Raw genomic sequence first — 72,089 nt, 5'->3', positions numbered from 1 at the left:
CATGTTCAAAAGTCTGCATACCCTTAGTTATTAATACTGTGTATTGCCCCCTTTAGCATCAATGACAGCGTGCAGTCTTTTGTAATAGTTGTCTATGAGGCCCCAAATTCTTGCAGGTGGTATAGCTGCCCATTCGTCTTGGCAAAATGCCTCCAGGTCATGCAAAGTCTTGATGTTTGAGATTTCCCCAGAGTGGCTCGATGATATTAAGGTCAGGAGACTGTGATGGCCACTCCAGAACCTTCACCTTTTTCTGCTGTAACCACTGGAGGGTCAACTTGGCCTTGTGCTTAGGGACATTGTCGTGCTGGAAAGTCCAAGAGCGTCCCATGCGCAGCTTTCATGCAGAAGAATGCAAATTGTCTGCCAGTATTTTCTGATAACATGCTGCATTCATCTTGCCATCAATTTTCACAAGATTCCCCGTGCCTTTAGAGCTCACACAACCCCAAAACATCAGTGAGCCACCACCATGCTTCACAGTGGGGATGGTATTCTTTTCACTATAGGCCTTGTTGACCCCTCTCCAAACAAAGCTCTATTTTGGTCTCGTCACTCCAAATTACAGTGTGCCAGAAGCTGTGAGGCGTGTCAAGGTGTTGTCGGGCATATTGTAACCGGGCTTTTTTTGTGGCATTGGCGCAGTAAAGGCTTCTTTCTGGCAACTCGACCATGCAGCTAATTTTTGTTCAAGTATCGTCGTATTGTGCTCCTTGAAACAACCACACCATCTTTTTCCAGAGCAGCCTGTATTTCTCCTGAGGTTACCTGTGGGTTTTTCTTTGTATCCTGAACAATTCTTTTGGCAGTTGTGGCTGAAATTTTCTTGGTCTACCTGACCTTGGCTTGGTATCAAGAGATCCCCGAATTTTCCACTTCTTAATAAGTGATTGAACAGTACTGACTGGCATTTTCAAGGCTTTGGATATCTTTTTATATCCTTTTCCATCTTTATAAAGTTCCATTACCTTGTTATGCAGGTCTTTTGAGAGTTCTTTTCTGCTCCCCATGGCTCAGTATCTAGCCTGCTCAGTGCATCCACGTGAGAGCTAACAATCTCATTGACTATTTATAAACAGATACTAATTGCAATTTAAAAAGCCATAGGTGTGGGAAATTAACCTTTAATTGCCATTTAAACCTGTGTGTGTCACCTTGTGTGTCTGTAACAAGGCCAAACATTCAAGGGTATGTAAACTTTTGATCAGGGCCATTTGGGTGATTTCTGTTGTCATTATGATTTAAAAAGGAGCCAAACAACTATGTGATAATAAATGGCTTCATATGATCACAATCCTTAAAATAAAATCATTTTTGCATGATCAGTCATATTTTCAAAATCAATGCCAGGGTATGCAAACTTTTGAGCACAACTGTATGTGATCATATATTTGTGTCATGGCTATGTTTCATACCTTTCATAAGAATATTCCTCCATTAGATCGCAGTGTCACTTGAAATTATAGGGTCTATTCCAGCACAATCTGTGTGTAACCATCTTTTGCATAGGTCACAATAAACACATTGCATCCGTTTGATGTGTGGATGCAGGGTTTTAAAACAGAACATTTATACAGTAGATGAACATAGCATTGCAAACTTTGCAATTAATTCTCATCAAATTTTGCACACTACATAGGTCATTGTAAACTTACCCTTTTTTCCTGTTTTTTTGGTAAACAAAGGCCTTTATGCCTTGGGCCATGCAGGTGTTGCTCTTTATTTCACTTTTTTTTTCTTTTTTTTTCTCCTATTTCACTTAAAGTCCTGTCAAATAGAAAATGCTAGTATTAATCTGATTTTGTCTTTTATTACTGTATAATGTAATCGTCACACCTTTTTGTCTTACTTTAATTGCCACATCTTTTTAACATGCTTGCAGCATGGTAAACATATTGGTGTATTAACAGCATCACAGTTTTCCACGCTGATGTCCTCAACCAATGGTGTTTCTTTAACGCACTGAGTTTCTTAACCAGAGAAACAGAGAATTCATCCCTAGGGAGAATGACAGTGATCATATTTACATTTCCATTTATACATTTGGCAGACGCTATTATCCAAAGCGACTTACAAAAGATATCTGCTCAGTCAGTCATAACCCACTGCTTAATGGTGATGTTATCAGGAAGTGTGTCATCATTGTCTGACTCTTCAAGCATCTGCAGTAAGGCATCTATACATGGACACTGGTCACACTTGTTGAGCATGCAGTCATAACTGTTTATGTCACAGAGTAGAAGTTCCAGCAGGTTCTTGTAGTCCACTTTTAGCTTTGCTGACTCAATCATCAGCTTGATGTTCTGATGTTGTGTGCAGACACAGTACGAGTTCCAGATGCTCCTGCTAGCACACATCATTTTGGCCTCAGTTCACAAAATTTGTATCACCCTATCTTTAAATCTGTGTGCTGATGTCACTCAGCCCCAGTCTCCATGATTTAATAAAAACATATATGATGTACTGCAACCCCCCTTGCATGAAATATAAAGTTAAGAGAAAGAGAAATGTTAACTGTTCAGATGAAAGAGTGTATAGATTTGTGTCCTGTTCAGTGTTTCTGTAAACCACAGCCTGTTTCTGATACATCACCATCATCCACTGATGAAAACAGCCTATTAAACTAGGTATTTTATTTCACCCATGTTCATGCTTAGATTTCACATACCTTCTCAGATGTAATTCCCAGAGACCTTCTTCATAAATTTAAACCACAGTTTCTCTGTGTAAAGTTCGGACAGGTGCACGTCACCGGTCTACAAACACAGCTAACTGGTGGACAGAACCGAGTGGCTGGACTTCATTTGAATGGCTCGGTTCGGATCCCAGTGTCCCATCTCTGGCCGAGAGCCCAACACAAACACCTCGATATCTGAACACTCAGGTGTCAAGATGACACCAAACCTAAACACAACCATTTTCTGTAAATTCACACTATATAAAATGTCCTGTAACTGGAGTGATCGTGTCTTAAACCTCTGACATTATAATGACTAAGCTAAAAATACAGACACACAGTCCTTTTGACATGTTAAGGGACAAATACAGTGGCTGACTGAGATAGAGCAACTGAGTAAAGCTGAGAATTATGTTTGTGTGTTTTTATTTTTTATGTGCAACAAAGGTTTATGTACAGCATTATAGACTAGGGTAAGTATATAAACGAAACGTTTCCACATTTGACAGTAACTATTACTAGCCGCTCGCGTCGGTTTCCTGTGAGAAATAAAGTTTTCCACCAGGGGGCGCTTGGCGGCTCAGAAGGCCGAATTCTCAATTGAGCCGAATTTCCCAGACATTTCACTTGAGAAATGTCAGCATTAAAAATACAATCTTTTAAGCGTATTATTTTCGAGGATTGTGTAGGTAAATATAAAAAAGGAAATCTGTAAAAATAGACTTTATAAAATTCATTTTAAAAATACCTATCCATTAATCGCAAACGACTGTAATTGCTCCATACTACCAAGCGCTGAGAAAAGTAACAGGTACCACATGACAATGCGCTCTCATGTATGTGGTGGGATAATTAAAAAAAAAAAGTTTTTTTTTTTTTTTTACATTTTTTTATTGCTTGAGTGAAAATACAAAGAAGCCACAGTAAATGTAAAACTTAATACATTCCGTAAAAACTAAATAGCAGCACAAACAAAAAATAAGCATAATAAACAGAAGTAAATAGCCAAAGATTAACAGAAAATAAATAAATAAATAAATATAAAAATAAAAATAATAAATAAATAAAAATAAGAGCAAAAGAATATTGTACAAGGGGTTTAATCATTAAAGTATATCTCCAAAAATGTATGCAATTTAAGGGCTTTTTTATTATGCATACATTTTAAGGATTTAAGGAGGATCGCCAAATCCTTCTGGAAATGCAAGAGGATGGGAGGATTCTTTAAAAATCTAGATTTATGTATAAAGTAACTGGCCAAAACCACAATATTATTAACCAAAAATTCAACATCACCATTGAGAGAAAAGACCCCATATTTTATAGATTTAAAGTCAAAGTCAGGTATTACATATTTCAAACTTAACCAAACATGAAGGTCATCCCAGAATGTTTTTGAAAATTTGCACAAGTAAAATAAATGTTCCAATGACTCTATGTCTGCTTCACAGAAGGTGCACTGATTGCAGTCCATATTAAATCTATGTCTGAGGAACTCATTACAAGGATAGATGTCATTAATCATTTTAAACTGAACCTCTTTAGCCTTCGGTAGAAGAGGGAAAGAAAGAAACCTTGTTCTAATTTGAACCACTTTCTTCTTACAAAATCATAAAAAAGGTCTCTTTCTGACATGTAATGGGAAAGTCTGTGCATTTACAAATGTTCTTAATACTTTATTACAACTCTCCTCGATAAAACTGAAACCAGAAATGATTAAAGTACTCAGTCTTGGTATCACAGGTGAATAACACAATGCACCTTTAACCAATTGAGCCAAGCCCGCAGGAATAGCTTTTAACAAAGACATATACAATCTCTGAGTACACGTGATATTGTGCTTTCCACAAAAATCATCATAACTGAGAGAATTCCCTTCCCCATCCATAATGTGTACAATAGACCAGACACCTTTATCCATCCAATCACGAAAAACACAGATTTTATATTAATGAGGATACACCTATTACTCCACATCAGCAACTATGTGGGGAGAAACTGTGTTTGTATAACATCTACCAATATACTAATACCTGACTATGAAAAGATGATAGTTTGCATTTCAAGGCCCCCCAAAAATTCAAAAATGTTATAAGAAAAATAAGACCAAAATGACTGATCATTTCTAAGAAAAGTTTGGAGCCACTTCAATTTGAGAGTCCCATTCATGACGTCGAAATCAATTATATTCAACCCACCCTCACTGGTTGGCTTCACTAAATCTCCCTTTCTTATATAATGGTGTTTGTTTTTCCAAATAAAGTTATATTGAAGTTGGTTAATATCTTTTATCCACCTGTCAGAGATACTTAAATAGTATGCTGGATAAATTAGCCTAGAAAGAGCTTTGGTTTTCTGTATGAGAATTCTACCAAAAATAGAAATATCCATTTGTAACCACAAGTGTAATTTTTTATTTTATTTTTTTTTTTAAACTTTTTTTTCACATTGTCGACCAGATTCAGTTTTTCACTAATTTTAGTATCTTTTGTAATAACAATTCCCAAATATTTTACTTCATTAATTAACGGAACATTGAACAAATGAGACTCTGTATGATCAGGAATTGTGATCAGCTCACACTTTTTTAAATTCAATCTTAAGCCTGAAGCTTTTGAAAAATGAGACACCAAATTAATGGCCACTGGAATCTGCTCTGCATTACTAAGAAACAAAGTAGTATCGTCTGCCAATTGACTTATTAATACCTGACTACCTAAAACATTCAAGGGCTTGATCTCTTTACTATTTTTAACATAAATTTCAAACAGTTCAGCTACTAAGATGAATAAATATGGACTTGTCGGATCCCCTTGTCTAATACCCCTATTAATGTTAAAACGCTTAGAAGTCCCAGATGGAAGTGAAACTGAACTATTTATGTCTTCATACAACATCTCTATTATATTAATATATTTGTTTCCAAAACCAAAAAGCTCCAGTGCATGTAAAATAAATTTATGTTCTACAATGTCAAAAGCCTTGTAGAAATCAAGAAACAAAACAAAACCATCATCCTTAATCAGATGTCTATAATCAATTAAATCCAAAATAAGTCTAATATTGTTGTGTATCAACCAATAAAACCAGATTGAGTTAACTTAACTTGACTTAAGCTACATTTTAATCTGTTTGCAAACACAGACGAGAGAATTTTATAATCAACATTAAGTAGGAAAATCGGTCTGAGGTTATCAATAATACTCTTGTCTTTACCTGACTTTGGTATAAGAATAATCAACCCCTGTTTCATGGTTGGAAGTAGAGATTTAAATTCCAAACATTCTTTTAAAGCTTCAAACAGCAGACCCTTTATATTCTCCCAAAAGAATTTATAAAAATTGGTGGTCAAACATCCTGACCCAGAGATTTTCCTAAAGCCATATCTTTAATAACAGAATCCAATTCCTCCATTCTTAGGTCTACTTCACAACTTTCTCTAAATTCTGCATCAACCTGTGGGATAACATCTTTTATATTTTCAAGAAATGTATTACTATTTTTTTCCGAATAAGATGATGAATAAATATCACTATAAAATGTATATATTTCCTCGGATATTAATTTGGGGTCTGTGATTACCTCATCATTAATAATTAAACTATGAACTGCATTGTTTTCCTGTCTTCTCTTTTCTAAACCACAAAAATAAGCCGTATTCTTCTATCCATTTTGCACGAGATCTTACAAAAGCTCCCTGTGCTTTCATTAAATACAAATGATCTAGTTTAGCTTGAAGATACTTTAATTTAACATCTTCTGTTAATAAACATCAACTAAAATAAGAAAAATACCTTCAATATTAACCACCACAGCAAGCCAATACCCATTAAGATCACACTGAAAAGTCACAACATTCCCAGGGCAGTTGTTAAGGCATATGGCGACACCTGCTGACCCATTGAAGCCATGACTAAACAAAATTATATCTCCCCACTGCATTTTCAAAAAAGCAGCATCCTCTTCAGTAGATAGAGTCTCTTGCAAAAAAACAAAAAACAAAGTGTGACTTTTGCCCTTTACAAAACATAAATATACCTTTACGTTTTACTATGTCCTTTAGTCCCCTTGCATTTAACGAACAAAAAAGATAAGAGACTTTAAAGAGAACATACACTCACCGGAACTCACAGTGATCAAACGACTTATGCTATTCCAAACAAGTCGAGATCAGAAGAACGAAACTGCAACAGTTACAAAAAAAGTCCTTCAAAAATCAACACAATTCCCAATTTTCCAAATTCCATCATCAGCCAAAAATCTGCTTCCCCTCGATGAAAGCAAATGGCCCACGAAAGAACGGCACTTTTCCTTCAGCACGTGCTTGTTTAATGCGAGGCCAAAGCACTTCTCTAGCTTCTCTGTCCTCTTTGTTTAAGTCCTCCGCGAAACAAATGCCTGCCTCCTTACACATGGTTGATCCCTTTGACAACACCCAAACTTGATCTCTATAGATTCTCTTTGAAAATTGAATGATGATCTGCCGCATGCGATTTCCTTCCTTTCTGCCAATTCGATGAACCGTGTCAACCGCCTCTTCCATTTCCCAGGGCACTCCAGGAGCAATCTTTGAAAGCAATGAAATCACCTCTTCTCTGATGTTCTCGTTCTGTTTCTCTGGTGAGCCTTTGATGCGTAAGTTCCAACGCCTTTTGTAGCGATCCAGTTCTCCTACCCTCGCCTTCAGCTCTTTATTTTCCAGTTTGAGAACAGAAAGATCCAGATCCATTTCAGCTGCCTTCAGCTTGTGAGCTTTCAGCTCTCCCTTAACCTCAGAGATGACACTACAGTTCTTTTCCATTTTCTTTGACAACTCCTCCAACTTTAATTCCTGCAGGTCAAACCTCCTTCCGAGAGAGTGAATAGCCTCAAGGATATCCGCATTAAATATATCTTCCTCCTGCTCAGGACACACTTTCTTCATGATGTGCACTTTGCTGGGAGTAACAGGTAGATTCTCAGCACCAGTTTCCTCCAAAAGACGCTTGTTTGCAGCAACAGCTACCTCCATCACTTTGGCGTAATCGTGCTCGTTTCTGTTACTACTCACTATCTTATCTTCAGATTTCTTTTGCTCTGCCTGCCATCTTTAGATGATGAGAAATATATTACGTTGAAAAACTAGTTGGAAAAAGTCTAAAAACACAAAAATAAACTTTAGGACTTTGCTAGTTGTTAACTATGCTGCCATCTAGTACGGCATCTTGGATCCTGCCTCGTGGTGGGATAAGTTTAAGACAAGTTTAACAGTAGACATAGACCTTTATCACTGACTGTGATGACTCGTTTCCACCTTATTTAGCAGCGTAAATCTCGCAATTTTTTTTTTATTATTATTTTTAATTTAATATTGAGTGTAAATTTATAACATTATACTTTGTGTTATATTACCCTGGAATTAGTTTTAAAAAATGTATTATCACAGCTGCAAGGGGGGTTCTATTACAGCTGCTGAGAAAGTGACAGTAAATTTGACAGTGACAGTGTCTTAATCCACCACTCGCTATTTTTTGCCTCTTTTGGAAAGTCATTCAAATTTAAGAGTGGATTTTTTCTTTTGCTCTGGAAGCAAATGGGTAAGTGAAAATAATATTTGCTGTGGTCTGCCATTCACTCCCATTCACCGCTGTCGAAGTTTACCCTGCAATCGTTTACTTCCATGTTCTAAAACCCAGAGTGTGAAAAGGGTCTATATTGTATCCGCTTTTTTATTTCTGTGGTCCATCTCATGGAGCTAAACTTTGTCGATCTTTTAAGAAATTTGAAACTGAACCAGTTCTATAAGCGGACACTGCCATCAAGTGGCTGGGAAGAATAATTAATAAATGTATGGATTTACCGACAATGTACCAAAACAACAACAACAAAAAAAAAAAACGATTTACATCAAGTTTTATGACCTACTATATGACTGTACAATTAGGCAAGTCTCAGAAGCACTATATTTGAAATGCTTCATTTAAAACTATTTTAAACATTTTCTTATTTTTAGGCTATGCAGTTTCATTACCCTATCAGAGAATAAATGTAATATTTGTATTATATTGTACTAATTGTAAATTCATGTCACACCGCAGGACCATTAAAGTGAACTGAGTTCCGCAAATGGTGATTTAAAAATGGTGAACAACCTAACGGTGACCAGTTACAGTGCCTAGAATATCAGGGTTGCCAACTATGAATACCAGGCTGGAGTAAGATTTTGATGTCATGGCCAGGGTCGCATTAATAAACAGGCAAATTGTTCAAGCCCTGGGGGCCCACCTTAATGTGTCCCTGGACATATAGTGCACAAACTTGATACTAGTAGGCATATATATATATATATATATATATATATATATATATATATATATATATATATATATATATACACACACTACCGGTCAAAAGTTTAGGGTCACTTATTCATTCTTTATTATTATTCTTTTTCACATTTAAGGATAATAGTAAAGCCATCAAAACTATGGAAGAACAGAAATGGAACGATAGGAATTGTGCTGTGAAAAAGAAAAAAAAAAAACTATTTTAGCATCTTCAAAGTAGCCAGCCTTTGCTTAAAATTTGCAGAAATGTACTCTTGACATTTTCTCAATCATCTTCTTGAGGTATCACCCTGGGATGCTTTTTAAACAGTATTGAAGTAGTTCCCATCAATACTGGGCACTTTTAGCTGCTTTTCTTTATTATTCGGTCATCCATTAAAAAAACTTTTTTTAAATAAAATTTTAGTTTTATAATGAAATAAATTAATATGTTGGCACAATTATATTTTTGTCTACAAAACTAATTTCAAACATTTAAGGTTACGCCTTCAGATCAAAAGATTTTTAAGACCATGAGAAACATTTCAGTCAAGTGACCCCAAACTTTTGAACGGCTGTGTGTGTGTGTGTGTATGTATGTATGTATCTATGTATGTGTGTGTGTGTATGTATGTATATATATATATATATATATATATATATATATATATATATATATATATATATATATATAATTAGTATAATTACTACTTAAAGATGCACACAGCGATTCCTGAGAAACATTGTTGATATTCAAACTCAACTCCCAAAACAAACACACCCCTCCCTTCAGTGCTCCTTTTGGAAGCTCTGCCCCCCAAATTCAGTAAGTTGCTGCTGCTAAGATAACTTGCAGAGGAGACGCACACCAGCGTCAGACACTCACAACTCTCCTGCTACTAAATCTAACATCACAAAAACAGCATATATGGGTTCTGTGAAACATAGCAAAATTTATGTTACCCACCTATCGAGAAGAAAAAGAGCAACTTCTGCGTCCGTCTTCAAGCCTTTTACCTCTCGGAGGTCTCTCTCCACAACTGAAAAGCCTCACTGATGTTGACACGGCTCCTAGCCCTGGATATATAATCCTTCTTTTTTAGTTTATATTCGTCTTACCTTTTTCTCTTGGTCTGTTTCTCAGCCATTTGTCCTCGGAGCTTAGAAAGTTCGCATCAGCCAGATTTGCCGTCGCTCTTCTAATGAATTTCCCTCTCGCTCTGCCCCCACCCCCCATCCTGTGCACGAGCAAGAACCACCCCCTTTTGCTGATTGGCTAGAGCAGTGTTGTGTGGATTGATCCAATCCACTTTGTTTTTGTCCCATTTACAGAGTCAGGGCTGTGTACAAATACAGATTTTTTTCAGCCTACCCAAAGAACGGACAGCTAGCAGAATGTGAGGAGATATTTGCAGAATTTGACAAAAAGTGTATTGGATTAGCATTACTGAGTGCACCTTTAACAGAATTACTAAACTGTATTTCATGTTTACATTTGAAAATGGGAACTTTTTGTATTTTGCAATTGTTTTACTTCAAAATTCTATGGGAAATCAAACTAAATTAATTTAATTTAAATAAGACCTTATTTTTATAGGGCTAGTTATAATATTCTGACAGTACAGTATGAGTGAGCCACTTTAATGTGCTGGGACTGTGCTTCCAATAAAAATTATTGTGTCCTTTTCAAAATACTGTTTTCCTTTCAGGTTTCTTATAATTTATAGTAAGTCATATCTTGAAATATCTGAAGGTGAACAGTTCCAGTTTGTTACAACAGGAGGAAAACTTTGTCTATAATTTGTCCAAAATTCAGTTCCAAATTTTAAACCCCTTCATTCTACAATTTGTACTTGCCTTTATGAATGTTTAACCTGTCATAGTTCTTCCACTGTTTAATTGTCATTGGTAGCCTAATAATAGGGCCATAACCACAGCAGATGGCTCCTCAACATACCCTTAGTTAGGTCAATGTAGCTAGTCTATCTAAAAAAATTAATAGGCCTAAACATATGTAAATAACATACTTAAAATAATATTAAAATTAAGTTAAACGGATTCCTCGAAATAGATTTAATACGAAACTATAACTTTTCTGTCACTGTGTTACTACAGAATAAACATGCTAAATGTTAGTAAGGGTGGTGATTTGCATTTTTAAAAGCCTTTTAATTGATGTTGATGCATGGTGTTGTCTCATATAGTTGTTGTCTCATATCTCTATCTAATATTTTGAGAGGTTTTACTTCTTCCCCAGCGATTTACATTAGATGATTCTCTATAGAATTCATATTAAGTGCATTAGTTTTGTGGTGTCCGCGTGCCAAGATATCGAAATGTGCGTTGAGTCGCGCGCTCTGCCCTACCCAGCAGCTCTGGTTATCCTGTCTCTGGGGCACGCTAATGTGCCTTGCAGTGGTAAATTTGCTTCGGCGGCCCAAAAATTCAAGTCTTGTGCTGATGGAAAAATCCAAATTGAAGATTTGTTTTTATATTTTATATATTTCATATTGAATTATGTTGTCTTGTTACGCTGCCTGGCTAAAAAAAAAAGTTGCATTCTCTAATATTCCGTTGGACCACCTTTAGCTTTGATTACGGTGCGCATTCAACGTGGCATATTTTCGACAACCTTATACAGCATCACAACTTTTATTTCTGTCCAGAGTTGCATTAATTTTTGCCTGAGATCTTGTATTGATGACGGGAGAGTCGAACCACTCCATAAAGTCTTCTCCAGCACATACCAAAGACTTTTAATGAGGTTAAGATCAGGACTCTGTGGTAGTCAATTCATGGCTGAAAATGATTCCTCATGCTCCCTGAACCAATCTTTCACAATTTGAGCCCGATGCATCTTGGCATTGTTGTCCTGGTATATGGCCGTGCCATCAGGGAAATAAAAATCCATTGATGAGATAACCTGGTCTTCAGTACATTCAGGTGGTCAGCTGATGTAATTTTATTGCCGCATAATGTTGCTGAGCCTAGGCCTGACCAATTGAAGCAACCTCATATCATAACACTGCCTCCAGAGGCTTGTACAGTGGGCACTATGCATGGTAGCGTAAATTTGGACTAATCAGACCACATGACCTTTTTCCATTGCTCCACAGTCCAATCATTATGCTTCCTAGCAAACTGAATTCATTTTTTTCTGATTAGCCTCACTAACAACTGTTTTGGTGATCTCCAAACACGATCATCCAAGATTTTTTTCTGACCACATTTCTTCCATGAAGCACTGCATCAGTTTGGGTTAAAATAATTGTTGCCAGCTGAAACATATTAATCACTGCAATAATGATCCAATCATAGGCTCTTAAGTATCTTCTTATTTAAATCCAAATGGCAAATTATTATTATTATTATTTGGCCAGGCAGTGTATTTGGCGTGAGATTTACTTGGGTAGAGTGAGAGCGCAAGACAGAGCCCAAAAGCGTGTCTCACATGCGTGAGTTAGCAACCCAGAGAATATACATGAAACCTTGTTCATATTGTGTATATAGATATTGACCAATCAATCAATCAGTCTATCTGTATCTAATCTGTCTGCCTATCTACACACCGACTGTGTGAACTATGTAGGATAGACATTATTCACAGCAGCGCCATCTTTGACAGCTCTACTGTAAAGTCTATTACAGTTATTTTCATGCAGTTTGCACACAAACACTCAAAAGTGAAATAATTTAACATTGCTGCCCATTCAGCCAAATATTTAACCTTTAAAGAATGGCCACATCTATTTAGATCACAGTTTACTTGCTATCGCTATTGTGTTTGTGCCCAAACTTAAAATAGTATGAGACTGTGAAGCGGATAGGAAATGTTGAGGTCTTCTGACACCAGCAATTCTTGTATATTAGCCTATATATAATAATACATGTTTGATTATAACCTTAGACCAAAACACTCACAGAGAATAAATCACACATACTTCCCTCAAGTAAACCTGTTAAAAGTTTAATTTGGATGTGGCATACTTAAAAATCAGTGTTGGGTAAGTTACAAAAAAATAGTAATTCACTACAAATTACTAATTATTTCTTTACAATTGTAATCAGATTACTTTACTAATTATTTCACTGAAAAAGTAATCACTTAAGTAACTTTCTAAAACACTTTTCCGCTCAACAAATTCAAAATATGTCTGTGAAGGAGAAATGTGAGGTGCTGAGTGTACAGTGCATCCGGAAAGTATTCACAGCGCTTCACTTTTTCCACATTTTGTTATGTTAAAGCCTTATTCCAAAATGGATTAAATTCATTATTTTCCTCAAAATTCTACAAACAATACCCCATAATGACAATGTGAAAGAAGTTTGTTTGAAATCTTTGCAAATTTATTAAAATTAAAAAATGAAAAAAAAAAAAAAAAAAATCACATGTACAAAAGTATTCACAGCCTTTGCCATGACACTCAAAATTGAGCTCAGGTGCATCCTGTTTCCACTGATCATCCTTGAGATGTTTCTACAACTTGACTGGAGTCCACCTGTGGTAAATTCAGTTGATTGGACATGATTTGGAAAGGCACACACCTGTCTATATAAGGTCCCACAGTTAACAGTGCATGTCAGAGCACAAACCAAGCCATGAAGTCCAAGGAATTGTCTGTAGACCTCCAAGACAGGATTGTATCGAGGCACAGATCTGGGGAAGGGTACAGAAAAATGTCTGCAGCATTGAAGGTCCCAGTGAGCACAGTGGCCTCTATCATCCGTAACTGGAAGAAGTTTGGAACCACCAGGACTCTTCCTAGAGCTGGCCGCCCGGCCAAACTGAGCGATCGGGGGAGAAGGGCCTTAGTCAGGGAGGTGACCAAGAACCCGATGGTCACTCTGACAGAGCTCCAGCATTTCTCTGTGGAGAGAGGAGAACCTTTCAGAAGAACAACCATCACTGCAGCACTCCACCGATCAGGCCTGTATGGTAGAGTGGCCAAATGGAAGCCACTCCTCAGTAAAAGGCACATGACACCCCACCGGGAGTTTGCCAAAAGGCACCTGAAGGACTCTCAGACCATGAGAAACAAAGATTGAACACTTTGGCCTGAATGGCAAGTGTCATGTCTGGAGGAAACCAGGCACCACTCATCACCTGGCCAATACCATCCCTACAGTGAAGCATGGTGGTGGCAGCATCATGCTGTGGGGATGTTTTTCAGCGGCAGGAACTGGGAGACTAGTCAGGATCGAGGGAGAGATGAATGCAGCAATGTACAGAGACATCCTTGATGAAAACCTGCTTCAGAGCGCTCTGGACCTCAGACTGGGGTGAAGGTTCATCTTCCAACAGGACAACGACCCTAAGCACACAGCCAAGATAACAAAGGAGTGGCTCCGGGACAACTCAGTGAATGTCCTTGAGTGGCCCAGTCAGAGCCCAGACTCGAACCCGATTGAACATCTCTGGAGAGATCTGAAAATGGCTGTGCATCGACACTCTCCATCCAACCTGATGGAGCTTGAGAGGTCCTGCAAAGAAGAATGGGAGAAACTGCCCAAAAATAGGTGTGCCAAGCTTGTAGTATCATACTCAAAGACTTGAGGCTGTAATTGGTGCCAAAGGTGCTTCAACAAAATATTGAGCAAAGGCTGTGAATACTTTTGTACATGTGATTTTTTTTTATTTGTAATAAATTTGCAAAGATTTCAAACAAACTTCTTTCACGTTGTCATTATGGTGTATTGTTTGTAGAATTTTGCAGGAAATAATGAATTTAATCCATTTTGGAATAAGGCTGTAACATAACAAAATGTGGAAAAAGTGAAGCGCTGTGAATACTTTCCGGATGCATTGTATGACTTGTGTGTAGCAATGAACAAGGAAAACATACAGTGACTCGTTACGGGGCCATAATTCGTGTAATCTACATAAATAATATATTAGAAATAAGCATAACCTAATAATGTACTTAACTGAGTCAGTAATGGTAATCTGATTACAAGAATATGAAATGTAATGAATTACACTATTTTTGACTAAAGTAATTATATTGCAGTAACTAATCACTTTGTAATTAGATTACACCCAACACTTGTTATAATCCCTAAAAAAGGAGAAAAACACTGAGCCAGACAAAAGATAATACAATATATATAATTTTTTTTTAATTAAAGTCAAAAACCACATGCATCTCCAACCAACAGTTCTGTACTGTCAATTTCTTTTTTGCTTAGATCCTCAATATTCAACCTAAAAATCTGAAAACAGACTGCATATAGCACAGATTCAGTAACACAATGCATGGGGTGCATTACCAAAAAAAAAAAAAAACTAATTTTGATAACAGACATGAACACACAACCTTGGGTGACACGCAAGTTGAGAAGCCTAAAACAGCTCCATAACACATTAATGGTGCATAGCTTTTCATAAACCCACTAAAGAACATGGTAAAAACCAAACCCATCCATGGAAATTCCACTCTTTGTTTAGCAAACGTGAACCTAATGCAGACAGGTGATACTGTCTTACATCAAATATTGTCTGTGTTATGGAGTTTATTTGTGCTTTTCAAATGTAGCGTTACCCAAACTTTTCCTGAATCTTAATCGGCGGGAAGCACAATAGAGTTCAGAGGAAAATTTCAGTATAGTGAGAGTATAGACTGTAAATGTCAAGATATGATAGGCATGCTAACCTGGCATGCTGATATTTTGTTAAATAGTTTTTGAGACTGAACCAAAGTGTCCTGTGCTGCTCAGGAGGCAATTGGTGCCATTTCTGGATGTCTTTAAACTGGCAAATGTAATACTGATTGAGATTACAGTTGATAAAAGATCTTACATTAACTGTTTTTAATAAGAGTGCTGATCTACTGTAGGTTGTAAATGGAAAAACAACACTACCCTTTGGCAATGTAATAGAATCATACACCAGAGCAGCTCTTACTCTTTTTAAATACAAGCCCATGGATTGTAAAATGGAGACCTCGAATTCCAATTGGATTCCAAAGCATGACAGCTGCTCCAAGACCATGGTGAGGCAAACCTGTTTGCAATGTAAATCCCTATGAACTGGAGAAATACTGATCCAAAGACAGTTTACTCCAAAAAGTCAGTTTCTTCAACCAAACCATGCATATTTTAATATCAGCAGACATTATCTGCTAAACTTTAAATGGTTACAGAGATTACCTTCCTGTGTCAAGACAAATAAATCAAGTGCTATTCGACAGATTGAGGCTCATTTAATCCCACCGAATTAAGCCTTGTTACACTATAGTTTACCCTTCCTTACACCAGTCCTCTCCTTGGTCTTGATACGAAGGCCTGGGTGTGTGTCAGTAGAAGTAGAACATTTTTAGTGGATGAAACATCAGATATCACTTACTCAATCACACACTCTCTCTCACTCACACACAAGCATACATACACACACACACCAAACTAATCTTTGATACATTAATAAAAAAATAATCAAAATATATTTTGTTTCCTTTTTTATTTACACAGTGATAGTTTACGGTAGATTGAAGAGGTTAGATATTGTAGTGTTTTAGTTATGTTGTAAAAAATATGTTTCCATTGTGTTATGATACTGGTCTGAGAACAGATCGAAGTGATCTGCCGTCTCGCGTTAGCTCTCTGGTAGTGCACATGCAGGGCAACGGAACTGCCTCCACCTGTCGGAGAACTTCATTGTAAGGGCAACATTTCAGGTGGTCTGCCATGCTAGAGATGTCTGCAAACTCCCACCTGTTAACTGGGCTAAAGGCTGTACTAAAACGCCAAACCTGCAATAAAACAAAATGGGTGATGGTTACTTAACTCAAGTTTACTTCGGTTTCTTCACGTACACTAGTGTATGCGTACAGGGCGAGTGACGTAATTTCATCATCAGCAGGGTATGTGAGCACAGTATGCATGCAGGCCAATTTTTTTTTAACCGAGTATTCTGCTTGCACAGTCTGTATATGTGCCTGGAATTGTTTACATTAATTAGTGGGTCTACAAGATGGCAACACTCACAGTTGGGCAGTTGCTTTCATGAAACAGTGCAAGACAACAACATAAATGCCAGTGAAAAGCAGGAAATTAAGGTGGAAACAGTGGATATGCAGGTCAAGAGTGTATGTGTGAAGAGGTCAGGAGATACCTGCATTTGTAAAACTCATACATAGACCACCTGTGTATGTGCACACGGTCAAACGGAATATACTTTGAATGGCTAGAGTGTTCGACTGTACACATAAGCTAGCGTACATATAAAAACCAAAGTATACATTGGGATTTATGGAACTGCTTGTCACTAACAATGTTATGGTAAAAATGTGTTACCTGCTCAGACTGTTTCTTTTACCAAATTTGAAAAAGGAGTAGAGTCAAAAAGAAATATGTAAATGGTCTGTAAAAACCAGCATGCAGTCATTGTTCAGCCATACTCTACCTTATCTTTTATCTGCCAGCTACGTCTTCCATCTGAATATTGCTTTTTCTCCCATTGCACCACCACCATGCCACGAGTCTGCAGCAGACTGGCACACACATCCCTCATTGTACGAGACACCATTGACAGCTGGCACAGGCCAAAGCCATCCACAAACCGTGCTATATGTTGAAGTACTTCGAATGGCAATCCACTCAGGTGATCACACTTAGGTTCTGTCACTGGTTCTGACACAGGTTGCACCCCAAATGACCTGAGGTGGCGGTCATGAACAACCTTTGAACCTTGATTGGATGGGCAGAATCTGCGCTGAGAGAACGTGCAGCCATAATACGCTAATGGGCAACGATGTTCCATCCAGCCATTGAGTCCAGAATGGATATCTCCATGAACATTTCGGAAATGTGAAAGGAACTCCTCTCGGCGGAAAAGCTGACCACACTCAAAGGTAAACATGGAGCCCTCTCGTGGAGCCCAGCTTGGGCGAGGCACGAGCTGCTCCAGTGTCAGATCAAGCCGCAGAGTGCAAAACGGACTTGGTTGCGAAAGGCGGGGCGCAGCTCGATCGCAAGCAGAGGCTGACGCAACCTCTCCAACCATCGTACTTGTTGCCAAGATGGCAGCAGGGAAACTAAATGTTTGGGTGCCAAAGTCAACATGTGTCCCACCAAATGCATAGACCATGTCAGATATCCGCCGAGCTCGTGGTGACTCCTCCAAGCAGAAGAGAAGAGCTGCAGCTGTAAAGTCAATTTCGCCAAGACCCATGGGGTCATCCTGCAGCTCCTGATCTAAATCTGATGTGTCCACAGCTTTGTCCTCCATTTTGCAACGTGGATGTCTATGGAGGAAGCCATCAGTAAATGACCCCTTCCGTCCATTAAGTGCAAGTGGCATAAAATTTCGCAGTAACTGAAGGTTCTGGAGTTTCCTCTCAAAAGCCCTATCTTCAAAGTCTAATGCCATTACAGGTAGTGCACTGTCTCTCTGGACAGTCAGAGCCTGAGCATGTATGGGCGGCTGCAGCAATGGTGCTTGTGTCTCCTGGATCAAGAAGGGGTGTTGGTCATATCTGACCTCTGGTCTATGGGGAATTAAAGGACCAACAAGTTCCCAAGAACCTATGGACTCTGAACATTGATGGTTTTCTGGGGTGGCTTCCATAATGTGATGGTGTGCCTCATCTTTACAATCTACAATACTATGAGAGCCATTACAGAAACCTTGCCTATCTATGTCCACTAACATGACTGGACAACACTCACCTAGTGCCTCATCATTAAGGTCTTTACAACAACCTTCTGAAAGAAAATGTGAAGGTGTTTCTCCATCAATAACCCCCACAGCCCCAAGCTCGCCCTCAACCTCATTAGTAATTTCCTTCATATCAACATCTGCAGACTCCAAAGTTTCTGATTGGTTGAGTTTACCATTCTCCTTAACCATGGAGACACTAATTGGCTCAGTGCCCTTAACAGCATCTCCTAGTGCACCAAGGGCAGAGGCCAAGCTCCTGCCAAGCTCCATCAGAGTTTGGTGCTCTTGAGGCTGTAACTCCTCCTTTAGTCCAGTGACCCCACTGGCTATTTCGAACCTGGTGTCTTGCCTCATTACTGATTCATGCTGTTCCCCATTGCATTCTAGGTGTGTAGCTGATGCATTAGTGGTCGTACAGTTGGTTTCTGAAGAATTGAGGTGGATCAGGATGTTGAGAGCTGCAGACAGGCTTTTGGTTGTCTCTACGGTGGTTTGGTAGAGCTCACCATAATGTTCTTCATTCAGGCCATTAATTCCATTGGTAATCTTGTCCTTTGAGCAGCCTGTTGTACTAGGCTCCATCTCAACCATCTCCATGTGCACACATGGAGCCTGAACAGCTGCGACTACACCAAGCTTTTCACTTTGTCCTGCTACCTTAGTCTTTTTCTCTGGGCCATTAGTGGGTGCCAGAGAGACAAGCTTGAGTGACGCTAACATGGTACGCTGGTCTTGAAGGGCAAGCGCCATGTCAAGCTGCTCCACCTCATTTGCTTCCTGACTGAGTCGCTCATATGACCGATAATCCTCGTCGTTCACTGGCCACCTGTTCCACTCCATAGTGCAGCACACCACACCTGCAGGACACACCTCAAGGTGGTCTGCCATCTGGCCACGGGCCAGAGTAAAAGGGCATCCTATGCTGTGGTTAAGACATGGCACCCTTTCGAGTGGGCACAGCAGCTTGTGTTCGACTGCCTTGCAGCCGTGGAAGACAGCACCACATACAAGTGGGCAGGTTATGAGGTCACAGGAAGTGCCGGGTTCAGGCTTAACCATGCATCGTCTGCTTATGCAGGAAATGCAGTGAACATGGGGCTCTTCCATTATTTAAGACGACAGCAGCAAGATGAAAACTGTGTGCGCAAGGCCTGGAGTCACAATCACTGGAAAACAACGACAGAGAAAAGACATTTAGATTCTCCTAAATGCAGACCATATAAGTAAACATTGTACAAACAGAGATGAACCAGGCGGCAACTGAAAATATATTGTAAATCTTAGGATAACTATTTAACATCATTTCATGGAAGTCCCAGTGGTTAATAGACACAATATACTATGGATGTGCAAAACTACACATCTTCAAAATCGACTAGTCAGCGGGTTATTTGTATGACTAGTCAACTAGTCTGTCCTACAGAAATATTCTGAGTTCAATACATGTTAAGCTCAATCGACAGCATTTGTGGCATAATGTTGATTACCACAAAATAAATTTAGACTTGTCCCTCCTTTTCTTTAATAAAAGCAAAAATCTGGGTTACAGCGAGACACTTGCAATGGAATTGAATGGGGCCAATCCGTAAATGTTAAAAATACTCACTTTTTCAAAAGTATAGCCACAAGACGTAAACAATGTGTTAACATGATTTTAGTGTAGTAAGATCACTTACTAACCTTTACTAAAGTTATAGCCAATTTTCAACTTTTGCCATGACAATGTAATGACAAACTCAAACTACTGTAAAAATTGAACAACTTTAATTCTGTTAAAACTCAATTATTTGAGCTGTAATGTAAGTGCTTTTATAAAATAAGCTTCACATTTCTGCCTTTAAACCCTCTAAAAATTGGCCCCATTCACTTCCATTGTAAGTGCCTCACTGTAACCTTGATTTTTGCTTTTTTTTTTTTTAAAGAAAAGGGAAGTTGAAATACTTTTTTGGTAATCAACATTATGCCACAAATGCTGTCCATTGAGCTTAACTTGAATTTAACCCGGAATATTCCTTTAAGGAAGGCCTGCATAATTACGCTGGTTTTAGTGTCATTCACCAGATACTAATCAGACATGTTTCTACATCGAACAGGGGTGTGTTTTCCAAAAGCATTGTAAGCCAACTATGGTCGCAAGTTCCATTGTTACCAACACAGTTTAACAATGTAAAATGTTGCTTTTGTGTCTTAAGCAGCTTTCTTGACGTAAATAGCTTTCTGCTGTCAATTTAAATGTGCTATTATAATTTTGCATCCATTTGACCTCTGCAGAAGTTACTACTCCACCCCCTGCGTAATGACATTAATGACAGCTGTTTATTGTTGAACCAATGTGATTCAAACGACAGATGAGTGACAGTTACTACGGTATTGGGAAACAGTCATGACTAGCTAATTAATTTTTCTAACGATACATCGTACTATGGTGGTTAAGTCGTTGTACGGGAAACACAACCCAGGGCGTTCAAACAGGATGCGTTCTTGTGTTCAAAAACACCTGGCTGTAGGGCAATTAAATGGAACACAGGGGCCTTGAGACATATTTTAAAAAGTTTAAATATTTTTAAAAACCAAACACTCACAGCACAAGACACATTGTGTTTTAGAAGGTGGTGGATTCGTTTCAAAAATCATGCTTTGATGGTTGCAGCAACAGTGCTTTAAAGGGGATGAATTTAGACACACAACTTCTCGGAGAGGATTTTAGCGTGCTGACAGTCCAACAAATACTGTGCTATTGTTAGCACGCTAAAGCATAGCACACAGACAACCCTCTCTTGGAAGTTGCATGTCTAATATTATCCCCTTTAAAGCTACTTCACTAAAAAGATTAAAGGTAAAAGAAAAAATATATTTATATATATATTTTAGATTAGATTAGATTATATTTAATTCAGAATGTAGAACTCACCAGTCAGCAAGTTGGTTGTTGGACAACTAACCACCCTGACATATCCCTACACTCCACACTGACAACTAGTATCTATGCAATGTCAAAAGCTTTGGGAACAAAACACTAAGATAACTTGCTTCATGACTCGTCATTTGTATCTATATATTTGAGCATATATTCAGTGGTACTGTATTATTACTTTTTGCATGTGACTACCTGACAGGAACAATAAGTTATTTTCATGTCAGGTTAAAGGAATAGTTCACCCAAAAAACGAAAATATGCTTATAATTTACTCACTCTCAGGCCATCCAAGATGTATATGACCTTCTTTCTTCATCAGAACAGGAGTTAAGATTTTTAGGAACGTATCCCAGGTTTTTAGCTTCATCCAATGCAAGTGAATGGACACCAATATTTGACGGTCCAAAAAGCATATTTAGGCAGCATCAAAGTAATCCTCACGACTCCAGTCGATTACGTAATGTCTTCTGAAGTTAATCAATACGTTTGTGTGAAAAACAAATAGCTAATTAAAACATTTTTAACTTTAAATCGACGCTTCCACCAGCTCTCTGTAGCTGTTTGAATTGACCTAACTCTAACGTGAAGTACGTTCCTCAGTGGTAAACAGAGCGGAACTTCTGAATTCTCATGTGAAAGCGCCAACGCGATGACGTCACACAACAGTGACGTCAGGCATTCAATGTTTACAGTAAGCGATTTTAAGTTAATAAAGTTTTAATTAGCGATGGATGAAGCTAAAAACCTAGGATACTTTCCTAAAAATCTTAAATCTTGTTCTGATTAAGTAAGAAGGTCATATACATCTTGAATGGCCTGATGGTGAATAAATTATCAGCAAACTTTCTTTTTTGGGTGAACTATCCCTTTAAAAGACAGTCATGCAGGGTGTCTATAATAAAATCTTCCAGTGTGTCTAGAATCAACTCTTATGGACACAAACATTTACTACACCTCATTAGAATATTCAAGACTAAAGACTAAATTAGAATTCCTAGGCTTAAGTCTGCAGATCATGACAGCCAAAGTTGTGGTAAGTTATACACCGATGTATCGTCAGGCAAATGAATTACCCAATATTTAGCAAATTTAGACTATTGGCATTGGCCAATAATGTCTGTCTGACCGATTAACAGAAGTGTCCCTTTCTCCATTGTGCCAGTCCCTATTACCAAAGCCTTGTAAAATTAATAAGGCATATATAAGGCATAAGGCATAAAATTAATAAAATAAAATAATTAATAAAAATAGTTTAACAAGTACAATTAATTTTCAGTAAATAATGCATAAAATAAGTGTCCATTGCATTTCAGCAAATTTGCAGTCATTTAGTTGTATTACATATAGGCCACCCTGCTCTTTAAATAAATAAAGGTATCAGCAATGGCAATTAAAACCCCTATGGGTCGACCACTAGTTGTAAATAAAGCATTAATCCACAGTGAAATCTCCTTTTGACAAATTCCTTCTGACGAAGTCTTCCAAGTTCACATAAACAAAACAGGCCAATTTAACCCAAAGTATTGCTGCTGTCCTACATGTCGTTTTGTAATGACACCAAATTAAACCATAAAACAAAAAAGGCACAGACAGCATTCAGAGATTTCATTAAACTTACTGTCGAACTTTGTCAACATAATCTGTTTTTTTTTTATCATGTTTACAATACAAGTTGTTAAACTGCAATTGGACAAACCTGAAACCCCTAAGCAAAATCATTTAACTCGTCATGTAGCAGAGAATAAAGTTTTGAGATGTTCTAGGTATTTTGGTCTTTATTTTGTAGATGTTCAACTTTGTTTAGCTTTATTGTGTTCTGTTGAGGTTAGCCTGTTAGCTAGCTCAACTTTTTGCCTTCAGTCTTTATAAACAAACTGTTCACTCACCCGCGGACTGTGTCACTCACTCACTCGCGCGTGTTCTTTAACCTGTCCGCTTTTACAGTGAAACGGGACACTTTGAAACACTGCTGGATATTTAGGTACACAATCATCACCGTTTGTCCTATCCAAAAAATGTTCAGTCCGGCCGGGACGCGCGCCAATGACGTCATTACGCTATACCCAGGCGTCACGACGTTGGGGTTTAGCGATCCGATATTTTTATTGGACATTGGATAGTCCTGTGATTTTGTTCTTTAGAAAAACAATCTATTGTCCATCTATTGATTCATTGTAAAAGTGCCCATGAGACTGTTAATCATTTATTTTTGGAGTGTCCTAAGGTATTTTGGAGAGAGGTAGAAAATAATTTCCAAAAAGAAACTAACATCACATCACTTTCTTCCAAATTAACAACAATATTAAAGTTTTTCTCAATTGATAAAGATAAAAATCTAGCATTTATATGCGATTTAATTATTATTATGGCTCGTTATTATATACATAAAGTCAAATGGATTGAAAAAAATACCTGTATTTGAACAATTTAAAACTGACATTAAAACATCTGGAAACTATCCCCAAAAGTAGAAAAAAGCAATACAAACTATACAACTGTTTACTATGCATTTTTTTTTTCTTTTTTACTTTTTATTTATTTCTTATTTTTTTCAGGTAATTTTCCCTGTAAGCCCCTGACATGTTTTTTTTTTTGCTGTATGTACTCTTGTTTGTACTTTTTGCATTGTTCTAAATAAAAAATAAAAATAAATAATAAATAAATAAATATATTGATTCATATGAAAAAAAAAAAAAAAAAAAAAAAAAGATGTATTAAATATACTACTGTGTTGCATATTAATCAAAGTCTGTCTAGCTGACCTGTAAAGCTCATATACACTCACCAGCCACTTTATTAGATACACCTGTACATCTACTTATTCATGCGATTATGTAATCAGCCAATCATGTGGCAGCAGTGTAATGTATAAGATCATGTAGATATGGGTCAGGAGCTTCAGTTAATGTTCACATCAACCATCAGAATTGGGAAAAAATGTGATCCCAGTGATTTGGACTGTGGCATGATTATTGGTGCCAGATGGGCTGGTTTGAGTATTTCTGTAGTTGCTGATCTCCTGGGATATTCACGCGCAACGATCTCTAGAGTGTAAAGAGAATGGTGCAAAAAACAAAAAACATCCAGCGAGCAGCGGTTTTGTGGGCGAAAACGCCTTTGTTGATGAGAGAGGTCAACGGAAAATGGCCAGACTGATTCGAGCTGACAGAAAGGCTACGATAACTCGGTTAAACACTCTGTACAACTGTACAACTGTAGTGAGCAGAATAACATCTCAACACGTCAAACCTTGAGGCGGATGGGCCACAACAGCAGAAGACCACATTGGGTTTCACTTCTGTCAGCCAAGAACAGAAAGCTGAAGCTGCAATGACCCTACCACCTGTGAACCTCAGCAGAAATCCAGATTCATCAGACCAGGCGATGTTTTTCCAATAAACTACTGTCCAGTTTTGGTAAGCCTGTGCCCACTGCAGCCTCAGTTTCCAGTTCTAAGCTGACAGTAGTGGTACCCGGAGGGATCTTCTGCTGTTGTATCCCATCCGCCTCAATGTTCGACGTGTTGTACGTTCAGAAATGCTTTTCTGCTTAGAACTGCTGTAACGTGTGGTTATTTGGGTTACTGTCACCTTCCTGTCAGCTCGGACCAGTCTGGCCATTCTCCTTGGACCTCTGTCATTAACAAGCTGTTTTCGCCCACAAAACTGCTGCTCGCTGGATGTTTTTTGTTTTTCGTACCATTCTCTTTACACTCTAGAGACTGTTGTGCATCATGCCACGGTCCAAATCATTAAAATAAATGTTTTTCCCCATTCTGATGGTTGATGTGAACATTAACTGAAGCTCCTGACCCGTATCAGCATGATTTTATATACTACACTGCTGCCACACGATTGGCTGATTAGATAATCGCATGAATAAGTAGATGTACAGGTGTACCTAATAAAGTGGCCAGTGAGTGTATGTCTGTTGGCAAGAAAGACGAAGTAATTTTTTGTTTTTATTAGGCAATGCTCTCAGACCTACACTTATTTAATTATATTTGACTAAATTAAGTAAATAAATTCTGTATTTGCCCACACACTTTCAACTTCTGGCATCTAAACTGTTATAGGACCACATCAGATCATGCACAGGATGCACAGTTCACTGATAACAAGAAGAATTTGCAAAAAACAATGGAAATCTTACTGTATGTGTGTACAGGGGCGCAACTACACTTTCTTGAGGAGTATGCAACATCAGTGTTGGAAAAAGAAAGAAAATAAAGAAGAGGCTTAATTGTTCAGCATAACTGATTCTGAAGCAAGCCTCTCTATTCCACATTTCTTTGCCCAATTTTTAGGATATAGTCAATAATTGATCCAGGTGTTGTTTAATAGTTCCTGAGGTAATTTACAAACACCACATCCAATGGTTTCTCACGTCATGTCTGACAGCGAGACAACAACAGCGAATGTAGGAAAGTGCAGCAAAATTGTTATGGTTAGTAAGAGGAGCCCAAGACAAGTAAGCCTATAGGCTGGACATGGCAGAGGGTCATTTAACAAGCTTTTCTCTTGTTAAGTTTTCGCTCTAAATATTGGAAAATTTGATGCATGTGTTGTGTGCACAATTTTACGTTGGATTTCTGTTTATTGTTATCAAAAATAAACTGTAAAATAAAATAATAATTATTATTATTACTATTATTATTATTTCATTCATAAATTAATAGCCTAATATAAAAATAGCCTAGATATCCACATCTGATTTTTTAGGCTCTTCTCTGACCACCAGCTTCCGCACACAACTCATGGACCTACCGTCCGCTACCATCTTCAACTCGGAAATTTAATAGTATGCCGCAAGAAATCTCATGGGGTTCCGCTGGTCCTGCGGGAGTTCCGAGGAAATGCAGACCTCTAACTCTCGGTAATGTTAAATGTCAGTTAACTTCTAGCCTTTCTTCAAGATTTTCAGTAATAAAGTGGTAAGTTAAGCCAAACAATCCTTCTTTGTCCACTTGGGCATTGTTTTCTTCATTTCAGTATACTGTTTTTCATTTTCCATCTTCCTTTTTCTGTTCTGTGCACAGGCCAGAACATATTCCCCCTCTGACAATTTTTGTCTTGTGACAGTCAGAGCAATGTCGGTATACAGAGGGTGAGCGGCAGCTACAGTATGAAGTTACCTCTTGATAAAATAAAATAAAATTTTCTTGGCATTTTAAATGGGTTCAAATAAGTATTTCTATTTTTTTAAGTTAAAGAAAGTTTATTTAAATAAAATACACCTTTACGTTTTAAAATTGTGCTTTGGTTGTTTGTAAGGTATTATGGAGATTTAAAAAGTATGATTTTTGCTGTTGAATATGTAGCATACTCCATTTTTGTGCCCCTGAGTGTGTGCAAGTGCGTAGATTTGGCTTGAACATTTGGGGAGGGGAGGGTTACAATGTGAAGAAGTTACCCCCATCCCCCTTGGAATCTATGCCCCTGTGTGTGTGTGGATATATATATATATATATATATATATATACATACATGAAAACTTAGATCAGGTTTTTATTTATTTATTTGTCAGCTGAACCCCTAATGAATTTCATATCTTGATAAGACATTTACCACACCTAAATTCATAATTTAGCATGAAATCAAAGTGTTTTATTTTGGTAATTTATTTTATACATTTATTTAAAAAAAAGAAACACATTATTTTATTTTATTTAGCATTTGTATCACAATCTGGGCCTGTAAAATGTAATTTTGAAAGTTGTTCAGTTCCTCACTAAGACTATTGAGAAAGCTTGTTTTCAGGTCACTGAAGAAAAACTATGCAACATAATTTAGAAGAAAAGCAAAGCAAGTATATTAGAACAGCTATTGCATGGCTTTTAATGCAAACTCCACTCTATCTGGTTTTCACAGTCTTTTATGCTTTCATGTGACTATGTATAAAATTACTGTTGTAGATTGTTCACAAAGCCATGTACGTTGTATAGAACATCAGACAGAAAATACAATGTAGGTTTAAAAATAGTGCGTGATAAATTACCCATTTATTTGGACTATGCAAACATTCTTGATTGAAACAATTCATGTCCTAGTTACAGAAAATGACTTTATGAATTATATAACTTTCATAAAAAACAATGTGTTATGCAACATTTCTTACATTACCACAAACAGGAAATCACATCTATTCACTTTTAAGTGAGTTTTTCATAAAAAAAAATATGCTTTTTGATTTTGATTAACAGAAATCATCATATATTAGATATTACATCAGTAAAAAATCGAAATAATAATAATAGTGATTCGTTTTATTTTGATTATATTCATTATAAATGATTAGTTATAGAGGTGATCAGTCACAAGGCTTGACACTGTATTTGTTTAGAATTTCTGCTGATTTGTTACATTTTTCTATCCAGTAGTGATCAAAAAACTAACATGGGAAACAGCATCTGTTGGTTGTTTATCACATTGCTTCACAGTCCACCCTGGAGGAAGCCAGTTTACTCAGAGACTCCAGTGGTGACACACACAGGTTGGGAATAAGCACTCTGAGTGATGGAGGTTTTGGCAGACAGGACGACACAGTAGCATGTGGCAGGTTTTAGGTCAGTAACAGTAGCAATCTCATCATAGACTGACAGAACCTCTTTCGTAGTGCCAGACATGGTGTCCTCTCTCACAATCAGTGTGTAGTAACTTGCCCCCGTTACTGGAGACCACTCAACCTGCAGTGACAGCCCCGCAACACGAGCAGCCTTTACCTCAGGCACTGACAGCTGGTCTGCAGAGGTAACAGTACTTGATTAATGACAGCTTCAAACTCCTTTTATTCTTTAGATACATTTTTCCTCTTAATTTTGTTCTATCAATGATGTTGTTTAGGTAGGTGGTTTTTACAAAACCTGTTAAGAGCATGCCTGGGTCATATTTCACCACAAAATTTAAAGAAAATGAAACTTAATTTAAGGACCATTATTTTCTTGCTTTGTGCCATTATTTTATTGACAACTAAGCAAAATAAGTAATTTTTGAACTGTTCACAATTATTCACATGAAAGAGTGTAGAATATCTCACCAGAGGTCAGTCCTGCAAAGATTTCGGCTGCTCTCAAGTCTCTCCTTCGACGGTTGGATGTTTGGCCTGTAAAAGCTATGCATTAGTAAACTTTGCAATTTGCACATGCAAAGATTCAATAAATATATTCCTGCCAAAGATGCACATACAGTATTCATTTTCTAGGTTAAATACCACTTAAGCTCTTTTACCACAAAAAAATAATTCACACTCATCCCTCAGTTTGTATTTATAGGCTTACAATGGAAGTCTATACAAAAACACAATGATTGCCCCTAGACTTCCACTGTAAGTCCATTGTCAGAAGCACTTAAATTGTATTTAACTAAGAATATTCTTTTAAGAAAATGAGGATGACAATAGGATCATGCCCCTACAACCCACACATCTTTATTGTCTTACCAGTAATCACTATAGAGGCAATGCTCTCTCCTGCACTGTTCCTGGCTGTCACGCCAGTACTGGAGCCCTGCAGCCCAGAGGCCTGACAGCTGAGGTTTGTAGTGCTGCAAACAGCCACTCTGCCCCCAGAGAAGAGCTGGTATATGGTGTATCCTGTGGTAAGAGCTGAGGACTTCCATGCCACTGTTGCTGAGGAGTTATCACCCATGAAAGTGACATCTAGTGGAGGACAGGGAACTAAAGAGATATACAGAGAGATGTTTCAGTATGTTCTGAACCAATTGTTGACCCATTATACTGAAATCTGTCTGTCTGTCTGTTCTGATAATCTTTCCTTTTCTAAGTTTAGAAATGCACTCTTTAAATTTTAACTTTAATTAGATAAGCTGTCCTGTTGGCACAGTGGCTGTGTGTCTTCAGTAATATCTCTATAAAATAAAAAAATCCTTGCTATTTTTCAGTGTTATCTGGTACCTGTAACACCAGTAATGGCCGGAGATGGTTTGCTGATTCCAGCTGAATTTTGTGCTCGAACTGTCAGATTGTAGGAGGTGCTACATGGCACAGGGAACTCAAAGTAGTTTCTGTCTGTCCAATAAGATGACACGTCCAAAACTGACTGCAGGTCGTCCTGGATACGGCCGGTCACCTGCACCAGGTACGTGACATTAGGACAGTCCACAAAACTCCAGGAAACCATGATCAGAGTGGCATCACCCAAAAGATGAGTCTTCACTTTCACAGTACCAGGAGGACATGGGACTACAGGACAGTCAACAGATGGTTAATAAGACATCACTTTCAAAAGACGTCACAAGAACTTTTGGGTGAATCACACAAAACATGTTAAGAATATATTTGTCATACTTCGGTCATATGTCACCCCAAAATTAAAAGGCAAAAATACATACCTCCTGTATATATATTTTCCTTGAAGAAAATTAAGCTTGTTTTTAAACCAATAAGACATATGGCAAAAATACATATATATTTGAGTTGTGAAGTATTTATACATCATGGTAGTGTTCATTGTACTTTCTTTTTATATTTGCTCACTTTAATTAAAAAAAAAAAAAAAAAAATCATTCATTGTGTTCTGTCAGGATGATTTTCATTACAATATTACTGGATCATATAAGAATCATCATTGAGAAAATGAAAATTACAAAGAAACTCAAAAGTAAACCATCCGAATGCATTACTGTAATGAGAACTGGGGAGATAATATGAACTTGTCATGAAAATAATGTCACAATGAAATAAAAAAAAAAAAAAAAAATGAAAAATACTGATGTTCCTAAAAATAGGCATTACTAAAAATTGGGTTGAAATTTGACCCTAACATGTTCTTCGTGAAATTCACAATTTTACTGATTTTTACAACTGAGGCTAAGTCAAGGGTTAATGTGAGTTTAATTGCTTTAATAAAAGTTTAATAAGCGGATATTGCAAAATTTAATAAGGATTTTCACCCTAAAAATGCTTTTCAATGTATTATTTTCAAATAATCCTGGATATTTACAGCAATCCAGTCCAAAACAAAAAAAACAAAAAAAACTAAATGATATTTTGCTTATAGAAAATGAAGACTATTTTCAAAATAAACACAATATGATTAAATTGTAAAATATTTATAAATAATGATATTATTTGTAATGTTGCCTTTAATGTATACTGCTTTCTATAAAAAAAAAAATAAAATATTATATTAACTTTCTTTTACTCAATAAATTGAACGAATTACAGGGTAACACTACAATAAGGTTCCATTTGTTAACATTAATGCATTAAGTATCATTAACTAACAATGAACAATATACTGTATGTTTTACAGCATTTATTATTAATCTTTGTTAATGTTAATAAAAATAAAATTCTTTATTTTTAGTTCATGTTAGTTCATAGTGCATTAACTAATATTAACATATACAACCTTTTAGTTTAAAAGTAATTTTAAAGTGTTACTGTAATACAAATCAAGTGAGAATCATCATTGAGAATGAGAAATACAGTACCATCAAACTCAAAAGTAAAACATCCAAATGCATTGCAGTAACGACAATTCATAGATAATGAAATTAATGAATTGTCATGAAATTAATGTCACAATGTAAAAAAAAAAAAAAAAAAAATGAAAATAGCAGGAAATATGAACCAAGAATGAACTAAGAACTGAGGAATACTATTCTAAAGGGATTTTTGTGTTGTATATTGTTAAATCATGTAGCACTGATAATAACACTCTGATTTGTGTGTATACCTGCGCCCTTCTGGACTGGCATGCTGATGGAGCTGTTGCATGTGCCATCTGTTGCCTGTGCACTGAAGTTATACACTGTCCCACAGGTCAATCCACGGATGCTACAGGAAGTATTTGTGGTGTCACAGTGAAGTGTGTTCCCCTCCTTGGTTTGAGCCCATGTAAAGTACTGTAGTGATCCCTGACTCTCTGTCCATGAGAGTGTTGCTGTCCTGGCATCACACTGCACCACTACACTCAGATTCTGAGGTTCACAGGGCACTGTAAAGACCAAAATAAAATAAAGTAAGTCACGGTCACTGGGCAGTTAATAAAACATACTGCAGTAATACAGTATACAGTACATACAGAGTAACAGTGTATAAATATATTATATGGTAATATATACACAGTAAATAAAGTATATTAAGTAATAATATATAGTATCTAGCTTCAAAACTTTATCCAATCATTTCTTAAAAATGTGTTGTATTATTTATCACTTTTGGAGCCTTTAGGGTATATGCAAGTATATACGTTAAAGGTCTGTCTGTCTTTCTGTGTCAGCTCATATTAAAGCAGGACTATCAGTCGATTAAAATCAAATTAATTACGTGATATGCCAAAAAGGTTATATGTATAATCAAAATAATCACATTAATCAAATGTATTTATCAATGTTTGCTATGCTATAGGTTTATGGTATTTTTTGCCAGTTTTATCCTTCAACCAAAAAAAAAAAAGATGGATCACCTCTCCTCAAGATGACACACAATTCATGTCCTTAGCAAAAATGGTGGAGGACAAGATAAGCTTAGCAAAAATGGTGGAGGACAAGATAAGCTCACATATTTAACACTTGGTTTGGTAACCCAACGTATAAGCAGTATTAGTGATACTTACCTTTGCAAACACCACTGATAATGTCAACTGATACATCGCCATGAATCAGCAGATATTTGGTCATTTAAAATGATCTCCAGTAGCAATGCATTTTCTCATTTGGCCGATTAGTTTCGTGTGACAGCATCGAATATCGTCCATTTTCCAGTTTGTTCGTTTTTTTAATATGTGCCACCGTGTTACCACATGCACGGTAGACGCACATGAGCTTTTGATGTTTAATGTGCTTAAAATGTTTCATTCAGTTCTCTGTAACTTTTAACTGTCTTGTCTAATGATAAAAAGACAAATAGCAATACAACTTTTATCATATACTGTCTGCAAATACTGTATAAGGATTTCTCGTTGTGCTGTTTCATGTGTCTTTAATGTTGCTTTTGAACATTTTTGGTAGGTATAAGTTTCACCAAATGTGGATGGCTGTGTCCTCTTTGACTGAGTTGACTGATATTTTGATACATACTGTATATTAATAGATGCAGAGTGTGTGTGTTTTTGTGATGGTCTTACCCATGTGGAAGGCAACCTGCTGACTGGCAAGGCTGGTGCAGTTTCCAGCTGAAGCTGTTACACTAACGTAATAAGTCTGTCCACAGTGCAGGTGGGGCAGGGTGCAGTTGTTCACAATGCTTCTGCAGGTGTGGATGTCCCCGTCTCTGCCCCTGGCCATGAGAAAGTATGACTCGGTAACCAGAGAGTTGGACCATGATGCCTGCAGGCCATTTGTTTCACACACCGGCTTCGCAGACACATTTTGAGGAGCACAAGGTGCTGCAGGAGAATAGAAAGGAGAGGTTTTGGGTAGGAATCCATGAATTCTGTGCCTGCAGATTTCTGCAGAATTCAATGGCCAATATTTCACAAAGTCGCACTCATGCATAACTTAGTGTATCGTGATTAGTCACACAGCATGTAAAAACTAACGCCGTGTGTCTTGATGCGGCAAGGTTAAATATGCACACGTGATTGAGAGTGTGATTTTCAGTGAATAACGACTGTTCCTCACACAAGGATATTAAATGGCTTTAGAAGTCTTGGAACATAGCGTTCAAGTCATTTTGACAACTTTTATTATGGGTTAATTTTTGTCATTAATAGTGGACTGTTTAACACATTAAAAAACATTAATGCAATTAATGCAGTAACAGTTTTTTTGTTGTTTTTTTTTTTACTTCCTGAAACTAATGTTTTTCCCCACTTCCTGTGGTTAAAATTGGCATATATAAATTTCCAGGAGGGTACATGCTCGACTCGACTGCACATCCTAGCACAGAAACTGATTTTGTGGAACAGTGCATGCTTATTTATTATGTGCGACACATGTCCCAGGCATAATAAACACGGGAGCGGATTTACTGTACGGAGAATGGAGACTTCACCAGCAAGTGGTGAGCCAGGTGTGGGAGAGATACGGGCAAGCAGCCTTTCTCTTTACATCACACGAAAACACTTGCTCACTGTCATCTGAACCAGTGTAAAAAATGAAACCGTGCAAGAGACCCAGCATGTGTGATAGAGACTCAATGGGATTTGCAAAAAATAGAACATTTTACCATGTACATATTAAAATAATTAAAATAAATGATAAATAACCAATTTCCAAGTTCTTTGATACAATGTGTAAAGTAAATACTGTATATTCATGATAATATTTTAATGTTTAATGATAATTTGTTTAGTTCAACATTTATAACCGATTCACAGCCCTATTGTTTATTTATTTATTTATTTATTGTCATTTTTGAAGCTTAAAAGCCCTTGTTCATCTTTGTTTTATTGGGGAAAAAAAGTGGCATAGACATTCTTCACAATATTAAATTGTTTGTTGGACAAATTATAGTTCTAAGATTCTAAGAAGATTCTAAGAGGTCACGGGTCAGAGCAAAGGTTAATATGACATTATTACACAGTTCTCTGGAATACTTTATTGTGATTGGTCAATTGCAGCATTACAGTAAAATATATTTGTAAAAAAAAAAAAAATATATATATATATATATATATATATTAATAAAATAGCACTTATTTTACTTTAAGAACCAGGTGAATGTAAATGATCTCTTACACCATGTTCTAACCAGACACAACCAGGCAGCACATTTTGTTTATCACTTGATTTCTCTTTCCGCTGTGTTGCGCTGGGTGGCCCCGCCCACAGTGAAATTTAATTGGTCCAAAATCCTGCTCCAAATAACTGTATATTAAACATCCAACAAGTTATGATTGGCCGTCATGCAGCTTTTCGCTTTCAGTGTGGACAGACAAATTACTTTTGCTGGAAAATTACAGCATCACGCCTGTTTAGGACACAGTGTTACTTAGTAGTTAGGTTGTTCCAGTATAATGTATTTCTTGTCAAGTTACCGTATACAGAAGATTATTAATTGTGTAGTTGTCTGTGTGGATCTGTAGTTGTGTACCTGTGTTAATTTTGTAAGGGGGACTCCGCTGGCTGCTGCATTTGTCGGAGGCGGCGGACACTATAATAGTGTACTGCATTCCACACTGCACTCCAGTGAGGTCACAGGAATTGCCTGTGCTGTTGCATACCAGGATGCTGAGGTCCTGACCTTCTGCTGTGGCCACGTAGATGGAAGAGCCTTCGTTCAGCTGCCAGCTGACTGTTATATGGCTGCTGTAACAGTCCATGTGTGCAGTGATGGATGTGAAGGCGCATGGAGCTGCATGATTGGACAGAGATTAAAGATTACACAGAGATTTTTAATCCTGTTTTTTGTACAAACAGAGTTTGGTTATTTACCGGAGTGACAACCGCATTCAACAACCGAATTAAGTCCCAAAAAGTTAATATAGTGACAACCGAATTTTCATTAAATCTGCTTTGTATACGGGTGATTCTTCAATTTCAGGCACTTTTAGCCCTGTGAATTTCTAGAAAATCAAATTGTCTACTAACAATGTCCAACAGTGTATGTATGCACAGGAGATTTGTCAATTCTGTAAAAAAATAAAAAAAACATTCTAAAAGTCATAGAATTCCCACCACAGTGTCATTTACAGCATCTCAAATTATGTACAGTATTGTGTTTAATAGAATTATGTGGTGGAAATTATGCTGACAGATGGCATTTTCCTGTTTTTTTTAACCCTTTTAAGCTTTGAAGGTTTTTTTTTTTTCCTCCCCTTTTCTCCCCAATTTGGCATGCCCAATTCCCAATGCACTCTAGGTCCTCGTGATGGCGTAGTGACTCTCCTCAATCCGGGTGGCGGAGGACAAATCTCAGTTGCCTCTGCTTCTGAGACAGTCAATACACACATCTTATCATGTGGCTTGTTGAACGGAGACATAGCACGTGTGGAGGCTTCACGCTATTCTCCGCGGCGTCCACACACAACTCACCACGTGCCCCACATTGAGAACCACATTATAGCGACCACGAGAAGGTTAACCCAACGTGACTCTACCCACCCTAGCAACCGGGCCAGTTGGTTGCTTAGGAAGCCTGACTGGAGTCACTCAGCATGCCCTGGATTCGAACTTGCGACTCCAGGTGTGGTAGTCAGCATCTTTACTCGCTGAAAGATTTTCTGTTTCAGTGGCATGGCAAAAATAAAAGACATTTAACTATACAAAAAAACAAAAACAAAAAAACAAAGTCTATTGTTTGGTATAATTTTAAAGAAAACGTATTTTTTTTTTAAATGATATAGATTATGATAAATTATGAGACTCTGAAACTGCTGAAAAATCAATAAAACTTAAATGTTTCTAATTTAACATTATACAGTATATCTCAGGGTGTAAATAAGTTAGCTCCGAAAAACTTTTGCTTTTGTTTTGTTCCAAAACATGTCACCTGTAACTGAGTAAAATTGTGTTGATATGACAAAGCAATCAAATGTTACAGTGTTAAAAATATTATTTATCCTTGTGTCCAAAAACATCTCCATGTGACTAAAAGCCTCTCCAAACAAATAAAACATAATAATTGTACATAAGTAATTGCACATACAAATACAACAATGACTAAAGGTATGCTCTCTCTCCAAAGCATGCAGGCATGAGTAATGAGATCTCATTCAGTTCCATTCTGTGTCATTTGAGCCATCATTGAGTTTGTGTCATGTACTTGGTGCCATCTCCTGTTGGCCATATGTAATTAGTGTGAACAATCCTCTCTGCCCATATTTGGATGACTTTCACCGCTGGTTGCAATGATTTGAATCCTAATATGATTGGTTTAACATTACATGATGCTGGACAAAGTACTACATCATTTCCGATGAAGTAATCTGATCCAGGAAATCTAACTGTTTTTAGCCAGATAGCACATTATGTGCTGTGTGCACACTGTGCTTCGCGTGGATTATCTAGCGAACAATGCATCCGATTACATTGCATGTGGTCGTTTTAACAGGAATCACCTTTAAGTAATGGTATGTGATATTTTATATTCTGTTTATTTTTCATGAAGTTATAAGCGAAAACGCGGCTTATAAGCAACGCCTGTTTACATGTGTATGTCAAAGATGTGTAATTATCTTTTACTTGCTATATTTTGTCTGTAATTGGCTGTGTAGGGCTTTACTGGTGGTTTAGATCAGTGTTACTATCAGAAATAATTAATAATTATTTCTGTAGTTATTAATTAATATTTAAATTAATCAACTGAATCTAACGGATGAAGATGCGAATTGCTCGGCGGTCTCCTTCGGATCCGTTAGAGTGTTTGGTTGAACACAGAGTAATCTCAACTCATCCAGCGAGATGGAGATTGTATGGCTACAGTTTCAAGTTGGACATTACTTCCTTGTGCCACAAGGCTGCACTGGAGAGCAGCAAAAGCTATGTCTATATTCGGTGAACTAAGTCGCTGGAAGTGAATTCTGGATGCATTTCAGAATTATTTCAACTCCTGATGATGTCATGTTTGAGGGACGTTCTGTTGTGTGCCTCTTCCAATAGGAGTTGAGAGCTCGATCCTTTAGTGAGCAAGGCTTCATGGACCTGTAGTCTGTTTTGGACTCCCTTTGTTTGATTTTGGCGTGATGTTTATCAGTAAAATTTACGACTTAGAAGGTGGGGGCTTGAGTTATGTTTTTACGACTGTGTTAGGCCTGCCTTTGTCTTCTATCTGAATACATGAGGCCCAACAGCTGGTTGTATTCTACTCTTTGAGAGCTTTCCAACGATATATGACACATGGCTATTTGATCACTTTGATGTTTTTACTGATTACAATAATACGTACAGTGCAAAATTATAAATAAATTATCTAAACAGAACACTTGATTTGTCTGCAAATTTCAAAGCACTTGTTCAGTTTACATGCACTGTAAAGTACAGCTTCTAAGCTTTAAAACGATACCTATTTTGTGTTGGTCAAGTCTGTAAGTGTTATTATTTTGATAATTTTTTTCCAGCAGCAAATACGAGCTTAAAGATTTAAATGTCTTGCTAAGGCTAATTTCACAGCTAGCATTCTCATCACTAAAACTTTTGTCGACTTGGTTAACAAGTACACTAACTTTTGAAAAACCTTTATTAGGGGCTAAAATACATGGTGTGGTGGAAATGACGCTACAACTGTGCCAAAGTCGTAATTTTTAAAAATTTGATAGAAAAACACATTAAATATTGAAATTGTTTATATTTATTTCACACTTTGTTTTGATTATTATAGTTTTAAACATGTAATAATTAGTATTTTCTTAAGGGATTTTTTATACTCTAGTTTAATATTGAAAGTATGGCTAAAAGGTTAAAAGAAAAAACAATAAAATCTATATAAAAGGCATTTGAAATGTACCAAAATTAAATGATGATGGCCTGGTAAAAAAAAAGAAAGAAAAAAAAAAAAAAAGAGTGTTTTAATGTGACCTTCGTACAGTAAAAAAATGGAAGAAAGTTGAAATCTGTTAGTTTTATTAAAAATCAACCCCCTGGGACAAGAAATTACCTGAAGTTGAATAAAACATCCATACACATAATCAAACTGAACTAATAACTAGTTGTTAATGCAGTAGCACTACTCTCTTTTAGAGGCATATTTTGGTCATGGGGTAAGCAATATATTATAGCAAGCATGCGTTATGGACCTGTAAAATAAGGCTAGTGCCCTGGGGCCTCTGACTGCCAGGGGCCCCGAGCTGAGAGGCCTGACACCTGGAGCCTCACAGGACCACAATCAGTCCTTGCATTATAGTTCAGAGAGAGCATAATAGAAGACAGAGTTTGTGCGGTGCTGCTAGTGCCTAAGAAATTGCACAGTGCAGCTTAAACTAATCTTAAAATTGAATGTGTTAACTTTTGGAGCCCCAGTTTATTATTTTGTCACTGTGTTTATAAGTGTATATATATATATATATATATATGTGTGTGTGTGTGTGTGTGTGTGTGTGTGTGTGTGTGGAATTGGAACAATGAAGAGCATTTGAGTACCGATGTTTCTGTATACACTATGTGGGGAAATAGTAGTGTGTTTGTACCTGTCTGAATTTGGAAAGTGTTGCTGGGTCTGCTTCTGCAGAATGAGTTCACTGCAGTGACATGGAAGGTGTACAAGCCTCCACACCGCAGGCTGGGGACGTTACAGTGCAGGCCTGTAGTTGAGCAGCTGGAGTTATCTCCACTCACATCCACAGCCAGCACAGAGTAAGACTCCACCCCCTCTGCTTCTAACCATGACACCAAGGCTGAGTTGGTAACACAGTCCAGGTTTCCTGTCTCTCCCAGAGGAACACATGGAGCTAAAGATGCACAAACACACACAAACACATTACCTTTTAAAGGGGACCTGTTATGCAAAATTCACTTTTACACGGTGTTTGAACATAAATGTGAGTCGGCAGTGTGTGTACACAACCACCCTACAATGTTAAAAGTCCACCCACTCCTCTTTCTTATATTTCTATTAATCAAAACAGTGTCCCAAAATGACTGGTTTTGGTATCCACTCTAAAGTGATGTCACTTTAGAGCACGCCTCGCCCACGACTGGTGACGGACTCCACCCTATTATCATAGATCCTCCTCTGAGTGATCGACACACAGTCCGCCATTTTTTTCTGCGCTGGAGCAGCTACATTGAGAAAAATAATGTCTCAACATTGTAAGCGTCATAAGTGTTCTGTTGTTGGCTGTAAAAGTGAACATAAGAGTCTTCATGTACTCCCTGCATCAGAGCCACTGAAGACGCAGTGGACAAGTTTTGTTTTGAAGAAAATGTGCCCCAAAACATACCAAAATTCATGTATGTTTGTGCAAATAATTTTACACCGGACTGCTTTGTGAATGAGGGTCAATATAAAGCAGGATTTTCAAAAAATTTGACTCTCAAGCATGGATCAGTACCAACTGTTCGTGTTCCAACTTTATATCCTGAAGATGTAAGTATCGCACTTTATATTTTGTGAATGTTTGCAAATCGCCTTTCCGAATGCGTTTGTTAGCTGATTCCACGGCTAATGCAGCTAAAGTTACCATTGTCTCTGATTGTATTCACGGAGACCAGAGCTATGCTGTTATAGCTTGTTTGCACATGACATCACATCACTGCGTTGCTGTTGCGTGAAATGCAGATGGAGGGCAGGAAGTGATTTTCTACATAAGAAGCACTATCACAAACTCTTTTTTGCGTCGTTTACGGTTGCTCATACATATATGGCTGAACTCCGGTATTTACGGTGTCAGTCATATTGGTTCTGATTTGTTGTTGCTATAGTATCTGAAGCACGAGCTGTAAAGGCACAGCCCTCTTCCGGAAATGGGGCGGGGAGCAGCAGCTCATTTGCATTTAAAGAGACACACATGAAAACAGCGTGTTTTTGATTCCACCCAAAAGGCATTTACAACATGGTATAATAAATGATCCGTGGGGTATTTTGAGCTGAAACTTCACAGATACAATCTGGGGACACCTGAGACTTATATTACATCTTGTAAAAAGGGGCATAATTGGTCTCCTTTAACACATAAAACCTGCTATGTACAGGTGCAAGGAGAAGAGTTATTCCCCTGCTTGTCATTTGCCAGGGTTCCAGGTCATTTTTAATCTGTTTAGTGATGTAACTCTTTAGTGACAAACAGATATACAGGCCAATTATTTGGCCATTTATTGTCTGAACGGCCAATTTACAGAAATGTTATCTTCCCTTTGTGTCAGTTCCAAAATCTACAGACAGCCTTGTCATTAAAGTCAATAAATTTTAATCAGAATTTTTGTCTTGTTTTCAAGTAAAAATATCTAAACATCCTTAAACAATATAAATTTACTTGAGAAGCAAAATTGCGTAAGATATGTCTTTTTAAAAAAAATTTTTTTAAGAAAGTTGTAATATCTTTGCTCCTCAAGCAAACCATCTTTTTTAAAGGATGTGATTGTTTTTGCGGAAAATGGTAATTTTATTAGATGTGTAAAATTTGTGTTTATTTTAATTTCAGCAATTTTGAATCTCATTTGCTGTCATTAAATTGTACTTATATAGGCCACTTTAGATATTGTCATTGAAAATTCAATATCAGTGACTCAGAATTACTAGTGGTTGACTGATAAGGTTACCTGAGGGGGCATTAACAGCAGTACTGGGCTGACTCTCACAGCCACCCCTGACAGCTGTCACAGTAATGGAATATGACCGGCCACATGGCAAGCTACTGATGGAACAGCTAGTGCCAGTGGAGTCACAGGATAGGACAACTCCTTCAGTGGTCACCGCCTTCACATGAAACAATTCTGCATCCAGATTGGCTTCCCATGTGACAGTTATGACACGAGCAGAGCAGTTCACCTGAACATCAACAGCTTGAGGAGGACAGGGTGCTAAAAAAAAGGAAAAAAGAGCGAGAGACCTTTCATACACCTATTCTAGACATAGGCATACATTTAGGTATGGATGTCCCTGTCAACTTTCAGAAAGTCGAAAATGTCCCCACCAGCATTTGAGCAATTTCACCACTTAGAAAATACTTTAACTTTATACTGTAATATGTTTTTATTTTCATTTAAATAATTGTTTAAAAAAGTCAGCATCATTATTCATGTGTAAATAGTTTTCCGACGTCTTCTGAAGCGGTGCATAAAAGGCGTTATCACGTGGCACCTATTACTATTCTCAGCGCTGTTCAGGATGCACCAATCACACTTGCTTATGATTCCTGTAAGGGCTTTTTTAATCATTCTCTAAAGATTACACAGGCGGATTTCCATTTGTATCTTAGGTCTAATTCTTTAAACTAATAGATTTAATCAAGCATACTTTTCATGTACAAATGTTTCCTAAGCGTACGTTTACACGACAACGATGTACTAAAAACTGAAAAGTTTTTCCTTTGCGTTTTTGAAAAGTTTCGCGTACAGACGTCAACATTTTCAAAACGATCCCCGTTAACATGGATCTGCAAAAATGACTAAAAGGCTGTATTATGCATGCCAGGCCAGTAGTTGGCGATGTCACTTTGTAAAGAAACACTACGCGCCTGCGCACATAAGCATTTTTCCACAGAGCAGTGAATACAAAACAATGAAGATGGCGATCGCTGGTCGTAGTAATGATGCAGTAAATCTACACTTTGCTGGAGAAGCATCAATAAACTCGATCTTGAGCAGCACAAACACATTCCTGTAGTCCGCCATTGTAGTTTTGAATGTCTCGCGCATTGTTTTGAAGTACTCACGCACATACCTATAGACTGAACATGTAATACGTGTGTGCATGTCGTCATCATTTTCACAAATCCGCGTTTGTGTATATGTTTACACGGAGACGATAACGGCATCATTTTCAAAAACTTGCACTTTGAAACCCGTTTTCAAACGTTTGTGTTTTCAGGACCCAAAACACCGTTGTCGTGTAAACGAACAGCCAAACACAAAATGTTTTCTGTTTTCAATTGAAAACGTTGTCGTGTAAATGGCCCCTAAGACTAAGTCAAACTAAGCCCTCTTGAGGAAGACGCCTTTGAATTTGAGTGACTGTGCCAGGTAAGGGGGGTGGATTAGAGGTGCAGGATTTTAACCCTTTATGCTCTGAAGGTGTTTTTGAATGTTTGCCCTGTTTTTGCATACCCAAAATTAAAGGCTTATAACTCGAAATAAAAACAAGGAGGGTAAAGTGTTTGGTATCATTTAAAAAAAAAAAAAAAAAAAAATTCAAATTTTTTAATGATATAGATTATGATAAATTCTGAGACTCTCAGCCTAAGAAACTGCTGAAAAATAAACAACGTAGCCCCAAATTTTTTTATTTTATTTTTCTTATTTGACATTATGTATCTCTGGGTATAAATAAGGTAGTTCTGATGATTTTGTTTTGTTCCCAATCATGTCAACTGTATCTGAGAAAATAAACTGTGTTAATATGACAAAGCAATCAAAAGTTATAGCATTACAATAAAATAAAAAAAATCATAGTGTCCAAAAACAACTCCATGTGTCCAAAAGCCTCTCCAAACAAATAAAACATAATTGTACATAAGAACTAATTACACATGCAATCACAACAATGACTAAAGGTATGCATATCATGGAGACATGATTTTAGTAATGAGATTTCACAGAATGAGTGCCTTTTGACTCAATGAGTCTGCGTCATTGAGTTTGTGTCATTTACTTTGCGCCATCTCCTGGTGGTCATATGTAACATTGTGCTTTGTGTGGATTATCTAATGAACTATATGCATCAGATTACCTTGTGTGTGGGCTCGTTTGAAAGATAATCACCTCCTCTTAGTGATGGTAATATTTTATGTTCTGTTTATTTTTCGTAAAAGTATAAGTGAAAATGTGGCATATATAAGCAACACCAACATAATTGTCAAAGACATATACTTAGCTATTACTCGCCATATTTTTGTCTGCGAGTAAAACAAATAGGCTGGTTGTATTCTACTGTTTGAGAGCTTTCCAACAACATATGACACATGGCTATTTGATCAGTTTGATTTTTACTGATTGCAATAATGTGCAATTCTTTTTAATAAATGATGAAAATAGAACACTTCTGATTTGTCTATAAATTTAAAAGAACTTGTTCAGTTTTGGTCATAATGCCTGCATGCATTGGAAAGTAGAGCTTCTAAGCTTTCTAACGATACCTAATTTGTGTTGGTCAAGACTGTAGTTATTCATATTTTGAAAAAAAAAAAATATGTCACGCCGGCGGGCCCATCCAAGATAAAAGGGTTAAAATGCTAGTATAATTGCACAGACAACTGATTACCATCCCAAATTAAGAATTTAGTGGTGGCCAATGGGGCTGCACATCACAATTTGTAATTTTTTTTCTGCATCAAATTTACTTGCGGAATGATTTTAATGCATTCATCCTTAAAATTTATAAAAGATACAGGGAGCAGAAAATATTAGGCACTCATCTAATCTGTGTTTCTATGACGACATAGGCGTGTGTTAGAGAGTCAAGCAAGCAGCCTGTCAAAATGAGTCGGTCTACATCAGCGCAAGAATGTTTGCATTTTTAACTAATTATTTAATATTTTCTGCATACACTGTATAGCATATATTTAGCCAATATATGTTTTATTTTGCACATTGGAGAAGAACATCAGGGTAGATATACGAAAAGCATATTTTGTCTATAAAAATACAGGAAATAAAATAAGACCTTCATGATCAAAATAGTGCTAGTAAAAAAAAACAGGCTAATATTTAATATGTTTGGGGCAGAAAATGACACTAGTTATGAGGAAATATTGTGCCTATAGACACTACTTTCTCGCATTCTTAATATCAACATTTTGAATAATGTTCTTTTTGCAGTATGTCCCTACCAACTTTCAAACCAAACCTACGTCCTTGATTCTGGAGGTATATCATTTACCTTAACTCTTGAGGTTCAGCTGTGCATTTTAATTGTTAGATATCATGTGCCACTCACCAGTATGCACTTGTGTAAACGCACTCTCCTCGCTGCGGCACGCAGTGTCCACAGACAGTACGGACACATTGTAGGTCTGTCCACAAAGAAGATGCTCCAGGTTACAGTGGGTCACGCTGCTGTTGCAGTAGGCAGTATGGTTTCCATCTACAGTAATGCCCTCAGCCTGGTAGGACAGCGCTCCTGAGGCACTCTGCCACGTTACAGCCGCAGAGTTAGACAGGCATATGAGAGACGCCTGCACATTGGTAGGGGCACAGGGCACTGAGGAAGAATTAGACTGATTCAGACTGAGAGTTCAGAGTCTTTGTGATTGATTCATAGCTCTTTTCCACCAAAATTGCGATGGTTCTCGTGCAGAGTCTGTGCTCCGCTGGTTCATGGTCGGGAAAATCTGTAGTAAACCAGCCATGCTTTTCCACTGACCTGAGAGTACCGGGTAACTGTCTACGTGGTAGTTTCACATGACCACCTCAAATATAAACAAACATGGTGTGTCACAGTGTTTTTGTATACAGCTTTTACTCTTGTTTATGAGGACATATTTAAACATATGGATTAATGCAATCCATCGTTATTACATTGCTCAACAAGATTGTCAGAGACGACGTCTACACTAAAGACGACAGGTAATGTAATTATATTATATTGTATGAACTTTGGCTTAATTTGCCAAGTTCTGTGTTCTAAGTGGAATCATTAACATTTGTGTGTCAGATGGTTGTATTTGGATTTTTGCCATAGCATATAATATTACTGATTGAGAATCCCACTTGAGTTTTACTTAACAGATAGCCACGATCTTCTAAACTTAGTGAGTAGCTGATCAAAAATCCTCTTACAGAACAAAACAAATGCACAAAATAAGATGATAATAGTGTAAGAAAAGCAAAAAAAAAAAAAGTTCGCAAATATAACAACTTACTGAGATCAGCTGCAGAGGACACCGGCGATTCACTGTTTATCACGAGCGTTATACTGGCTGAACTCAATTAGTTAGCAGGCTGGTCGGTGTCCGAGTCCAAAACATAATTTCTCCTTCCATTGTCGCTATTGCTTATGTCCTTCTTATGGTCCCTGTGCTCCCTTAAGTGTTTTTCAATTTGTTTATGATTTGGTCAGTTGTCTGAATGAAGGTGGCATGCATCATTTTGTGCTGTATCTTCATTTTCGTAGAGTATTTTTTTCTTTGCGATCTCTCTAGTTTATCTTGGATCTTCGTAAATACCATATCGCAAGTAGAGCACTTGTTTCGTCGCGTTACCTTATGTCTTTTGATGTCTGACAATTTTGTGGGTTTTTTATTGTTGTTATAGAGCGAAGATGTACTCCTTGCTGCAGACGGTAGCTACTGTTGTTGTTGTTGTTTGGGAAAACTTTCACATGATGACGAAACATTATCCCACCCTCCATCCCCTGACATAATCGGTTCCTGTGTAGTGACCAGCAAGCTTTTGGGGCTGGTACAGAACCAGGTTTTCGGCCCTGGAATGGCCTTTTCTGCGGTGGAAATGCGCAGAACAGTTCGAGAATTCGCACCGGCCCAGGAACCCACACCCGAACCATGTCGGTGGAAAAGGGCTGCCAGAGAACTGGATCATTAAAGTCATTTGTTCATGAATCAGATTAAACTAGTCTCACTGTATGTTGTTTTTGCATACATACTATTTTTTTATCTCATGTTCAATTCAGACTTCAAACTCAGGGTACTCGGGTAAAATATAACTTATTTTGCTGTACTGTAATTAAATAGAGGTGCAGAAAACACCTTGCTATCTTCATTCCCAAATGAGTGTTTGGATGTTGCTAAAAGAGTGGTCTACTAAGATGAGAAAATGTTGTTTCTCACCCGAGTGTAATTTTGAAAAGGCACTTTGGCTGTCACAGTCTCTGTTCCGGCCGGTGACTGTGAGGTTGTAGGCTTGACCGCAATACAAGCTGGGTAATCTGCAGCTGGTGGCCGGACTGTCACAATGTATTTGGTGTCCATCTGGACTGGATGCTTGCACCAGGTAAGACACACCTCTCTCTCCTGGTTCCCAGGACACTACACCTGTGTGGCTTCTACACTCCATTTGAGCAACGATTCCTTGTGGCTCACATGGAACTGACCAATTACAGACAAGAAGATATGAATTTTAAAGCATGGGAAGGCAAAATAAAATTTGTGTTTTATGTTTAAATGTTGTCATCTCACCTGTGTCCAGCCATATGCTATAACTGTTATCACTGGTACACACATGGTTTGAGGCAGTCACGCTGATGCTGTAGGTGAGTCCACACAATAGTTTAGTGAACTCGCATGTACTGCTGTTGCTGTTACATGATGACGCAAAGCCCCCGTAGCCCTGAGCGACAGCAGTGTAAAAAACGGCTCCTTTGCTGGGATGCCAGGAGATGTCAGCCACACCTGATTCACAACTGAGGTTTGCTTGAAGCTGGTCAGGTACACATGGCACTGGGGACAAAATGGGAGTTAATATTTGGGTCGTTGATTAGGGAGCTAAAGTTTTTGTCATTTTTGTCAAGTTCTCGAAGCACAATCACATACATTCATGTGCCACATTGTTTTTTATTAAGCGTCACATACCTGAATGCAGTCCTGTGATTGTACTCTTGGACACATTACAGTGGTGGTCAACGGCTACCACACTGACGGTGTATTCGGAGCCACATATGAAGTAAGGCACAACACAGGAAGTATTTGTGGTGTCACATCCTGTCAAGTCACCTTCTGTGCTAATGGCATGCACTACATATGACTCCGCCCCTGAACCATTATTCCACTGCACAAATGCAGCATTTGAAGAACACAGCCAACTTAACTCAACATTTTGAGGTGGACAGGGTACTGTTCGTACGAGAGAGAGAGAAAGAGGCATGTGAAAAGCAATTACAAAATACAACTGAGCATAGAGTTAAAACACACACATTTGTGTATTTGGATTTTTGATTCAAAACCTTATTGCTACCGAGATATAGCCCTTGTGACAACTTCCCCCTGTGACAACTAGCATATAGTTTTCAAATGAATAAGAAAATAAGTCATTTTATTTGTTTAAACATACAGTTTTAAAGATGTTAGGGTTCATTCTTAGAAAACATTTATGCTAGAATATTTAATGAATTTTATTTCTCTTTTAAATGTGTGTTTTTTTTTTTTATCATTTCTTTTGAAAAGGTTACTGCTTAATTTTCACATATTTTCCCTCCTTAGTCCCAAAGTACCAGGGTAGGGTTGCACCAGCTCCACGTAAGGTCTCATTTAAGTTGACCTAAAGATCAGACTAAGGGCTTAGTAACTACTCGTTAGTAATTAAGTTATTAATGCAAGACTTTGCAAGCAGGTCATAAGCTCTCCAGAATAATTAGTCGCACAATATGACGTTTACCTTTATTGATCCAATATGCGGCCTTGATATTAATTAACAGAAGTGTTGAAAAGCCGTTCATTTCAGTTTTATCTGGTTATGGTTGATGTTCAAACCTTTCTGTCTCATGTAACTGCTGTAATATAAATTATTTTATAAATAAATAAATAAATGGTTTCTCCCCTTTTGCCCCCAATTTGGAATGCCCAATTCCCAATGCACTCTAAGTCCTAGTGGTGGCGTAGTGACTTGCCTCAATCCGGGTGGCAGACGGTGAATCTCAGTTGCCTCCGCATCTGAGTCCATCAATTCGTGCATATTATCACGTGGCTTGTTGAGCGCGTTACCGCAAATGGGCCAATTGCTTGCTTAGGAAGCCTGACTGGAGTCACTCAGCATGCCCTGGATTCAAACTTGTGACTCCAGGTGTAGTAGTCAGTGTCTTTACTTGCTGAGCTACCCAGGCCCCCCAATAATTCAGATAATTAATATAAGTTACATTATTGTAGCAGACTAGTAAAGCATTGATTAGGCAATACAAAAAGTGGCTTTAGAGGGCAATATATGTTTATTTCCATATAATTAAACATAAGCCAATCATTGGCCTACAGTTCACAGCCATCCATTTTGCAATTGAATTCAGCAATCTGTCTCAGGTAGACTTTTTATAAGGGCTTTTCTAAGGACACGTCTATGTACACATGTGTCAGACGGACACTTTTGAAGCATCTCACTTTGGTGTAAGACACGTCATAAACAGTTTTAGGACATTGTGTCAAGTTAAACATAGTTTGAACTTAAAAATCAAATCTTTAGACCCCTGCATTTGGAGTTGCACTCTGTCAAGCTGTTTTTGAATGCAAGGACACATCCTCATCTTGTGCTGTCTGCTGTTAGTAAATGTGGTTTGTTGTCTGTACAGCTGGAGTGCACCCTGCTGACTGAAACTCGTAAAAACATGATGGATCTTCAAGCTTGAATTGCTTCGATGATAGGAAAATTTCTTATAAATGTCCATGGTCATGATTAATTGCGTTATTTGTTATGTAATTAATCAAACAGAAGTAACACATTAAATAGACAGCCCTAAAAAAAAATAAGTAGACATAATAATGAGCACATTTAAATATGTAAATAATAATATTCAGGAACTGCATCTAAAATCAATAAGGTGCAAAAAATAAATACTAATACAACAGACTGGGAAAAATTACATATATTCATTTTAATAAACATTTTGTATATGACATCGGCTGGAAAGTACACCATTTAGATCAGTTTCAAGCTGAAAAGCCGCTAAGAAGTCTGTTTTTTATATAATGTTCTCTCTCACAAATGTAAATTAGTGTAAATGTCAACATCATCATATATGTATAAAGGATTGAACTCTGTCACCATAGGTGTCATTTATGGGTGGGACGGGTGGGACTCACCTCCACTTTTTGCCTTTGCCAATTTTGTCCCAACCACTTTTTGAAATAACTTTCATCAGGTTAGTGTCTAATGTAGAAGAAATAACTCTTCTTGAGCATTAGTTTCCATTTCATTCGTGTGTTTTATAACATGTGGCAATCCAGTGCTGAAGTTTGATGTACGGATCATGTACAGATCAAGTTATCCAATTAATTCAGTGAAATATTTATCGGAGCTCTTGAATTGGTCATCAACAATGACAATTTTTAAAACCGTAAAAGATTATTTGACATTATCCCCAAATAAAATAATTAATATTCATGACTTTCGCCACTTAGTGACGTCACCAACACCCCCCCCCAAAAAAAACCTGTCTCCACCACTTTTTAAAACAAAGTGACGCCCATGTTTGTCACTGATGTCATTCAGTAAGTTTGTTTTTATATTTCAACCATTACTCCTGGTCCGAGAAATATTTAGTTTATACGTAGAGTTACATTTCACTTCAAATTAATGGTACAACACTTAAATATTTTTTAGTGCGGAAATTTTAACTTAGTGCCCATTAACAGTTTAACTAGCTAAGTTTTAACTTATGCATGGCTGGTGCAACCAACCCCAGGGCCATAACTGCCATTGATTTTAGAGGACCACCATAAAGAGATGCATTATCAATATTCAGGTGAGTGCTACAGTATGACATATCCAGATTAAAAATGTTATTTTCAGCCTTGCAACCAATAGTTATTTATTTTCACTAACCTTAAGCCTAGCCCTAAAGAGCATTATTTAAACTCTGTTACAAAAAGTTTGTAAATCATAAACTTGTAAATTGAATATACAACTAAGTTTACTCATTTTTGTTGCGCCTTGCAATTAAATTATAATTTAAAAAAAATATTTAGAATTGGAAAAAAATACTTTTGTGTTCTATATACAGTAACTGATTAAAATGTAATGGTGATGAATGGGGGGCATGCAAAATGGCTTTTATTCCTATAAAAATAGCAACATTTAATATTAAGTTATTTTACATTACACATTAAAAAGTGTTAGAACGATCAAATAATGTAACTAAGTTAACTACAGTATATCTACTTCAGTATAATTAAGTATAATTTTTGGGGAAGCACATTACACACAACAGTACAAACAGTAGTTTCCTGACAATATCCCTTGATTGCAAGGTACTACATTTGACTTCACTTTCAATTTTATACCTGATGGCACTTCCAGGGCAGGTCCATGTGTACTGTGGCACTCTCCATCATATGACACCATGGTAACACTGTATGTTTGTCCACAAGTCAGTCCCTTCAGCTCACAGTTGGTGTCGTTGGAGGAACAGGTGGAGGTGAGGCCCCCAGGTGTTCTGGCATCAGCAGTGTATGAAATGGAGCCCTTGATGGGGGTCCACTGAAGCAGCACAGAGTCTGTGTAGCAGTCCAGGTGTGTAGCAGTTACCACTGGAGCACAAGGAACTACAGGAAACACACATTTATAATTAGCAATGATATATTTTATACAAAGTATATTAATATAGAGAAAAAAAGGCGACAGGTGAATTTTACAAAAACATGTCCAGGTTGCATTTCACCCCAAAATCAAATGATTCTATTTTATTTACAGGTGCATCTCAATAAATTAGAATGTCGTGGAAAAGTTCATTTATTTCAGTAATTCAACTCAAATTGTGAAACTCGTGTATTAAATAAATTCAATGCACACAGACTGAAGTAGTTTAAGTCTTTGGTTCTTTTAATTGTGATGATTTTGGCTCACATTTAACAAAAACCCACCAATTCACTATCTCAAAATATTAGAATACATCATAAGACCAATTAAAAAAACATTTTTAGTGAATTGTTGGCCTTCTGGAAAGTATGTTCATTTACTGTATATGTAATCAATACTTGGTAGGGGCTCCTTTTGCTTTAATTACTGCCTCAATTTGGCGTGGCATGGAGGTGATCAGTTTGTGGCACTGCTGAGGTGGTATGGAAGCCCAGGTTTCTTTGACAGTGGCCTTCAGCTCATCTGCATTTTTTGGTCTCTTGTTTCTCATTTTCCTCTTGACAATACCCCATAGATTCTCTATGGGGTTCAGGTCTGGTGAGTTTGCTGGCCAGTCAAGCACACCAACACCATGGTCATTTAACCAACTTTTGGTGCTTTTGGCAGTGTGGGCAGGTGCCAAATCCTGCTGGAAAATGAAATCAGCATCTTTAAAAAGCTAGTCAGCAGAAGGAAGCATGAAGTGCTCCAAAATTTCTTGGTAAACGGGTGCAGTGACTTTGGTTTTCAAAAAACACAATGGACCAACACCAGATGACATTGCACCCCAAATCATCACAGACTGTGGAAACTTAACACTGGACTTCAAGCAACTTGGGCTATGAGCTTCTCCACCCTTCCTCCAGACTCTAGGACCTTGGTTTCCAAATGAAATACAAAACTTGCTCTCATCTGAAGAGGACTTTGGAACACTGGGCAACAGTCCAGTTCTTCTTCTCCTTAGCCCAGGTAAGACGCCTCTGACGTTGTCTGTGGTTCAGGAGTGGCTTAACAAGAGGAATACGACAACTGTAGCCAAATTCCTTGACATGTCTGTGTGTGGTGGCTCTTGATGCCTTGACCCCAGCCTCAGTCCATTCCTTGTGAAGTTCACCCAAATTCTTGAATCGATTTTGCTTGACAATCATAAGGCTGCGGTTCTCTCGGTTGGTTGTGCATCTTTTTCTTCCACACTTTTTCCTTCCACTCAACTTTCTGTTTACATACTTGGATACAGCACTCTGAACAGCCAGCTTCTTTGGCAATGAATGTTTGTGGCTTACCCTCCTTGTGAAGGGTGTCAATGATTGTCTTCTGGACAACTGTCAGATCAGCAGTCTTCCCCATGATTGTGTAGCCTAGTGAACCAAACTGAGAGACCATTTTGAAGGCTCAGGAAACCTTTGCAGGTGTTTTGAGTTGATTAGCTGATTGGCATGTCACCATATTCTAATTTTTTGAGACAGTGAATTGGTGGGTTTTTGTTAAATGTGAGCCAAAATCATCACAGTTAAAAGAACCAAAGACTTAAACTACTTCAATCTGTGTGCATTGAATTTATTTAATACACGAGTTTCACAATTTGAGTTGAATTACTGAAATAAATGAACTTTTCCACAACATTCTAATTTATTGAGATGCACCTGTATTTATTTATTAGGGTGAAATATAACCCGGACATGTTCTTGAAACGTTTCTATATTATATTTAAAAAAAATTGTATATCTATTTAAACACTGAACAAAATCATTCACAACTTTGCAAGTAATTTATACATTGACCCTTCTATTTTACATGTTCACTAGACCCAAACCTCAGTCCTTTCGAACAACAAGAACCATGCCTGTCTATTAAACAACAGTACCTGTGTGGAAGTGTGCTGCCTGACTGGGCAGACTGGGGCATTCATCTCCAACAGCAACCACCTGGACAGTGTAAATTTCTCCACAGATGAGATTACTCAGAATGCAATGTGAGACAGGGCCAGAGCTATCACAGGACGAAAAATCAAAAGTACTGCTCCAGGCATAAGCAGTGTAGTACAACGCTCCCTTGCTTGTGTTCCATGACACATGTGCCTCAGTAGTGGCACAGTCCAGAACCACAGAAACAGCCGTAGGAACACAGGGCACTGCAAAAGAGAATAAGATATTAAATTACCAATGTACCCTTGCTGAGACTGATTAGACTTAAATACTTGTGCTCAGACTGATTCTAGAAAACGCTTTTGGATGCTAATGTGTTTGTGTCTAATATTTGTGTTTAGGTTAGTTTGTTTACATCACCTGTGTTAAGACTGCCCAGTGCACTGGGTGTTGAGTTGCATTGGCGACTGGAAGCAATCACGCTAAAATGTAATGTTTCGCCGCAAGAAAGTTTGGGTATGCCACAGCTCACTGACCAGGACATACATGTTTCCAAAGGCCCTTCTGGGCCTCCCACTGTTGCTGTGTAATATTCTGCACCTTCAGCCATGTCCCAGGATACTATGCCGATATTGGAGATGCAGTCCATAAAGCCGAAGACAGACGTTGGAGTGCAGGGTTCTGCAAAGAGTCAGAATGACATACTCCAGTAAGAATACGTCAGAAAAACAAAGATCAGATACATCATGTGTTAAAGTGTTATGCGGGTCATTCATGCTGTGCAATGTACTTAATTGTAATAGTAAAAAAAAAACAAAAAAAAAACTTTTAATTACTAAACCTTTAAAACGGTAAGTTTAACATTGCATCCAGTATATTAAGACATATATGATAGGTAAATAAAAATGCACTACATAGAAGGAATGACCCATTCTGACAGTCAAAAGTCTGAAGCAAAAGAATGATGCATTTCTTGCATCTGTATGTAAGAGGGTCCAAACCTGTCTGCAGCACTGATGCATTGCTGGGGCGGCTCCTACACACATGTCCCACTGCTTGCACTGTCAGATAGTACTGCTGACCACAGTAAAACTCTGAGATCTGTGCATTTGTGTTATTGGTGGTGAGGGAAACCTTGTGGCCACTGCTGGCCTCTGCTGACACCAGGTATATCTGAGCAGTTTCAACAGCTTCCCAGGTGAGGGAAGTCACTCTCAGGTCACAGTCGAAAGCAGACACCAAGTTCCGAGGGATGCATGGAGCTGTGCACAATACAGGCCACAGTTTGGATGAGCAGTTTTATAGATTTACTAAGCACCATTCTCTTCAAGTGTATAGTCACCCTGCAGCTGCTAGATGCTAATTAGCCATCTTTTCTGATGGTCACATTTTCACATAAATGTCTTATTTAGAGACAGAACAAGTTACTTAATTTTGATGAAAGATTACAAAGACAAACATTTATTATTATTATTATTGATTTATTTTGAAAAAGTGTCTATGCAGAATAACAATTAAAGTGGTAACACTTAAAATTAATATTCACTTTGTAAAAGGTTAATAAAGGGATTCAACATTTACTTAAGTAATTTACAAATGCATTATAATTCATTAATCTGCAGTTATAACAACATTAATAAAAAGGATGACTTTCATGCAATACCTGTCAAATAGTGAGCAATTTTACCAAACATGTTATAAATGCTTAATAACACTTATTCAACATTAGTAACTTATTAAAATGTACCTTAATGTAAATTGGACACGTTAAGTATTTATTAAGGAGTTGCCAAAATTAGAAACCTGTACATATAAGTTCAATATTTTTAAATGGTCATCAGGATCTTTATTTATACATGCTGAGAATGAGCATGAAGACCTGAAAAGTGTTTTTGTAGAGGACTTTAGGTAACTAGAACTAGGTAATTTGGGACAGCGCTCAGAGTTGCACCATTCTTTTGACATCAGTGTGACAAGCAAAGTGACAACACAAGTCAGTCAAGACATTACAGTAATTAATATAAACACTTTAGCTAAATTACATAATCCCTCCTTTTAATCTCACTGTAATAGTTTAATTTTGCTGCATTGTGACAAATCATGAATTAGGGTGTAGGTTAAATGGCTCCCTATTTAAGTATTTAATGAAAGTCACTCTTTTTATTCATGTTGTTATAACTGCATATTAATAATTTATAATGCATTTGTAAATGACTTAGTCATTAATTAACCCCTTTGAAAAACCCTTAACAAAGGGAACATTAATTCAAAGTGATATCCTTCAAAGAATTGTACCTTTATTTAAAGTCACCTGTGAATATTAACTTGAGTATTATTAACTTACTAGCGTTACATTTTCTGTCACTCACCTGTGTGGATGGTTGTGCTGTTACTGGGTGCACTGCTGCAGACATGGGCATAGGCGATGACATGAACAGTGTAGTTCTCCCCACAATGCAGGTCATTCCAGGTACAGCTGGTTGTGTTTGTTATGCACACGTGGGTTTGGCCATCGTTTCCTACAGCAATGGCGGTGTAGATATCTGTGCCATCACTGCCTGCCCAGCTGACAGCACCAAGATTATCCTCACACTCTGCAAAGGTCTGAATGTGGTATGGTGCACATGGGGCTATAGAGAAAGAGGGAATAATTGATCCACAATACAGTAACAACTGATAATGAATAACTGTAACAAGGAAGCCTTTTCTGTCACTTAGTTAAGGCTGGGCTTAGTAAAGGGTCAATTCAGTGATTATCAGTTTTTAATCTTTATGAGCACTGAGTTGTACCAGTGGTAAAATGGACAGGGGCACTTGGTATGCTGTCACAGACATCATTTTGCCCCACTGTGGTGAAGTTGTATGTCTGTCCACAGAGAAGCTCCACCTCTAGGATGGAATCAGAAGTCTGGATGGAGTCTGCATATCCCCGGTTGCCTGTGATGACCACTATGTAACCGGATGAACCTCTGCTGTCATCCCAGTTCAAGAGAACAGTGTTGTTATCACATGATCCTAAAATGATCAGCTGGGTTGGCTGACAAGGTTCTGAGGACACAGACAAAGCAAAGTAATCAAATAATAATATTTTGGTACAAAATCTTGCACATTTCAAGACATAGGCTCATCATCTATCACATTTTTAAAAGACTCTGAGGGAAAATAATTAATGAATTGCGCTCGCTGATAGTGTTGTTTATTTGCACACACAGTCTGCGTTTAGCACACGATTCACTAAACGAATCATCCAAATAAAAATAAAAAAGTGGTGCAATTGTTTAGTGACTTTGTTCCACTGAGAGATTACATTATATATGTCAATATTAGGGCTGCAACTAACAATTATTTTAACAATCGACTAATCTAACGATTAGAACATTTAAACAACTATTTGGGCGATTATTACAATGATAAATTAATAGCTCTTAACCGACAATTCAGCTTGTGTCTTGAGTTAATACATTGTACACAACGTGTGCTACAATAAAGAATTGAAGAAAAAAAAGTTTCCTTCTCTGAATTACAGGTGAAAAAAATAAAATATTATATTATATATATATATATATATATATATATATATATATATATATATATATATATATATATATATATATATATATACACATACACACACACACACACAGGTGCATCTCAATAAATTAGAATGTCGTGGAAAAGTTCATTTATTTCAGTAATTCAACTCAAATTGTGAAACTCGTGTATTAAATAAATTCAATGCACACAGACTGAAGTAGTTTAAGTCTTTGGTTCTTTTAATTGTGATGATTTTGGCTCACATTTAACAAAAACCCACCAATTCACTATCTCAAAAAATTAGAATATGGTGACATGCCAATCAGCTAATCAACTCAAAACACCTGCAAAGGTTTCCTGAGCCTTCAAAATGGTCTCTCAGTTTGGTTCACTAGGCTACACAATCATGGGGAAGACTGCTGATCTGACAGTTGTCCAGAAGACAATCATTGACACCCTTCACAAGGAGGGTAAGCCACAAACATTCATTGCCAAAGAAGCTGGCTGTTCACAGAGTGCTGTATCCAAGCATGTTAACAGAAAGTTGAGAGGAAGGAAAAAGTGTGGAAGAAAAAGATGCACAACCAACCGAGAGAACCGCAGCCTTATGATTGTCAAGCAAAATCGATTCAAGAATTTGGGTGAACTTCACAAGGAATGGACTGAGGCTGGGGTCAAGGCATCAAGAGCCACCACACACAGACATGTCAAGGAATTTGGCTACAGTTGTCGTATTCCTCTTGTTAAGCCACTCCTGAACCACAGTCAACGTCAGAGGCGTCTTACCTGGGCTAAGGAGAAGAAGAACTGGACTGTTGCCCAGTGTTCCAAAGTCCTCTTTTCAGATGAGAGCAAGTTTTGTATTTCATTTGGAAACCAAGGTCCTAGAGTCTGGAGGAAGGGTGGAGAAGCTCATAGCCCAAGTTGCTTGAAGTCCAGTGTTAAGTTTCCACAGTCTGTGATGATTTGGGGTGCAATGTCATCTGCTGGTGTTGGTCCATTGTGTTTTTTGAAAACCAAAGTCACTGCACCCGTTTACCAAGAAATTTTGGAGCACTTCATGCTTCCTTCTGCTGACCAGCTTTTTAAAGATGCTGACTTCATTTTCCAGCAGGATTTGGCACCTGCCCACACTGCCAAAAGCACCAAAAGTTGGTTAAATGACCATGGTGTTGGTGTGCTTGACTGGCCAGCAAACTCACCAGACCTGAACCCCATAGAGAATCTATGGGGTATTGTCAAGAGGAAAATGAGATACAAGAGACCAAAAAATGCAGATGAGCTGAAGGCCACTGTCAAAGAAACCTGGGCTTCCATACCACCTCAGCAGTGCCACAAACTGATCACCTCCATGCCACGCCAAATTGAGGCAGTAATTAAAGCAAAAGGAGCCCCTACCATGTATTGAGTACATATACAGTAAATGAACATACTTTCCAGAAGGCCAACAATTCACTAAAAATGTTTTTTTTATTGGTCTTATGATGTATTCTAATTTTTTGAGATAGTGAATTGGTGGGTTTTTGTTAAATGTGAGCCAAAATCATCACAATTAAAAGAACCAAAGACTTAAACTACTTCAGTCTGTGTGCACTGAATTTATTTAATACACGAGTTTCACAATTTGAGTTGAATTACTGAAATAAATGAACTTTTCCACGACATTCTAATTTACTGAGATGCACCTGTATATATATATATATATATATATATATACACATATATATATATATATATATATATATACACACACATATATATATATATATATATATATATATATACACATTTTTATTAAGTTAAATTCAGTAAAAACACTGCAAGTTTTTTTTATCTTGTTTTTCAGTAAAAATATCTAAAATCCTTAGAAGAAAAATTACCTTAGTGTCTTTTGTTTTTCTACACTGGTAAAAAATTTCACGTTTTTTAAACTTGTTTATATTTACAGTATAAATATAGATATAGCTTTATAATAGAGAATTACACTTAAATACACTTATATTTAAGATACATTCTCAGGTCTTAATATCTTATGCAGTGTAGCTCCTCAAGTAAATGTACTTTTTTATAAATGCTTTTTAGATATTTTCTGCCACTTCTTTCTCTCTGTCTGTATTAGGCTCTCGGGTAGCAGCAACTAATCGTTTTGGCCCTAGTAAATTAAGGTAATAATTGTCTACCTGTGTAAATGTAGACAGTGCTGCTGACATCACTATGGCAATGTCCGCTGTAGGCTGTGACGGTGCAGGCGTACTCCTCTCCACAAAGCAGGCCACTTATCGTACAACTATCAGTTGTGGAGTTACAAACTGTGGTTAATCCTCCGATGCTCAGGGTAGCGCTAGCAAGATAGTACAATACATCATCCCTTTGTTCCCAGGTGAATACTGCTGTGTTAGACTGGCACTGAAGGTCCACTTCCACTTGCAGTGGAGCACAGGGGCCTGGAGGTCAAAGGGCAAAATTTAGGGCATAGTTGCATATACACTTCATATTCTAGTTATCTGGAATCCACAGCTATATTAACTTGTAATTTAATGCTAGTAAGAGTTTGGCCCCTTAAAAACATGGCAACTCACGTGTTTGGAAGGTGACGCCTGTCTCCTGGGTAACCTTGCATCCTTCGTTGATTGCTGTAAGGCTGACAGTGTAAGTCTGTCCACAAGCCAGCTCGCTGACATTGCAGTAATTCTCTACAGAGATGCAGGTGGTGATGTGGCTGTTGTTACTGGTAGCAGTGAGCTCATACGAAGTTGAGCCGCCACTCCACTCCCAGCTTACCAATGCCGTGGCATTCTCACAATTCACATCGACAGTGACCGAACTGGAATCTGGAAGACAGGGGGCTGGACACAGACACATTGACCAATCACAAGCCTGCACAGTCTTAACAGACACTAGGAATGGGCCTATGCACAAACAATGACACTAAAAAGTTAATTGAATGATTTGTTTTAATATGTAGGTTTGTAAGTCTTTATAACGTGACAACTGAGATATTCCTAATGCTATGCCAGAGAATTACTGTGACGGTACATTGTTTGCTGATTTCTGTATATCAGACTTCTAACCTGATGTAAGGAGAACTGTATCGCTGTCTGTGCTGTTGAAAGTTTCTCCAATGGCACGTACATGAGCTTGGTAAATGGTACCACAGATCAACCCTGTCACACTGCAGCTAGAGTTTGTTGTGTAACAGGACAGACTATGACCGTTACGGCCCTCCAGGAATGCCATGTATGCCAGTGCCCCATCGCTCTCCTCCCATGACACAATCCCTTCATCACTCGAGCATTTCAGATGGGTTTGCACGTCCCTGGGTGGGCAGGGTTCTAAAAAATGACACATATGAGAACAACACAGTCAGAAGCTTTCAGTTGTTGAAAACCTACGCAGAAAGTCCTAAAATCATTGAAACAGTAGCACATTTCATGGAACAGTTCACTATGAACTGTCATTGTATGGAAAAGAGCTGTGTAAAAATCTCTTCTTTTGTATTACACAGAAAAATAACAACATTCAGGTTTGGAATGGCATGAGGCTGAGTAAATAAATGGCAGAATATTCATTTTAGGGTGAAACTATTCCTTTAACACACCTGTTTTTAGAGTAGTTGGTACAGACACAGCAATCCCATGGCAGACATCATTCTGAGCTGTCACAGTGATGCTGTATGTCTGACTGCAGGACATGTTGTAGACCGCACAGGTCGTGTCGCTAGTTGAGCAGGACAGAACTGATCCCAGATCAGTGGAAGCCTGGGCCATGTACGTAACAGTCCCTTTGGTTCTGTCCCAGGACAGCTGGCCGATAGATAAGCCGTACTCCACTTCAACATGCTGCGGTATACAGGGACCTGAGAACATACCAAAAATAAAGAAATTATTGCCATTTTCAGAATGAAAATTGTGAGTGGTGCTTGCCTGTGTATAAGTTGCAGCCACAATGCTAGGGCAGTTGTGTGTGATTGCCAGGCTATTGTCATTCAGTTATTGAGGTTCTCTGTGTTTTTTTTAATTTTTTTTTTTATGCATGATGTGTTGTGTTTGCTTGGTTGGTTGCTTGGGTGTATGCTTAGGTGTTGCTAGGGTGCTCTGTGTGGTTGCTTTGTCATTGCTAGGTGTTATGGGTGGTTACATGGGGGTTGTTTGGTGTTGTGGGTAGTTGCTAGGTGGTTGCAAAGGTGTTCTGGGTGTTTACTAGGGCATTGCTAAAGGGGTTGATAGGTATTATGGGTGGTTGCTAGGGTGTTCTGGGTGATTGTTGATGGGTTGATAGGTGTTCTTTATGGTTAACAGGAGGTTGATAAGGTGTTCTGGGCTTTTTCTAGGGCATTTCTAGGGGATGGAAGGTTTTCTGTGTGGTTGGTTGGTGGTTAAAAGGGTGTTCTTTGTGTTTGCTTGGGTGTTCTGGGTGGTTGCTAGTGGGTTGCGAGGTGTTCTGTGTGGTTGCAAGGTGGTTCATAGGATGTTCTGGTTAGTTGCTGTGGGGTTGCTATGTGTTCTGGATGGTTGCTCTGTGTTTGAAAGGCTATGGTTGTTTGCTATGGCATTGCAAGGGGGTTGCTAGGTGCTCTGGTGGTTGCTTGGTTGTTCATAGGGTGTTCTGGGAGTTTGCTAGGGCACTGCTAAAGGGGTTGATAGGTATTATGGGTGGTTGCTAAGGTGTTCTGGGTGATTGTTAGTGGGTTGCTAGGTGTTCTTTGTGGTTAACAGGAGGTTGATAAGGTGTTCTGGGTTTTTTCTAGGGCATTTCAAGGGGATGGAAGGTTTTCTGAGTGGTTGTTTGGTGTTTGATAGGTTGTTCTGGGTGGTTGCTGGTGGGTTGCTATGTGTTCTGGGTGGTTGCTCTGTGTTTGATAGGTTGTTCTGGGTGTTTGCTAGGGCATTGCTGTAGGGTTTGCAAGGTATTCTGATTGGTTGCTAGGTGGGTGATAGAATATTCTGTGTGTTTGCTGGGGGGTTGATATATGTTCTGGGTGGTTGGTTGGTGGTACATATGGTGTTCTGGGTGATTGTTGGTGGGTTGCTAGGGGTTCTTTGTAGTTGACAGGAGGTTAATGATGTGTTGTGGGTGGTTGCAAGGGCATTCCTATGGGTTGCTAGGTGTTCTGGGTGGTTACTAGGTGGTTGATAGAATATTCTGTGTGTTTGCTGGGGGGTTGATATATGTTCTGGGTGGTTGGTTGGTGGTACATATGGTGTTCTGGGTGAGTGTTGGTGGGTTGCTAGGTGTTCTTTGTGGTTGACAGGAGGTTGATATGGTGTTCTGGATGGTTGCTAGGGCATTTTTAGGGGGTGTTAGGTTTTCTGGGAGGTTGCTATTTGTTTGATAGTTGTTAGTTGTGTGTTCTGTGTGATTGCTGAGGGGTTGCTATGTTTTCTGGATGGTTGCTTGGTGGTTGATAGGGTGTTCTGTCTGGTTGCTGAGGGGCTGCTGTGTGTTCTGGGTGGTTGCTTGGAGGTTGATTGCGTGTTCTGTCTGGTTGCTGAGGGGCTGCTGTGTGTTCTGGGTGGTTGCTTGGAGGTTGATTGCGTGTTCTGTCTGGTTGCTGAGGGGCTGCTGTGTGTTCTGGGTGGTTGCTTGGAGGTTGATAGGGTGTTCTTGTTGGCTGCTATGGCATTGCTATTGGGTTGCTAAGTGTTCTGGGTTGTTGCTTGGGCATTTCTAGGGAATGGTAGGTTTTCTGGGTGGTTGATAGGTGGTTGATAGGGTGTTCTGTCTAGTTGCTGAGGGGCTGCTGTGTGTTCTGGGTGGTTGCTTGGAGGTTGATTGCGTGTTCTGTCTGGTTGCTGAGGGGCTGCTGTGTGTTCTGGGTGGTTGCTTGGAGGTTGATAGGGTGTACTTGTTGGTTGCTATGGCATTGCTAGGGGGTTGCTAAGTGTTCTGGGTGGTTGCTTGGGCATTTCGAGGGGATGGTAGGTTTTCTGGGTGGTTGCTAGGTGGTTCATAGGGTGTTCTGTGTGGTTGCTGAGGGGTTGCTATATATTCTGGGTTGTTGCTTGGTGGTTGGTAGGGTGTTCTGTAACTCTTGATTTATACTGTTCATACAACAGCTTACAGTATCTACTCAAATATAGTCTGTACAAACAAGTTACCAAAATCTTTTCAATAAATCAAACCCTTTCTATTTTTGCGATAGCCATGAATAACACGTTATTACAATAACCATACTGACAGTGACTAAAGTAAATATCAAAGATGATGACTTCCATAACAACGCAAAGTTTGATCATAACTGACACAACGTTATTTAATACGCCAAATCCATCGCGCTGCAAGTTCATCCTTCAAATCTTTATTAACTATTGCTAGTCACACCCAGACCACAGATGAAATCAGTTACGATAGTGACTGGATCTAAAACCTCATTATGGTCTGTAGATATGGCTCGTGTCCCTCTTTTAATGCAAGTCTGTGATTTTTTTTTAGGTTTTTTTTTTACTTTGACTGTTAAAACCTCTAAACTCAAGTATGAGAAATATTAATAGTGATGCTTGCCATGACAGACACCACTAAGTATGAAATTACTATTGCAATTGAATAAAACTTGAAAGTGCACATAACTATTCATCGACAATTTAATGTACTTTCCATTTGCTATAAATTCACCCTTCATGAACCTAACAAAACTGCTTTGTTTCTAAAATCATGATTAAAAACAAAATTCACCTAAACCAGAGTGTTATCTCAGTTGGAGATTTTTGTATTGTGTCTGTCTAGTCTTGTTCTGAGCTCACCTGTCTTCAAGTGTCCACTCGCGGTTGCAGTACTGCTGCAGGTCTGTCCGTGTGCTGACACAGTGATGTTGTAGCTCTCTGCACAGGCCAGGTCTGCTAGCTCACAGCTGGTGTCACTGGTCTCACAGCTGAGTGTATAACCGGACTCGCTGATTGCTGTAGCTGTATACTGTATTGCTCCTATGCCTGGCTGCCATGACAACACAGCACTACCAGACTGACAGTCTGTGAGTGATCGGATGCCACGAGGCAAACAGGGAACTGAAAATACAAACACAGAACTATCAGGCACACAACGTTATCTCACTAAAAAGTAACTTTTTGCCACATCTGCCAATGGCGCATGAATCAAGAAAAATTGCCAACCAAAAATATTTTTACCATTTATTTTTACATTTTATTATAAGAGTGAAAGTGAATTATGCATGAAAATAAAGAAAAGCTTAAAAGAAAATTAAAAAGAATTTGACAAGTGTGGCAGTAATGAGTGAGTGTGTAAATCTGTGTGTTCTCTTTACCCGAGGGTGTCTCAAAGATGGCACTGGGTGGACTGTCACAGTACCCATCTGATGCCACCACACTGACATGGTAGATCTGTCCACAGGCCAGTCCGCTAACTGTACATGTGGTGCTGTTCAGACTCTGACAGTTGGTGAGACGGCCATTACTGTCCTCAATCGTAGCCGTGTAAGAGTCCGCTCCCGAACTCTCCTGCCAAAACACGGACAGGCCGTTCCCCTGGCAGCTCACATTAGTGGTCACAGTCGTGGGCACACAGGGCACTGGACATGAGAGAATTGAGGCAAATCAGGGGCAAGATTATTTATAAAGTCTCATATAGAGCAGCATGACTTGTTCAGACAGTTCTAAATATAACTACTGTAGATGTATCCACACCCTTTGGTCAATCAGAGTTGGTAACCCATAACCAACCAGCAATCTGGAATATTTCTGACATAATGTACCGCAATTGTACACACCTGTTCTGATTGGAGCAGGTGCACTGGGTGGGCTGATGCAAGTGCTGTCCTGTGCTATGACTGTGGCAGTGTATGGCACACCGCACAACAATGATGTCAGATCACATGACTGGCCAAACGCTGAGCAGCTGTCAAAGAAGAGACCATCAACGCTGAAGGCTTGGACTGTGTAGAGCTCACCAGCTTCATTGCTCACCCAAGACAAGGTGGCCACGTTATCATTGCAGCTGGTATTGGAAACAAGACCCTCTGGAATACATGGAGCTGTGGGGTGAAATACAAAGAGATGAAGAGCATCCTTGTATGTATAATACCTTTCATTTAAAGGCCCCCATGTTGAAAGAACTGTGAAAAGGGTACACAACAGGGCGATTAATTTCAATATTTTTTTAAAGTCATTCTTTTGTTTGTTTTTTTCTCAAAGTCAAAGGTGATACTTAAGCATCTCAGGATGTCAAACAACTATTATTTAAAGGGATAGTTCACCCAAAAATTACAATTCAGTTATTTTTACTCACCCCTGTGTTGTTATAACCCTACATGACTTTCATTCTTTTTGTTAACACAAAGGGAGAAATTGTGAAAAAGTACTGTGCTCAGTGATGTCATACAATGGCATTTTATGGTGACCACTTCTTCATTAGACTTGCTACGATAACATAATTTTCACACCAGTGCAGTGTTCACGTTCAAACCGACTAACACGACAAAGAGGTATATCGGAGTTTAGCGACAATGGGTTGACTTGTCCTTCAAAGTGTTCACAAGAAACTGAAGGTAATGCACATTTTCAAAAGTTTCGTGGACTTGCAGAAATGGCAAAGAGAACAGTTAGAGGAAATATTTTGTCTTTCTTTAAAAAGAAGAGAACAGAAGGTAAGATATGGCAAATGTACAGTTACAACATGAACATGTTTTTAATTCAAACAATTTTCAGGGTTTCACCCATAAAACGCTTGTGTGTAGAACAACTTTTTGCACAACTGTTTAAACATCCTTCATAGAAACAGCCCAAACCTCCCTTATAGTTCGGTTATGGGAGTAGAAACAAACATGTGTATGTCTGTTTCTTTCATGATCATAACATGGATTTTATCACAAAATTATCATAAAATACAATAACAGAGTGTAACAGGTGTATGGTATGGCCATGTTTAAAGGTCAATGACGTGATGCTCATTTTTATCATTTTTTTCCCCACATCTAATAAACTAAACATACATATAAATGCAATTCACACTAAACATTTGCTTGAATACATATTTTAAATTTTTGAATTCGAAGTCTTATTTATATTTTTCTGGGGCTTAAAGTAAAATATGTCATGTGTCCCGAAACAGAAAAAAGGCTCATTAAAAGCTGAAATTCTTGAAATAATTATAGCATGACTACTGCAGAATAATCTTTTGTTGTTATTTCTTTAAATAAATAAGCAGTGAAACAATCGTTTTAAAATAGGATAAATTTTTAAAAACGCTTTTGTCCACAAAATCAAAGTCATGTGGTGTAACCAACATGTATTTGTTGTTTATGCTGACCATAAAACAGAGTGGACACCTCGAGACCTTCAAGACGGAGTGAAGTTTTTAAAATACATATTTTTTTATGAAAAGGCACATTTTGTTCTGGTCATGTGTTGTAACCTTGAGAAAATGTAGTGAGATTTTTGACTTATACATCATATGTATAAAAAAATTTTTTTACTTAGAAAAAATGTGTTTCAAAACTTTTAAATTAAAGATCAAGTTGTTTATTCTCTCATGTATTCAAGATGCAAAGAAAGTATTACATTTACCTTTTACTCTATGGTTAGACCACAGGACATTTTTTAAATTGTACTTTTTTTTTTTTTTTTTTTTTTTAAATGCTGTAAAGGTTTTTTCAAAAATGTATGAGACCAGATTGAACACAAAGATTACATTTCTAAGAACTTGATACAAGTGTTTTAATTTAAACAAGATTTTTTTTAGTATAAAGATTTCTTATTTCTAACTCCTCAGACAACCTTATTTGTCAATTACCCATAAGCATTAGATCCCCCAAATAATTTTGCGCGCACAAGATTTTATTTTGAGCTCACAAAAATGATCTGCGTGAGCAAGATGATATTTTGAGTGCATTTGAGAACATGAACTCAGTTTTGTAAAGCAATGCATCTTCTTGCAAAGATAATTCGAGCACAAAATTGATTTTTGTATGCTCTAAATGAATGAAAGTTTCTTTGAATTTGCACAGATTTATGAAATGTTTGTAACGCCACTGTTTTTTGAGTGTGCAAGATCTCACTCCTACTACCCAATCTGTGTGCGCTCATAGCTTTGATCGCTTGCTCAACAAGTTTACAGCATTATAATGTGATAGAATTTCAGCCAATCATAGATGAGGTGGTAACTTTTGATTGGCTGGATAGACCACAGATCATACTGTTAATCAAAATAGGAGGAAGAGGAGAAGGGGATAATTTCTTTTCAAGAAAGGAAATTTGTAACACATTATGACCACATGGAAGCAGTTCTTTTGTTGAATTAACAGTTTTTATTTAAATTAAATTAAAAATATTTTTTAGTCTGCACACTGCCAATAGGCATACTAGCTAGATAACTATCTGTCTAGCTCTCTTAATTTGGTCTATGTAAGTATAGAGAACCAACTCTTGGCTAGCATTGGGTTATCTAGGTTACCAAAACACTTACGTACAGTAGCTATTAGCTTGGCCATGTTAGCTACCACTTTTATCTGAAATTATATTACTATAATCTCTCCTGTGTGTAAAACGACATTGTAAAACATAAGTGTGTAGTTTTGGGGTAACTTAATTTGAATTCTATCTATCCCAAAGGATATTCTGAGAGATCAGTTTATTAAAATAAATGTGACCAGATTACAGTCTACCATGGATCTGCAACAACTAAATCTTCTTCTTTTTGTTATTATTACATTAAATATTATTTTCTTTAATAAACATGTTATTTTGTCCACCTTCTTTAGTGTGTCCACTCCCATTTTTCATCAGCCTTGTGTATTATAAATATTATGAATATTATAAATATTGCCTAAATGAACATTCTGTTCTTGATAATAAATTAGAAAAGCTGTTTATGTTTGTATTACAAAGTTGTGTGGTATATTGATATGTTCAGTATGTTGTTTTTATGAAGTTTGTATTCTATCACAACCCTTATGGCAAAATTGATTAAGGAGAAGAAATGGAAGAAAAGGAAAAGAGGCTAATTATGTCTCCTGTCATAGTTTGGGGTAAAATAAATGCACAGTATATTGAACCTCTTCAATATTTGTTTGACAATGCAAAAAGTAAAAATAAATAAAAATAAAATAAATAAAAATAAATCCTTAGCATTGCATGATCCCAGACTACTATATTTGGTTCAGTTCACCAGGAATACTGTAAGGCTTAACCTACTGTATTGCATGTCTATAATCCACAGGGTAAATATATTTTGTAATGATAACTGCATACAGTATATAAAGTGTGTACTGAACTTGGAGCATTGTGCCTGTTGGCTCTTCTGCAGTATTTACACTGAGATGTTCATGGTTGCTGTAGCTACCTCAACTGTCCAATCACAGAGCGCTTGTAAGCAGCTCCTAATAGCCAATCCTGACATAGGAGGCAGGACTTGTCAGAATATGGGTGTAAATTAAGTGAGCAGTCTAAAGTTCAGAGTGCACACAGAGCACATACGAGGAGAGAGAGCGAGTGAGATCTTGCACACACAAATGTATTCATCTTTACAAGAAGATACATTGCGTTACAAAACTGAGTTCAAGTTCAAGTGGTTACCTGTGTTGAACTTGCTCCTCAGATGCTGAAAATAGTTATGTTGTCAGAGCTGCTGGTAATAGCTTTAACGTTAGATAATTGGTTCCAGTTCGTGTGTGTGTGTGTGTGTGAGCATGCGCACGTATGGAGGTTGGGGGGGGGGGGGGGGGGCGACTGACCAGGAGTGAGAGATGCTTTGCCAAAGCAATGGCGCAAAACACAACGTTAGAGATCTTTTATGTCATTATGAGAAGTGTAAAAATATTTTCGGTTCATTATGAAACTGTGGTGGGACAAATTAGATGGGCCGCATCAGTCTAGGTAATTAGCGGGCTGCCACAGTATACGTAATTAATGGGAAACACTGCATCTATGACAACAGGTGAAAAATTACTAATACATATTAAGATCTAAAAACAATTATAAATGTAAACATAATTATAATGATGATAATTCACTGAAATATAAATCATGGTTCGAGATGAACATGTTTTTGTATTATTTTATGATTTAATCACAGCTGTATCAGCCGTCCGCGTCTGCATGATGACGCCAAAGGTGCCATGTGACGCCACTTCTCCTTGACGTGGTGAGAAACCCCATTGTTTTCAAACTTTGTTGTCAGTTATCAATCTTTGAATATTACTTTGTGCTAAATGTCAATGCTTTATAATACTTGTGAATATATTACTTTGATATTACATTACACATAATATTTTAGATCCCCACTAACCCAGACCCATTTCTAAACCAACCGATTTTCAACAATATAAAACATGAAAGAGACACTTTGATATACATAATTTGATATACATTAAACTATAGATATTTTAAGCACCAAACCGCACATTTATACCTAAACCTAACCAGTTATCAACAATAGAAAAGACGTAACAAGCAGATAAAGTACAGTCACGATCATTTATTTAAAAAATTGCACTATAATAATATTCCATACCATTCAATGGCATTATGTGAGAAGCAGAGTGAAACTGAACGTTTTAATCGGTTAAAATATTCCCCCTCCATGAAGAAACGGTCATCCTGATTCTACCGGCACGTCTCATTAAACAAACAAATACAACAGAACATGAGCTCGTCAAAACCGGTCACAAGACATGCCAATGGTAAAAACTTGAGCTCGTCACAATGGGTCACAAGACACACGAGAGCCAGTGGTAAAATCTCTGAGTCTCTGGCATCAATCCCGGATCATAACGCTTGAGACGGCAATTTTTGAATGTGTTAGAACAAAACTTTTGCAGGATGTTACGGTGGACGCATGGTGACCGTGATTGGTGACTAAAAACGTACATTTAGGTTTGTTCTTCACATAAAATGATTGTAAGACTCAGAATACATCCGAAATCAAATGGGTCACTTCAGCAGTGCAGGATGTGTACAGACAGATTAAATAAACAGATAAACAACAGATTAAATAGTAAGCATTGTGAATAAATGTTGCTGATTTGAAATTAAATGAAAATCCCCCAACGCATAATTAAACGAAGCTAAAATTCTGATGCCCTTCGTGTCAGTCAGTTGACGTAAAAGGTTTCTTTCTGGATGTGTTGCAAACTGACACCAGAGGGCGCCTTTGGCATCTATAGATTGACATGCTGGGCTCTTGCACAAGCATCAGTTTTTGATGCCTTGGGAGTGCTCTGTGGAAATAAAGTGAACTGAACTCAGAGCACCTCCTGAGCTGAGATGGTCTGAGGTCATTTGCAGCATTCTCATAGACGATACTATTCTTGAAAAAAAAAAAAAAAAAATCAGAAGACTGAAGAAAGAAAGAGTGAGAACCCTCTACATACACATGTTCTACGAGACTGCATGCCTCCGAACAAACAGCACCTCAGACATGCCCTTTTCTATCATCTGTTCTTAATATAATAAAGTGTGTTTCTTCAAACATGTGTCCGTGTGTCTAACAGCATTTCTTGTGTCATTGCGAATCAGAGATGTCTTACAGTTACCCACCATGCACATTATATTCGCTACCTGCAATTAAACGTCTTCTGTCAGTGCACACACTTTGCTGCTTGTGTAATTTGATACGTTGGTAAGGAACATCTGGCTTTCAATGTGTTATTTAGGTTAATTTATCATGGGTCACAAACTCTTCATTTGGCAACTATTCTTTATTTAAGGCTATTCTATTCGTTAGGCTATTGTATTTATATTGAAAGTTCCATTCATAATGTTTCCCCCTTTTACCCATAATAAAATGTCACACTGGTGTTGTCCCTTGTACCGAGTAAAACCAGTAACACATTACACCGTGGCAACCCTACTCTTCATGCTTCAAAAGGACGCAAGAGTGTAATTCAGAAGTCTAATAAATTATTGTATGGGACTCATGCCTTGCTCTAAAGGCATACGATAAGGTTTGGTGAGAAACAAACCAAAATGTAATGTTTTATTAAGTGAAACTCTTGAAACCATTGATCTCCTGTGCACGTTCATGAGTCTGCACGAGTTTTAGAGCTCCTCAAACGAGAGCAGTTGTTACGAAGTTGCACCTGCTCACGAGATGGGCCGTTCAAGCAAAAATCCTCTCTTTTTCGTTTCAACCAAGCCAGCAGTGATATTAACAACAGTAAACACAACACAGCTGCAAACAAACCAGAGAACAGAACTTACAAAACATGTCTGAAGAGTTTTAAGTCGAAGAATAAATGCATTTCTATGCCAAGCCTTGTTAGTTTGAACCAGAATACTCAAATCAAACAAATGTGTTTAAAACTAGCTACTTTTCATGCTATACTATTTTTGCTAGAGGATAGTTTATCTAACGTATCTAATAGTTCTTTCTAAAGAATGTGCGCTTAAAAAAAAAAAAAAAAGGTTTACATTTATTGCTTAAAATAATCTGCCGTGTGTGTTTGTGTGCATTACCTGACCGTACGATGACCTCAGTGCTCTGAGGGCTGTTGCATGTACGACCCTCAGCAGTGACCGTCAGAACATACATCTGACCGCAGAGTAGGGAAGTGACAACACAGGAAGTGGAGTTTGCCGTGCAGCAGGTGGTGTCTCCGTCAGCTCGTTCAAAAGTAGCCGTGTAGCTCAAAGTGTTAACACTCTCAAGCCATGATACATTTACTGTACCAGTGTTACAGCTCACTGATGTGGCCACATTCTGAGGAGGACAAGGGGCTGAGAGAGAGAGAGAGACAGACAAAGAGACAGAGTGAAAGAAAAAGAAGTGTCAAACTAGATTTGTATATTATGTAAAGAAAATGTGTGATGTTGCCGACACAATTCTAGGTTGCATGTTGTTTCCCATGCCATTACTGTGTGGTTGATAGGGTGCTCCGGATGGTTGCTTACTGGTCAAAATAAAAAAGTCCACTCCTAAAGGGCCGTTCACACTACACTTCACGCTCCATTTACTCCCATTCAAACGCATCCAAACACAGGAGACTGGAAACGTAAGCTCATGCTAAGAAATTTTGTACGAGAGTTCAAGTTTGGCAAACTCTAACCTGCTAATCCGTATGATGATAAGAGGACGCGTGAGCAATAGAAGATCAAAACGTCACACACTGACCTCTTGGCTCAATACAAAGTATCTGTTTTGTTGTTGCAGGAAAGTGAGATGCTACATTTGTTTGTTATATTGATTTTTATAGTTTTAATGGTATTTAGATTTTAATGATTAGTTGTTGCACCCCCCTGAAAGCGTAGGCATGAAGCTCATTACATTTTTCAAATGCTTAATGTTGAGTTTTAATGTATTTATTAAATGAAAAAAAATGTGATGCAATTACAAAATTAAGATGATGCTTTCTCAGTTGTGTTTCTTCAACTGTGAATCACGTTTGCCCAAACTCCACACATTCTTTCTTTGTTGTAGAGAGTGTGGTCTCTGCATAACTCATTATGCTGCTCTTAACTAGGTTAAGATACATCTCAAGTGCTCTTAAATAATTTATGAGCTGAGATCAAGTCTTTACACTTATGAACCTTATTCACACTTATTAAGTCTTAAGTCAAAAGTATATCTTTTCCATTCTTAACAATGATGCTGTCTACACTGGAAGAGTCCGTTGAGGTGCGGCACGTAGAAAAAGACAGTAAACGGATGACCCGTTCTATTGCTGACATGCTGGTGAAGACAGGTTCATACCTTTTTTATGATAGGACTGTTTTTATCTAAAATGATAAAGAAAACTAGGATTGCTAATGATATAACCCCTTTAATACCTAGGTTAGGGGTTTGTTCAAAAATCACTAATTACGTAGTCGAGCATTAGACTAAACAATAATGTTGAAAAGCATCCTTTACTGTCTCTGTCTCACCTGTCTCACTCTTCACAGTGTTGCTGACGGGACTCTCACACTGACTGTTAGATGCAGTCACTGTAAAGTTGTAGAATCTTCCACACTGTAGTTGTTCAACTGTACACTGGCTCTCAGTAGAGTTACACTGGTGTATCTCTCCATCACTGTCAGTTGCCACGGCAAAATACAGCTCTGCCCCTGCTGACTCTTCCCACGTCAGCCAAGCCGAGTCAGACAGACAGTCCATCTCAACATCCAACAAGATGGGAACACAAGGAGCTGAAAACACAAACACACAGCCCAGAAGTGAATAATAATAGAAAATAACAGAGATAGGGAGACAGACAGACAGATTATTAAATGTAATAAATAGTGATTGATGTTATATGTTGCTAACCTGCTATGACATATTGAACTGCTGAATTTGCCCCAGTCCAACCATCTTTAAATGGTATTACAGTGACATTATAGTTAAAGCCACAGGTCACAGTGATGTCACAGCTGGTGTCTGTGGTGTTGCATGTGTAGAATTCATGGTCATTGCTGGAGTAGAAGGCTTTAGCAATATAGAGA

The 72,089-nt window shown here is 37.9% G+C and overlaps 2 protein-coding genes across 2 annotated transcripts; both read right to left on the bottom strand.

Annotated features, from left to right (window-relative positions):
• Positions 1–15,059: 15,059 nt before the first annotated feature.
• On the bottom strand, positions 15,060–23,586 carry LOC127420028 (F-box only protein 30-like). The gene is made up of 3 exons (XM_051661958.1): positions 23,441–23,586; positions 17,381–19,803; positions 15,060–16,727 (listed from the first exon to the last, which is right to left on the bottom strand). Exons 2-3 carry the CDS (start codon positions 19,742–19,744, stop codon positions 16,524–16,526), a joined length of 2,568 nt encoding a protein of 855 aa, XP_051517918.1. The 5' UTR covers positions 19,745–19,803; positions 23,441–23,586; the 3' UTR covers positions 15,060–16,523.
• A 3,651-nt stretch (positions 23,587–27,237) lies between these two features.
• On the bottom strand, positions 27,238–50,141 carry LOC127420023 (fibronectin type III domain-containing protein 7-like). Its single transcript, XM_051661940.1, has 14 exons — positions 49,993–50,141; positions 46,579–46,839; positions 46,186–46,446; positions 45,838–46,095; positions 43,989–44,252; positions 40,655–40,915; positions 38,584–38,844; positions 34,554–34,814; positions 32,644–32,904; positions 31,252–31,512; positions 29,466–29,753; positions 28,992–29,228; positions 28,590–28,655; positions 27,238–28,295 (listed from the first exon to the last, which is right to left on the bottom strand). Exons 1-14 carry the CDS (start codon positions 50,051–50,053, stop codon positions 28,015–28,017), a joined length of 3,282 nt encoding a protein of 1,093 aa, XP_051517900.1. The 5' UTR covers positions 50,054–50,141; the 3' UTR covers positions 27,238–28,014.
• Positions 50,142–72,089: the final 21,948 nt, after the last annotated feature.

This window comes from Myxocyprinus asiaticus, chromosome 29, assembly GCF_019703515.2.
Source record: "Myxocyprinus asiaticus isolate MX2 ecotype Aquarium Trade chromosome 29, UBuf_Myxa_2, whole genome shotgun sequence".
Classification (NCBI taxonomy): Eukaryota; Metazoa; Chordata; class Actinopteri; order Cypriniformes; family Catostomidae; genus Myxocyprinus; species Myxocyprinus asiaticus.
Note: the sequence above shows the minus strand (reverse complement) of the source record. Positions and strands in the feature narration are given on the sequence as shown.

What these genes read in the sequence shown, in the direction of transcription:
- LOC127420028 (XM_051661958.1), bottom strand. Translation starts at nt 19,744, where the DNA reads ATGGAAGAGCCCCATGTTCACTGCATTTCCTGCATAAGCAGACGATGC. An exon ending in GCTGGCAGATAAAAGATAAG is followed by an intron (nt 16,728 to 17,380) that starts GTAGAGTATGGC and finishes GTTTTATTGCAG; the next exon opens with GTTTGGCGTTTTAGTACAGC.
- LOC127420023 (XM_051661940.1), bottom strand. Translation starts at nt 50,053, where the DNA reads ATGGTGTCATATGATGGAGAGTGCCACAGTACACATGGACCTGCCCTG. An exon ending in CACTTTCCAAATTCAGACAG is followed by an intron (nt 34,815 to 38,583) that starts GTACAAACACAC and finishes CCAATCATGCAG; the next exon opens with CTCCATGCGCCTTCACATCC. An exon ending in GCAGGTTGCCTTCCACATGG is followed by an intron (nt 31,513 to 32,643) that starts GTAAGACCATCA and finishes TGGTCTTTACAG; the next exon opens with TGCCCTGTGAACCTCAGAAT.